Consider the following 72089-nt stretch of genomic DNA (forward strand, 5'->3'; position numbering starts at 1 on the left):
TTTTTTTACTTGCATAGTAAAGTAATTGTATTTTTTTCATTCGCTATACAGCAAGATAATACGACAAATCGCTAACCTTAAACACTCAGTCGTCGTTCATAAAAGTTGAAAGCGGTATAGTACTATAGTAATAGAGCAAGTGCAGAATCAATGAACCGGAATTGATAGCTTGAAAGGATTTAGCGCGGGGTACTTGAAAGTGCGGGGCCCGTAGCTACTACACGTGTGTGGCTACTACACACGTGTAGTAGCTACACACGTGTAGTAGTAGCTACTACTACACGTGTGTAGTAGTAGCTACTACACGTGTGTGGCTACTACACACGTGTAGTAGCTACACACGTGTAGTAGCTACTACACACGTGTAGCTACTTGTGCTACAAGGAGAATCGGGCACTGGGTGGTGTTCACCCAATCTGACATTGCCCACCATTCTCTGCGAACGATTAATGATTATTGGTGCTGCATCAACAGCATGAACCCTACCCCACCAACTAAACTCCAAATATCGATACAGTGTGTTTTTAGCCCATCAGTCGATTGTCTCGCCAGACCAATATTATTTGGCAGCATTAGTTTAAGCGAGCACACCGCTTGTTTGCGTTATCCTCCAGTGTATTTAAGGCTCTGGTGACATCACGTGGGCCAATTTGGCTAAAATTTCCACGTCTTTTCGGGAACGGTAAAACATTTTCAAAGTAACTGCTTTTATTGCACGTGCTGACAGAGGCGTGAAATATGAGACTCGTCAGGTGATTATTCCCGCATCATGTAATGTAACATTGAATTAACGAAACGCCCCACTTGAAGTTATTTGTTACAGAAATGCGAACCTTGAAAACAAACATTCTTAGTCTGAAAAGTGGTGAAGCAACATTACAAAACGGGGGAAAAAAACAGGAACCAGACGTTGCCAAACAATAACCACAGAATGTGACTTTAACGTTTTTTGTTTCCATGAAATGTTACGCCCTAAAATGGTTTATCCAGCAAATACAGCACTTTTGTATAAAAACCTATCCAGTAAAACGGATGTCTCAAACACGAGTCGGCATGGTTGTATTTTCAGTCGTGATTTTTACTACCAAAATGAGGCAAATATGTCGAACGAATCATTGATTACAACTCGCATTGTCCCTCTCCTCTGTCACCTTGGCCTACATTCAACACGCATTGTTACTACTACTACATGGAGTCTCGTCTTTTAGTATTATACCGATAATCGACTGCTGTTATGCAATAACACAATCTTAAGGTGTCATTTCAAACGTTAACAACGTTTATCACGTGCGCACAAACCAAACGCTAGTGGGGTGGGAAAGTCAAGAGCATACAAATGCTGATAAAGCTTGGACAATCAACAATTTTTCTTGTGGAGGTGGGTGGATGGGTGGGCCCAACACACGGGCTTTAATAATGTTGATAGCGTTCCCATGTCCTTTCGGTGAACTGCTGTTAATTCGACATTTTAGAACATGGCTCGCTTAGAAATTTGACTCTGTTCTGATAATATAATTTTTGCCATCTGTTACCATTTGCAACAATTTTTTTTGGCCATGCAGCGAATGAAACTTGGCCGTTCTCGATGGGTTTTGCTCACGTCGTGCTGCGTGCTTGGATGGGATACCTTACGCGATTGATCTCACTGGAGCAGCCAGGAGCATATGTCGCAACATATAGAAATACAATTAATCATAACTTCCCGTGATCATCAACTTACAATCTGGCCTTCCGGGCTTACGTTATCAAGCACTAAAATGCTGCTGAAACGCTTTTTTTTGTAACATGGAAAAACAAACGGAAATGCATTGAAATGCTATTACCCTTATTGCTTCAATAAAGTGAATGCATTTTTTTAATAGCCAATACAACATTCATTTTGCTTGGGAGGACGTTGCGAACTCATTAGCACCGCGTTTGCTTCGTTCTGTCGTACACGCACAGTAGAAAAGCGACCGGGCTTACTCATTTGGAGCCAGCTGATCTTTTGCGCAGCTGCTTCGTCGTTCCGTGATGAGAGGTGCCATTGTAAACTCGTGCAGAAGCCGCCAGCCGTCCGTCGGGAGAGAGTGTGCACATGGTGCCACTTTCAACATGTTGCTTGTTGTATGTCTGAAACAGTTTAAAGACATGCCTTATGTAAAATGTATGAGAGAAAAGACGCTATTTGCGAGCTTGCACAGCTTTACATTTTTATGCTAATTCCTTTGTCAAGGCGTTTTTTTCTGTTTACCCACTCACAGCTTAAAGGAGGCGACCTGCGCTGGACTTGTTTAATGGTACAGTATGTTCATTCAATTAGTGGCATCCCAAACTCTCACGGTGGTGCTAATGTATCTTTGATTCTATTTGCGAGCTTGCACAGCTTTACATTTTATGCTAATTCCTTTGTCAAGGCGTTTTTTTTCTGTTTTCCCACTCACAGCTTAAAGGAGGCGACCTGCGCTTGACTTTTTTTTCACTCCCAACGCTGTCCTCCGGACAGGTTGGTTCCTTCACCTGATGAAGGCCACTTGTGTTGTGGTCGAAACGTCGTTATTTTTGTTATTTTATTTTTTACCTACGTGACTTTACCCAATAGAACCAAAGAGTGTGGATCCTTGCAGTCATGAAAGCTTCAAATCTAGAAGAGTATAGGAGTGTTAATATGAAATTATTGCAATGAATTTTTGTTTTAAGTCTGTGAGAAAATATTGCGATGGTGTACATTTTCTGTAAAGAGAGAAGATCGTCGTCTATCCCAAAAATATTGCCCGTAAATGTAAGTCTGTGAAGGTGAAACGCAAATAAAACTTTCCCATTTACACACGTGCTTGGAATCGCCTGCGTGGAACAAACACCGAGACAGATATTGACATCGAGAGACAAGTAAGGTCCACGCCCGAGACGATGTTGTCAGCCGAAGAGATGGAGTAACAAGATCAGCTGGCGTGCAGGCGCTCCATACGGATTGTTACATCGCAAGGCCGTGAATGATTGGGGATGTTTGTGGATGACCTTCATCCTAGCAGTGGATGATGGATTGACAAACTACGTGCGGAGTTTAATTAGCCTGGGTGTGCAAGAGCGGATCAATCCCACTCTTGATTCTAATTGCCATGGCTTCTGCTGCATTCTGCCCCAGTTTTGGTGTTTTTGCAACTTCGTAGCGCCAACAAAATCATCGCCCTTGTTACTGGAACGTGGTTGTGCACACTACAGTAGTAAGACAAAGAACACATTCATCAATAATTCTGCTTTTACAACGATGAAAACACACGTGACTTTTCGACCGATGGTTTTTCATCGCGCACACACTTCAAAATAAATATTGAAAGAAAAATTATTTACAGATGAAAATGTACCGCAGTATAACGATTGTCAGCCCCGTCTCAATTCCAGGGCTGTATCAGTCATGGGAGTTGTTTAGACATACTTCGGTGAAAGGATGTGGCCCAGGACCAGCTGAGATATCACTTCTGATTGATATCAGCCGTGCCTGGGAATCGAACTGATGTTTCAAGATTCAGTGCAATATACTCGTCATTAGCTCGGTTAATAGAGTGGCGCGTTTGTAAGTATACCAACACTAACCACTGCACTACCGTTGGCTATGGAAATAGCCGTTCCCAAAACATAAAGAACCGACATTGGCATGCGGTGTAAACCATTTCAGTGAATGCTGGGTTCGGTAAGACCTCGACAGCCATGAAACACATTCTGTTTTTAGATCTTAGAGGGATAAAACTTAACGTAGAATAGAGCTGTGGAGATCAATAACAAAGTCGACATTTCTGCACGCTTTGGGAAGATGTTTTTTTCTGCTTTGATAGGGGGAAAAAATACAAAGTACTCATTTCAGTTTCATTTATTTGGTATAGCCCTGTGAGCCATTCGGCTCTTGAATCGGGTGCAACCGCAACAAACTAAAAATATGAACAAGAAAAATCTTAAAGTGATTATGTGACTTTGTGCAAACAGGAACTTCAAGAAAAGACAGCAAAATATTCCAGAAATAGCACCGTGTACACCAACGCTGTGTGCAAAAATCCCAGTGGGATGCAAGTCAAATAACAACAACAACCACAAGACAACTAAGATTAAGGCCATCAGTCAACTCCGTACTACAATAAACAAAAACATGGCCAAAACCAAAAAAGGTTTTAGAAATCACCAAAATAAAGCCATAAAAGCAATGTATCAGTGATAATAGGATAACAGTACAGTATATATTATTAAAGAACTATAAGACATTTCGATTTAAAGCTTTCGTGACTGCAAGGATTAATCTTCTTTGATTCTTTCGGTAAAGTCACCACGTAGAATGAGAATAAAATAATAAATTGATAAAATAAAATAACACAATAAAATTCTCACGACGTTTCGGCCACAACACAAGCGGCCTGCATCAGGTGAAGGGACGAGACTGTCTGGAGGACAGCGCTTGAGCGAGTCTCGTCCCTTCACCTGATGAAGGCCACTTGTGTTGTGGCCGAAACGTCGTGATAATTTTATTGTGTTCTTTTATCAATTTATTATTTTATTCTCATTCTACGTGGTGGTGACTTTACCGAAAGAACCAAAGAACTATAAGACAGCAGTTTAAGCTAGGCCGATGATATGTTTCATATGGTATAGTATGACGATTATATGACTTTTATTTAAATGTTCACATGCCACTCAAGCCTTTTTTATTGACCGCGTGTTTCAACGTTCAAAGTCGCCCATCTGTTATCAGGCACGTGGTGAGTTCACTTGGCCGTGAGGTGGGGGGTTAACCTCCAACCCCCCACCCCCCACCGGTGGCGGGTGATGAACGGAGGCGCTGTGGTTGCTTCGCTCCCCCGGACTCCGGGTTAAGGCGGCTGCTGGGAACGACGCCGGACCGGTGGGCCCTGCTCGGGTCCATCACCAGCAAGGAGCAGAGACGTCTCTCACTCTCACCTTTAACTCTCCCCTTTAACTCTCCCCTTTAACTCTCTCACTCTCACTCTCCCCTCTCACTCTCCCCTCTCACTCTCCCCTTTAACTCTCCCCTTTAACTCTCACTCTCCCCTCTCACTCTCCCCTCTCACTCTCCCCTTTAACTCTCCCCTTTAACTCCCCCCTTTAACTCTCCCCTTTAACTCTCCCCTTTAACTCTCCCCTCTCACTCTCCCCTTTAACTCTCCCCTCTCACTCTCCCCTCTCACTCTCCCCTCTCACTCTCCCCTCTCACTCTCACCTTTAACTCTCCCCTTTAACTCTCCCCTTTAACTCTCCCCTCTCACTCTCCCCTCTCACTCTCCCCTTTAACTCTCTCACTCTCACTCTCCCCTCTCACTCTCCCCTCTCACTCTCCCCTTTAACTCTCTCACTCTCACTCTCCCCTCTCACTCTCCCCTCTCACTCTCCCCTTTAACTCTCCCCTTTAACTCTCACTCTCCCCTCTCACTCTCCCCTCTCACTCTCCCCTTTAACTCTCCCCTTTAACTCTCACTCTCCCCTCTCACTCTCCCCTTTAACTCTCCCCTCTCACTCTCCCCTTTAACTCTCCCCTCTCACTCTCCCTTCTCACTCTCCCCTCTCACTCTCCCCTCTCACTCTCCCCTCTCACTCTCCCCTTTAACTCTCTCCTCTCACTCTCCCCTCTCAATCTCCCCTCTCACTCTCCCCTCTCACTCTCCCCTTTAACTCTCCCCTCTCACTCTCCCCTCTCACTGGACAGTGTTGAGTCTATGGTGCAGTTCTGAGTCTATGGGCAGTGCTGAGTCTATGGGCAGTGTTGAGTCTATGGTGTAGTGTTGAGTCTATAGTGCAGTGTTGAGTCTATGGTGCAGTGTTGAGTCTATGGTGCAGTGTTGAGTCTATGGTACAGTGCTGAGTCTATGGTGCAGTGTTGAGTTTATAGGCAGTGTTGAGTCTATGGGCAGTGTTGAGTCTATGGGCAGTGCTGAGTCTATGGGCAGTGTTGAGTCTATGGGCAGTGTTGAGTTTATGGGCAGTGCTGAGTCTATGGGCAGTGTTGAGTCTATGGGCAGTGCTGAGTCTATGGGCAGTGTTGAGTCTATGGGCAGTGTTGAGTTTATGGGCAGTGCTGAGTCTATGGGCAGTGTTGAGTCTATGGGCAGTGTTGAGTCCAGCAGATGTTCTTGCTTGGACCCGACATGTATCCATGATGTTGTGTGGATGCGCCGATGCCGGAACAGCGTGTTGGTAATTACAAGCCCATGGGCTGCACAAAAACCTAGCAGCCTCCTACCGTTGTTATTGAGCTGATCTGGCCCATGTCTTCCAATCACTCCAGGCCAGGTGCCAGCATCATGATCAACTCGGGCATTCACCCAACATGATGACTCTATCCCGAGGGTCCACTTTAGCCAGCACCTGTGACAGGAGGTCATAGAAGTCATCTGACTCATCGGCCTTGCCTGCATCCCTCCACGGATGTTCATCTTCGGTGGGGGCATAAGTAACCACGACCACCATTCCTCGCCACCAGTTGATGAGAAGGCGAGCCCAAAGTAGCCTGGGGCTTAGAGCTTCCTACACAGGTTTGGGTTAGAACGCCACTCCCTGTTGGTTGGCAGTCTCATGTCGTCATGGTGACGGGTAAACCACTCACGCTGTCGCCATGGTGACGGGTAAACCACTCACTCCGTCGTCATGGTGACGGGTAAACCACTCACCCCGTCGTTATGGTGACGGGTAAACCACTCACTCACTCCGTCGTCATGGTGACGGGTAAACCACTCACGCCGTCGTCATGGTGACGGGTAAACCACTCACTCACTCCGTCATCGTGGTGATGGACGGCTGAACCTAGGGGACGAGGCCCAGAACGAGTGTCTGATGGTGGCGCCATTCTTATGGCGTCATCCCTCGACCGGGGAATCAAACCCAGGCCGGTGAGTTTGCGGCGCTCCCACTTCTTGCATGGGTAAAGATGTAGAGGTGTTAACTACGCACTGTTGCGTAACCTGCGTTGCCACCAGGGCAGTGCAGCATTACCCCTGGGTACAACGGTTGGGGTCAGTCGAGGTGAAACGGATCGTGGCCAGGGTTTGGTGCGAACCAATCAGACGGTTCCACGTGGGAATGTATGATTGGTTCTACCTGGCCACGAAGGGGTATAAGACGGGTGACCCAACGGACCTGGGGAAGTTCTCTCCCTGCACGAAGACAGAAGACTGGGCTGAAGCCTAGCTAGGACCCTGGACCAGCCTTTCAGCCCTTCTAAGGGCTAAGGCTCGGCATACCCAGTGGTCAGGACCCACCGGGCCAGCGGTGGGTCAGATAGCCTCCCCTAGGTCCTAGCCGGAGGCCTAGGATAGCGGTAGACGTGTGAGTCCCGCCAAGTCCGGAGGTTGTACCTCCTTAGGTATCAAGGAGGTTAGCGGTAGACGTGTGAGTCCCGCCAAGTCCGGAGGCTGTGTACCTCCTTAGGTATCAAGGAGGTTAGCGGTAGGCATGTGAGTCCCGCCAGGTCCGGAGGCTGTACCTCCCTAGGGTATCGGGTGAGGGGACCGAATATCCCTCTGTGTGTGTTAAGCGTTGTATAAGGAAATAATACAATAAACAGAGTGTGCCTGCTCGTCCTTACAACACTACAAAGACAAAGACACCACTCCACCCCCCCCCAACCCCCTCGTATAGCCCCAACAGGGTGTCGGGGTAAGTGCAGTCAGCGAACAGCAGTGCCTGTGAAGGCTACCGGCACTGTGGCACACAAGGGGGTGGGTGGCCAGCACCACGCCCGGCCGCCTTTGTCTCCCCCAATTCGGATTATTGCTAACCGGGCATTGTTAGGAATCAAACTCGGTGTCGTGACCAGGTCCGCAGCGCTGACCGCTTCGCTGATTTCCGCCAACATGCTACATGCACGCACACACACACACAAAGATCCCCCGTGTAGCCTTAACAGACTGTAGGGGCAAGTGCTGTTAGCGAGCACCTATGAAGGCCGGAACGGTACACGAGGGGGTGGGTGGCCAGCACCACGCCCGGCCGCCTTTGTCTCCCAAGTGACGATGTCCACGACACACCGCTACACCGGGTACTCGTTTGAGCCCGGAGTCGACCGAGGGGATGCCCGGGACCGGTTCAGATAATCGTCGCCGATGCTTGCCGTGAGCGCGAATCGAAACCCGAATCGCCAAGTTCGTGGCGCGACGTAGCGCTAACCTCTACACTACGCACACTCGCGTAGTGTAGAGGTTAGTGCAGCGTAGCGCTAACCTCTACACTACACACACTCGCGTGGCGTAGAGGGGACGCGTCGAGGCCGGCGGGCCACTCGCTACCCCGCCGTCTGGCACACCTGCTGGTAGCCGCCTGGCCGCGTGGCCGGGGCCGACAGTGGCGCTCCAGCCAGGCCCCGAGGCGGCGCTGTGCGCAGGCTCGGCACGCTCCACACTGACGATCCACCGCGGGGGGGGTTTAAATCGCGGCGCTCGCGACCGTTACTCCGTAGACGACCGCCATCGTAACCCCCCACCCCCTACCCCCACCCCCCATCCCTCCCCGCCACCCCCCCCCCCCCCCACGTGCCTCCTTGGTTGACCCGACTCTGTCAGGAGAGAGCTTCACCTCGCACGGACTGCCAGCTGCCGATGTTGCTACATGCGGCGAGGAGCCGGATGTGTCGGGTGGGGGTGGGTTTAAGGACACACGTTCTAACCCGAATGAACCTGCACCGCGGATGATGTTGGTTGCGAAAGTTTACTAGATTTCGATTTAAAGCTTTCATGACTACAAGGGTTCATCTCCTTTGGTTCTTTCGGTAAAGTCACCACCACGTAGAATGAGAATAAAATAATAAATTGATAAAATAAAATAACACAATAATATTCTCACGACGTTTCGGCCACAACACAAGCGGCCTTCATCAGGTGAAGGGACGAGACTGTCTGGAGGCGCTGTCCTCCAGACAGTCTCATCCCTTCACCTGATGTCCTCCAGAAAGTCTCATCCCTTCACCTGATGAAGGCCGCTTGTGTTGTGGCTGAAACGTCGTGAGAATTTCATTGCTTTATTTTATTATTTTATTCTCATTTTACGTGGTGACTTTACCGAAAGAACCAAAGAATATGTTCGTCACGTAAAAATAATCAAAGTGTCGGCCTACGGACTGCACTTTTTGTTTTCTTTCAATCCCTTTGTCTCAATTCATTGGTCTTAGCCTGACACAACTTTATACAAAATGTATAATGGTGTGGCAACTGGAGATGTCACTGTGTGGTGCCGGGCCTGCAAGGCCACGGCGGGATGGACACTGTCGTGGGTACACCCCGGACACACGTGATGTAGCACCAGCCCTAGTGGGGGGCTTGGGTGAGCGCTGGTTCAGCGCCGTGGCTCCCGTTGAGAGCGCGAGAGAGCGTCAGCCCAGCCAGGGTTACGTTGGGGGCGTGGTACTCTGGCTAACCTGGGGACGCGTGACCGGATGATACTGGAGGGGGGCCACCGGCAGAGGGGGGCCAATAGGTGGTCACGTGGTCCGGGAAGAACTCTCGAGAGCCTTCGGGCAAGGGCGAGAGAGTTCTAGAAGGTGGGCGGGGCGAGAGGCGGCGCCGGCCCCATATAAGGGGGGGGGGCCTGTGAGGGGCTCGGGGTTCTTACTGTTGGAGAGGCGGGAGATCCACGTCAAGCTTGAAGAAGCCTCCAGCCACGTGGTCCAGGACCCAGCTTGTGGTCCGGACCGGGATAGCGGAGCCGTGTCTAGTTCTGCCGTAGCGTGGTTAGTTGGGTGGTCACCACCCCAGAGTTTGTTGTGTTAATAGCCTGGAGTGTGTTGTGTTAATAGCCTGTAGTGTGTTGTGTTAATAGCCTGTAGTGTGTTGTGTTAATAGCCTGGAGTATGTTGTGTTAATAGCCTGGAGTATGTTGTGTCAATAGCCTGGAGTATGTTGTGTTAATAGCCTGCAGTATGTTGTGTTAATAGCCTGGAGTGTGTTGTGTTAATAGCCTACAGTATGTTGTGTCAATAGCCTGGAGTATGTTGTGTTAATAGCCCTGGAGTGTGTTGTGTTAATAACCTGGAGTGTGTTGTGTTAATAGCCTGGAGTGTGTTGTGTAACTAGCCTGGAGTGTGTTGTGTCAATAGCCTGGAGGGTGTTGTGTTAATAGCCTGGAGTGTGTTGTGTTAATAGCCTACAGTATGTTGTGTCAATAGCCTGGAGTATGTTGTGTTAATAGCCCTGGAGTGTGTTGTGTTAATAACCTGGAGTGTGTTGTGTTAATAGCCTGGAGTGTGTTGTGTTACTAGCCTGGAGTGTGTTGTGTCAATAGCCTGGAGGGTGTTGTGTAAATAGCCTGGAATATGTTGTGTTAATATCCTGGAGTATGTTGTGTAAATAGCCTGGAGTGTGTTGTGTAAATGGCCTGGAGTGTTTTGTGTTAATAGCCTAGTGTGTGTTGTGTTAATAGCCCTGGAGTATGTTGTGTTAATATCCTGGAGTATGTTGTGTGAATAGCCTGGAGTGTGCTGTGTTAATAGCCTGGAGTGTGTTGTGTCAATAGCCTGGAGTGTGTTGTGTCAATAGCCTGGAGTGTGTTGTGTTAATAGCCTGGAGTGTAAATTTTGATTTAAAGCTTTCGTGACTGCAGTAATTCATATTCTTAGTTTTTTCGGTAAAGTCACGTTGAAGAGAAACAACAAAATAACAAAATATATATAAAACAATAAAAAATTCTCACGACGTTTCGACCATAACTCAAACGGTCATCATCAGGTGTGTCGGTTTGCATAAATTTATTTTGAAAACGGCATATTTATTTATTTATATATAAAAATAACGTTTGCGTCACGCGCAACGATTGGCTGTTTGCCAGGACTAGTCCATCTATTTTTTGAAAAGAGGAGGGGGGAGACGAAATTTGTTTTTATGTATGCTGTCTGAAAGCCACTGTAAGCGTGAACAATCAATCAAGAACTGAAATGATTTATCAAATCTTTCCAATGATTGCTAAGATAGAATCCATCTTCTCGGTTGAAATTGTCTCTGTGTTTGTATATATGGATAGCCTCATGAACGAATCTCTCATGGAAGCCAGATGGCTTACAAAGAACCTCCATCTTGGAAAAGTCAATGGCATGTGAGCCTACTGAATTAGAACAATGATCTGCTACGGCCGAGGTGTTGGTCCTACCGTGTTTAAGGTCTGCTTTATGTTCACGAATGCGGTCCGAGATATGGCGTTTGGTTTCTCCAATGTAACTACTACCACAGAGGCAACTTAGTTTGTAGACACCAGGGTATTGTATGTCCGGAATCACATCTTTTACAGACGGAACCAGATCACGGATTTTATGTAATGTGTTGAAACGGACCTGGATCTTGTGTTTATTCAAGATTTTGGAGATCTTTTTTGTGATCCCAGCAATGTAGGGTAAAGTGATGGTTTTGAAAGGCTCCTCAAGAGGGTTCTTCTTCATGGTTTGAGTGATAGCTTTGCGGATTGTATAGTCGGAGTAACCATTAGCCCTAAGAGCTTGGTGTACGTGCTTGAGTTCACTGCTTATGTGTTCCTGGTCGGATATGCATTGGGCTCTATGATACAGAGTCTTAATGAGAGAATTCTTCTGTGATGGATGGTGGTGGGAATCCGGTTTCAGATAAGCATCCGTATGGGTAGCTTTCCTGTAGACAGAGTGGCTCATTGAACCATCAGGTCTTTTTTTAATTAGGACATCCAAAAAAGGTATCTTGCCATCTATTTCGACTTCCATGGTAAATCTGATGGCTGGGTGTATGGAATTGATGTGGTCGAAGAATTGGTCTAGAGCAGGCCGGCCATGTGGCCAGATGACAAAAGTGTCATCCACGTACCTCTTCCATAAGGTTGGGCGCAGAGTGGCAGTCTGGATGGCGTCAGTCTCAAATTTCTCCATGAAAATGTTAGCTATAACTGGAGAAAGGGGGGAGCCCATTGGGGTGCCCTCAGTTTGTTTGTAGAAAGTTCCATTCCAAGTGAAGTATGTATTGGTTAAACAGTGTCTCACCAGGGGGGTACCTCAGTGTTTAGTCCTTGATGAACCAAGTCTTCAATGATTGCAATGGTGTCAGGTACAGGAACCTTGGTGAATAAGGAAACTACATCAAAACTGACAAGCAGGTCGTCTGGGGACAGGGAAATACCCTTGATTGTTGATACCAGGTGAGTAGAATTTTGTACCGCAGAGGTGGTCTTTCCAGTGAAAGGACGCAGGATTTCAGACAAAAAACGAGCTAGTTTGTAGGTGGGGGAGCTGATAGTAGAGACTATGGGACGAAGAGGTGTATCAACTTTATGTATTTTTGGTAAGCCGTATAATCTTGGTGGCCTGGCAGCAGAAGGTTTCAACGAAAACTGTTTAGATTGATCAATTAATGCGGTTGAATCAGAAATTATTTTGTTGGTTTGTGTGACGAGGCTGTTGGTGGGATCTCTTTTTATTTTTGTATAACTACCATCGTCGAGTAATTCTTTAATTTTGTTGTTGTATTCTATTTTATCCATGATAACAGTAGCATTGCCTTTGTCAGCTGAGAGAACTACAATATCATTCCTCTTTTTTAATTTATATAATTCAAAACGCTCATCTTTGCTGAGGTTGCTAGCTGGCATCTTAGCGTTTTTGAGGGTTGCAGCGATTTCAGATCTTGCTACGTCTGCAGCGATGTGACCCAGGCCCCTGAGAGCAACGTCTACTTGGGCAATTATATCATTAACTGGTATGTGTTTAGGTGTGACTGCAAAGTTTAGACCTTTAGCTAAAACGGATTTCAGACCATCGGAAATAGAACTGTTACTGCGATTAATTACGACTTTATTAACGTCTAACTTTTTGGTGTGTGGGTCCGGTCTTTTGTTGAAAAGGAGGTTAAATTTGGAAATCAGGTTTTCCTTACATTTGGTCGACATAGTAGCAGCTGAAGAGGCAGTCATATTGTCTACATGTTCCCAATCCGATGTGGACATTATTGCCGTCAATGATAAGTGTGATTTGTAGAGTGTCTTGTCTAACTGATCTAGTTCTGTGCGTATAAGTCTGATTTTTTCTGAGATAAGAGCTAAGCTAGTTTTGAAAAGAATTCGTTTCGCATTAGAAGAAGTTACAGTAGCAGAGGTGAGTGTAAATGCGATTGGTATTACCCCAGAGTCGCGGCATCTCTTCAGGAAGGTGAGAGACTCGATCAGCTGAGCTTTCTTATCCCGGAGTTTGTTGAAGGATCTTAAAGTTATGTGAAAACCCTCCCCGTAGAGGCGATTAAATTTTGATTTAAAGCTTTCGTGACTGCAGTAATTCATATTCTTAGTTTTTTCGGTAAAGTCACGTTGAAGAGAAACAACAAAATAACAAAATATATATAAAACAATAAAAAATTCTCACGACGTTTCGACCATAACTCAAACGGTCATCATCAGGTGTGTCGGTTTGCATAAATTTATTTTGAAAACGGCATATTTATTTATTTATATATAAAAATAACGTTTGCGTCACGCGCAACGATTGGCTGTTTGCCAGGACTAGTCCATCTATTTTTTGAAAAGAGGAGGGGGGAGACGAAATTTGTTTTTATGTATGCTGTCTGAAAGCCACTGTAAGCATGAACAATCAATCAAGAACTGAAATGATTTATCAAATCTTTCCAATGATTGCTAAGATAGAATCCATCTTCTCGGTTGAAATTGTCTCTGTGTTTGTATATGTGGATAGCCTCATGAACGAATCTCTCATGGAAGCCAGATGGCTTACAAAGAACCTCCGTCTTGGAAAAGTCAATGCCGTGTGAGCCTACTGAATTATAACAGTGATCTGCCACGGCCGAGGTGTTGGTCCTACCGTGTTTTAGGTCTGCATTCTGTTCACGAATGCGGTCCGAGACATGGCTTTTGGTTTCTCCAATGTAACTACTACCACAGAGGCAACTTAGTTTGTAGACGCCAGGGTACTGTATGTCCGGAATCACATCTTTTACAGACAGAACCAGATCACGGATTTTATGTAATGTGTTGAAACGGACCTGGATCTTGTGTTTATTCAAGATTTTGGAGATCTTTTTTGTGATCCCAGCAATGTAGGGTAAAGTGATGGTTTTGAAAGGCTCCTCAAGAGGGTTCTTCTTCATGGTTTGAGTGATAGCTTTGCGGATTGTATAGTCGGAGTAACCATTAGCCCTAAGAGCTTGGTGTACGTGCTTGAGTTCACTGCTTATGTGTTCCTGGTCGGATATGCATTGGGCTCTATGATACAGAGTCTTGATGAGAGAATTCTTCTGTGATGGATGGTGGTGGGAATCCGGTTTCAGATAAGCATCCGTATGGGTAGCTTTCCTGTAGACAGAGTGGCTCATTGAACCATCAGGTCTCTTTTTAATTAGGACATCCAAAAAAGGTATCTTGCCATCTATTTCGACTTCCATGGTAAATCTGATGGCTGGGTGTATGGAATTGATGTGGTCGAAGAATTGGTCTAGAGCAGGCCGGCCATGTGGCCAGATGACAAAAGTGTCATCCACGTACCTCTTCCATAAGGTTGGGCGCAGAGTGGCAGTCTGGATGGCGTCAGTCTCAAATTTCTCCATGAAAATGTTAGCTATAACTGGAGAAAGGGGGGAGCCCATTGGGGTGCCCTCAGTTTGTTTGTAGAAAGTTCCATTCCAAGTGAAGTATGTATTGGTTAAACAGTGTCTCACCAGGGGGGGTACCTCAGTGTTTAGTCCTTGATGAACCAAGTCTTCAATGATTGCAATGGTGTCAGGTACAGGAACCTTGGTGAATAAGGAAACTACATCAAAACTGACAAGCAGGTCGTCTGGGGACAGGGAAATACCCTTGATTGTTGATACCAGGTGAGTAGAATTTTGTACCGCAGAGGTGGTCTTTCCAGTGAAAGGACGCAGGATTTCAGACAAAAAACGAGCTAGTTTGTAGGTGGGGGAGCTGATAGTAGAGACTATGGGACGAAGAGGTGTATCAACTTTATGTATTTTTGGTAAGCCGTATAATCTTGGTGGCCTGGCAGCAGAAGGTTTCAACGAAAACTGTTTAGATTGATCAATTAATGCGGTTGAATCAGAAATTATTTTGTTGGTTTGTGTGACGAGGCTGTTGGTGGGATCTCTTTTTATTTTTGTATAACTACCATCGTCGAGTAATTCTTTAATTTTGTTGTTGTATTCTATTTTATCCATGATAACAGTAGCATTGCCTTTGTTAGCTGAGAGAACTACAATATCATTCCTCTTTTTTAATTTATATAATTCAAAACGCTCATCTTTGCTGAGTTTGCTAGCTGGCATCTTAGCGTTTTTGAGGGTTGCAGCGATTTCAGATCTTGCTACGTCTGCAGCGATGTGTAGCGATTTCAGATCTTGCTACGTCTGGCGATGTGCTGCAGACGTAGCAAGATCTGAAATCGCTGCAACCCTCAAAAACGCTAAGATGCCAGCTAGCAACCTCAGCAAAGATGAGCGTTTTGAATTATATAAATTAAAAAAGAGGAATGATATTGTAGTTCTCTCAGCTGACAAAGGCAATGCTACTGTTATCATGGATAAAATAGAATACAACAACAAAATTAAATAATTACTCGACGATGGTAGTTATACAAAAATAAAAAGAGATCCCACCAACAGCCTCGTCACACAAACCAACAAAATAATTTCTGATTCAACCGCATTAATTGATCAATCTAAACAGTTTTCGTTGAAACCTTCTGCTGCCAGGCCACCAAGATTATACGGCTTACCAAAAATACATAAAGTTGATACACCTCTTCGTCCCATAGTCTCTACTATCAGCTCCCCCACCTACAAACTAGCTCGTTTTTTGTCTGAAATCCTGCGTCCTTTCACTGGAAAGACCACCTCTGCGGTACAAAATTCTACTCACCTGGTATCAACAATCAAGGGTATTTCCCTGTCCCCAGACGACCTGCTTGTCAGTTTTGATGTAGTTTCCTTATTCACCAAGGTTCCTGTACCTGACACCATTGCAATCATTGAAGACTTGGTTCATCAAGGACTAAACACTGAGGTACCCCCCCTGGTGAGACACTGTTTAACCAATACATACTTCACTTGGAATGGAACTTTCTACAAACAAACTGAGGGCACCCCAATGGGCTCCCCCCTTTCTCCAGTTATAGCTAACATTTTCATGGAGAAATTTGAGACTGACGCCATCCAGACTGCCACTCTGCGCCCAACCTTATGGAAGAGGTACGTGGATGACACTTTTGTCATCTGGCCACATGGCCGGCCTGCTCTAGACCAATTCTTCGACCACATCAATTCCATACACCCAGCCATCAGATTTACCATGGAAGTCGAAATAGATGGCAAGATACCTTTTTTGGATGTCCTAATTAAAAAGAGACCTGATGGTTCAATGAGCCACTCTGTCTACAGGAAAGCTACCCATACGGATGCTTATCTGAAACCGGATTCCCACCACCATCCATCACAGAAGAATTCTCTCATCAAGACTCTGTATCATAGAGCCCAATGCATATCCGACCAGGAACACATAAGCAGTGAACTCAAGCACGTACACCAAGCTCTTAGGGCTAATGGTTACTCCGACTATACAATCCGCAAAGCTATCACTCAAACCATGAAGAAGAACCCTCTTGAGGAGCCTTTCAAAACCATCACTTTACCCTACATTGCTGGGATCACAAAAAAGATCTCCAAAATCTTGAATAAACACAAGATCCAGGTCCGTTTCAACACATTACATAAAATCCGTGATCTGGTTCCGTCTGTAAAAGATGTGATTCCGGACATACAATACCCTGGTGTCTACAAACTAAGTTGCCTCTGTGGTAGTAGTTACATTGGAGAAACCAAACGCCATATCTCGGACCGCATTCGTGAACATAAAGCAGACCTTAAACACGGTAGGACCAACACCTCGGCCGTAGCAGATCATTGTTCTAATTCAGTAGGCTCACATGCCATTGACTTTTCCAAGACGGAGGTTCTTTGTAAGCCATCTGGCTTCCATGAGAGATTCGTTCATGAGGCTATCCACATATACAAACACAGAGACAATTTCAACCGAGAAGATGGATTCTATCTTAGCAATCATTGGAAAGATTTGATAAATCATTTCAGTTCTTGATTGATTGTTCACGCTTACAGTGGCTTTCAGACAGCATACATAAAAACAAATTTCGTCTCCCCCCTCCTCTTTTCAAAAAATAGATGGACTAGTCCTGGCAAACAGCCAATCGTTGCGCGTGACGCAAACGTTATTTTTATATATAAATAAATAAATATGCCGTTTTCAAAATAAATTTATGCAAACCGACACACCTGATGATGACCGTTTGAGTTATGGTCGAAACGTCGTGAGAATTTTTTATTGTTTTATATATATTTTGTTATTTTGTTGTTTCTCTTCAACGTGACTTTACCGAAAAAACTAAGAATATGAATTACTGCAGTCACGAAAGCTTTAAATCAAAATTTAATCGCCTCTACGGGGAGGGTTTTCACATAACTTTAAGATCCTTCAACAAACTCCGGGATAAGAAAGCTCAGCTGATCGAGTCTCTCACCTTCCTGAAGAGATGCCGCGACTCTGGGGTAATACCAATCGCATTTACACTCACCTCTGCTACTGTAACTTCTTCTAATGCGAAACGAATTCTTTTCAAAACTAGCTTAGCTCTTATCTCAGAAAAAATCAGACTTATACGCACAGAACTAGATCAGTTAGACAAGACACTCTACAAATCACACTTATCATTGACGGCAATAATGTCCACATCGGATTGGGAACATGTAGACAATATGACTGCCTCTTCAGCTGCTACTATGTCGACCAAATGTAAGGAAAACCTGATTTCCAAATTTAACCTCCTTTTCAACAAAAGACCGGACCCACACACCAAAAAGTTAGACGTTAATAAAGTCGTAATTAATCGCAGTAACAGTTCTATTTCCGATGGTCTGAAATCCGTTTTAGCTAAAGGTCTAAACTTTGCAGTCACACCTAAACACATACCAGTTAATGATATAATTGCCCAAGTAGACGTTGCTCTCAGGGGCCTGGGTCACATCGCTGCAGACGTAGCAAGATCTGAAATCGCTGCAACCCTCAAAAACGCTAAGATGCCAGCTAGCAACCTCAGCAAAGATGAGCGTTTTGAATTATATAAATTAAAAAAGAGGAATGATATTGTAGTTCTCTCAGCTGACAAAGGCAATGCTACTGTTATCATGGATAAAATAGAATACAACAACAAAATTAAAGAATTACTCGACGATGGTAGTTATACAAAAATAAAAAGAGATCCCACCAACAGCCTCGTCACACAAACCAACAAAATAATTTCTGATTCAACCGCATTAATTGATCAATCTAAACAGTTTTCGTTGAAACCTTCTGCTGCCAGGCCACCAAGATTATACGGCTTACCAAAAATACATAAAGTTGATACACCTCTTCGTCCCATAGTCTCTACTATCAGCTCCCCCACCTACAAACTAGCTCGTTTTTTGTCTGAAATCCTGCGTCCTTTCACTGGAAAGACCACCTCTGCGGTACAAAATTCTACTCACCTGGTATCAACAATCAAGGGTATTTCCCTGTCCCCAGACGACCTGCTTGTCAGTTTTGATGTAGTTTCCTTATTCACCAAGGTTCCTGTACCTGACACCATTGCAATCATTGAAGACTTGGTTCATCAAGGACTAAACACTGAGGTACCCCCCCTGGTGAGACACTGTTTAACCAATACATACTTCACTTGGAATGGAACTTTCTACAAACAAACTGAGGGCACCCCAATGGGCTCCCCCCTTTCTCCAGTTATAGCTAACATTTTCATGGAGAAATTTGAGACTGACGCCATCCAGACTGCCACTCTGCGCCCAACCTTATGGAAGAGGTACGTGGATGACACTTTTGTCATCTGGCCACATGGCCGGCCTGCTCTAGACCAATTCTTCGACCACATCAATTCCATACACCCAGCCATCAGATTTACCATGGAAGTCGAAATAGATGGCAAGATACCTTTTTTGGATGTCCTAATTAAAAAGAGACCTGATGGTTCAATGAGCCACTCTGTCTACAGGAAAGCTACCCATACGGATGCTTATCTGAAACCGGATTCCCACCACCATCCATCACAGAAGAATTCTCTCATCAAGACTCTGTATCATAGAGCCCAATGCATATCCGACCAGGAACACATAAGCAGTGAACTCAAGCACGTACACCAAGCTCTTAGGGCTAATGGTTACTCCGACTATACAATCCGCAAAGCTATCACTCAAACCATGAAGAAGAACCCTCTTGAGGAGCCTTTCAAAACCATCACTTTACCCTACATTGCTGGGATCACAAAAAAGATCTCCAAAATCTTGAATAAACACAAGATCCAGGTCCGTTTCAACACATTACATAAAATCCGTGATCTGGTTCCGTCTGTAAAAGATGTGATTCCGGACATACAATACCCTGGTGTCTACAAACTAAGTTGCCTCTGTGGTAGTAGTTACATTGGAGAAACCAAACGCCATATCTCGGACCGCATTCGTGAACATAAAGCAGACCTTAAACACGGTAGGACCAACACCTCGGCCGTAGCAGATCATTGTTCTAATTCAGTAGGCTCACATGCCATTGACTTTTCCAAGACGGAGGTTCTTTGTAAGCCATCTGGCTTCCATGAGAGATTCGTTCATGAGGCTATCCACATATACAAACACAGAGACAATTTCAACCGAGAAGATGGATTCTATCTTAGCAATCATTGGAAAGATTTGATAAATCATTTCAGTTCTTGATTGATTGTTCACGCTTACAGTGGCTTTCAGACAGCATACATAAAAACAAATTTCGTCTCCCCCCTCCTCTTTTCAAAAAATAGATGGACTAGTCCTGGCAAACAGCCAATCGTTGCGCGTGACGCAAACGTTATTTTTATATATAAATAAATAAATATGCCGTTTTCAAAATAAATTTATGCAAACCGACACACCTGATGATGACCGTTTGAGTTATGGTCGAAACGTCGTGAGAATGTTTTATTGTTTTATATATATTTTGTTATTTTGTTGTTTCTCTTCAACGTGACTTTACCGAAAAAACTAAGCCTGGAGTGTGTTGTGTCAATAGCCTGGAGTGTGTTGTGTCAATAGCCTGGAGTGTGTTGTGATAATAGCCCTGGAGCGTGTTCTGTTAATAGCCCTGGAGTGTGTTGTGTTAATAGCCTGGAGTGTGTTGTGTCAATAGCCTGGAGTGTGTTGTGTCAATAGCCTGGAGTGTGTTCTGTTAATAGCCTGGAGTATGTTGTGTTAATAGCCTGCAGTGTGTTGTGTTAATAGCCTGGAGTATGTTGTGTCAATAGCCTGGAGTATGTTGTGTTAATAGCCTGGAGTGTGTTGTGTTAATAGCCCTGGAGTGTGTTGTGTAAATAGCCTACAGTATGTTGTGTCAATAGCCTGGAGTATGTTGTGTCATTAGCCTGGAGTATGTTGTGTTAATAGCCTGGAGTATGTTGTGTAAATAGCCTGGAGTGTGTTGTGTAAATAGCCTGGAGTGTTTTGTGTTATTAGCCTGGAGTGTGTTGTGTTATTAGCCTGGAGTGTGTTGTGTTAATAGCCTGGAGTGTGTTGTGTTAATAGCCTGGAGTGTGTTGTGTTAATAGCCTGGAGTGTGTTGTGTTAATAGCCTGGAGTGTGTTGTGTTAATAGCCTGGAGTGTGTTGTGTTAATAGCCTGGAGTGTGTTGTGTTAATAGTTAATAATCGTGTTGCTCCTAAGACGTCTGCGACTCAGTTACACCCCACCTGCTGGTCATACACAACAACAACCGCTATTCGCCACTTAAGTGTCGGTGACGTCACCACGGCGCTTGTGCCAGGCTAAGTGCACGTTAAGGCAACATGAAGTATCGAACGCCCGTCATTATGTTCGGGCACACGTATCAGCAGCATTTGCAGCGACTGCGGGTCGTGTTTGCCAAAGTGCAGGCAGCCAATCTCAAATTTAAACTTGCAAAAGTGCCACCTCTTGCAAACATCGGTGCAGTATTTGGGCCACATCGTTAGCGAGTCCGAGTTAGCCATGGCTCCCGACAAAACGGCGCGCGTGCACACATGGTCAACCCCCAAGTCGGTGGGTGAAGTTCCCAATTTTGTCGGGGTTTCACGTCATATTATCGCCGCTTTTTTCCCCAAGTTCACGACGATCCCAAAACCGCTCCACACGCTCGCTGCCAAGGACCAGAGATTTCGGTGGGCGGGGGGGGAGGAGGACGCGTTTGTCGCGTCGGGCGATGGCCTCGTCAGCGCGCCGACCCCTCGGCGGCCCCGATTTCTCTCCGCCCCTTTGCGTTGGACACCGACAGCGGCGACGCCGGAATTGATGCTGCGCTGTCCCAGGTCGCGAACGGCACGGAGAACGTCGTGGCCCGCGGGAGCCATGCGTTGTCCCGCGCAGAGCGGCGCCGCTGTGCGACGCGCAGAGATCCGCTGGCCGTAGTTCGTCTTGTGCAGCGATATAGGCCGTATCTTTACGGACGGGACTCTGTCGTGCGCACGGACCACGCGGCCCTCCGATATTCCCTGCATATTGACCAGCCTTCCGGCCAACTGTCCAGCCGGTTGGAAAGTTTGCGGGATAACTCCTTCGCGGTGATCTACGGGAAGGGCGCGCGGCACTGTGATGCAGACGTCGCTGTCCCGTTTACCACCGAGTGACCAGCGTGCGTGCTTAATGGGTGCCGGTTGACGTAAGCCATCGTGCGTGAGGTTGCCACGTGCTGTAGTGGCATCTGTCGACGCGCCGCCACCCGCGGCGGATGCACCGCTCCCTCCTGTCGCTCAATTGTGTTCCAACGCCGTCTGGCGGGTGGTCGCAGCCGTGAGCCGGGCCGTGGCTTCTGGTTGATCCGTCAGAAATTGTTACGCTTCCCTCGCGGTTCGGGGGTTAATCGTTAAAGGGTTTTTGTTTCGAACGTTCAGTAGCCCTCCCTGTTAGGTAAATTGCGTTCGCGCACATTCCTGTAAGTGTTCCCCCTCCTTACGGTGAGGGAAAAAAAGTATTTGATCCCCCTGCTGATTTTGTACGTTTGCCCACTGACAAATAAATGATCAGTCTATAATTGTAATGGTAGGTTTATTTGAACAGTGAGAGACAGCATAACAACAAAATCCAGAAAAACGCATGTCAAAAATGTTATAAATTGATTTGCATGTTAATGAGGGAAATAAGTATTTGACCCCTCTGCAAAACATGACTTAGTACTTGGTGGCAAAACCCTTGTTGGCAATCACAGAGGTCAGACGTTTCTTGTAGTTGGCCACCAGTTTTGCATGTTCGGTCGACCTTTTGAAGACAGAATATTTGAAACTCAAAATTGTTTTTAGCAAGCACCAAATAATTTCCTCTGAACCTTAACCTGAACATCAAGTCGAGCGTTGGGGTTATGCTCCCTCGGTTTTACGTAAAACTCCATATCGGCAAATTCAGTTCTACCCTCCACACATTTTGCACCGCTTTTAATCAACGCGCGCCCAGCGACAATCGGCGCGTCCAGCAAAGGCAACTTCAAACGTGACGTTAAAACAATCGCCGTCAACAAATGATAACCGTCGAACGACGATGAAGGGTGCCAATTCAATCCCCGGTCGGGGGACGACTCAGCCCGCCATCGTCACCGTCGTCGACACCTCCCGGCCGTCGCGAAGCGAGCACCACTTTCTGCGAATGAAGTCAACCAGCCCCACCGTAGAAACGAGGCGGCTTTCGTGTCCACAACGAACACGGCCGCGCGTGTGCACGTCGTTCACCCCTCTCCCGCTCCGGCCCCCTCGCCGGCTCGCAACGGCGGCGACCGCCGACGGCGGCGGCCATGCGACGTCCGAGGCCCCCGGACGCAAAGAGGCGGAAACCTCCTCAGGGTTCCACGCGGAGACCTGGGGACACTTGGAGGCATTCAATCAAGATTCTAGGTTTTCGTGACTGCAAGGGAGCCACACCCTTTGGTTCTTTCGGTAAAAGTCATCACGTAGGTATAAAGTCAGGTAGGTATAAAATAAAGTAAATTCAATCACGTGACGTTTCGGGTGCAACACGACAAGCGTCCGTCATCAGGTGGGACAACCACAGCAAGTGACAATTGCTGAAGTGGGCAAAAGGGTTGCCGTGACAAGAGGCTACGTAGGTAAGAGAGGGGGAGGAGCCAGGGAGGAGAGATAGAGAGGGGGGTGTGGGGGGTAGGGGGAGTGGAGTGCTGCTAGAGGGATTAGGAAACTAGCAAGGAAATGCCGGGGGGGGGGGGGGGGGGTGGGGGGAGGAGTGAGCGGGTCAGGGAGTGGGAGGCTGAAGAAACTGGAGATGCGGATATGAAGGCAACACCATAAAGCAGTTAAGGTTTTACCTGGTTAATAACATCCTTCCAATGAATGCTCAATTTGTATCCATCTTCTCGGTTGAAGTTATGTCTATGTTTAGATATCTGGATGGCTTCATGAACAAACCTTTGATAGTGGTTTGCAGAGTACCTTGGTCTTGGAAAAAAAACTAAATCATGAGAGCCCACAGCGTTATAGCAATGGTCAGCCACGGCGGAGGTATTGGTTCTGCCGTGTTTCAGATCTGACTTGTGCTCGCGAACACGGTCCGAGATATGTCCTTTCGTTTCCCCAATGTAACAGCCACCACAGGTGCAACTTAGTTTGAAGACTCCAGGATATTGCATGTCAGGAATGACATCCTTCACCGATGGGATTAGATCACGGATTTTGTGTACTGTACTGAATCGGACCTGGATCTTGTGTTTGTTTAAGATTTTGGAAATATTTTTGGTAACACCTGCTATGTATGGTAACGTCATGGTGTTGATCGGCATCTCAGGGGGTTGTTTCTCCATGGTTGGAGAAACAGCTTTGCGAATAATGTGGTCCGAGTACCCATTCCCTCATCAAAACACTACACCATAGGGCCCACTGTATTTCTGACCAACACCACCTAGCCAGTGAACTGGAACACGTACACCAGGCCCTCAAGATGAATGGGTACTCGCAAAGCTGTTTCTCCAACCGTGTTTCTCCAATCATGTTTCTCCAACCATGGAGCAACAACCCCCTGAGACGCCGATCAAAACCATCACGTTACCATACATAGCAGGCGTTACCAAAAAGTTTTCCAAAATCTTAAATAAACACAAGATCCAGGTCCAATTCAGTACAGTACACAAAATCCGTGATCTAATCCCATCAGTAAAGGATGTCATTCCTGACATGCAATATCCTGGAGTCTACAAACGAAGTTGCACCTGTGGTGGCTGTTACATTGGGGAAACGAAACGACATATCTCAGACCGTGTTCGCGAGCACAAGTCAGATCTGAAACACGGCCGTGGCTGACCATTGCTATAACGCTGTGGGCTCTCATGATTTTGTTTTTTCCGAGACCAAGGTACTCTGCAAACCTTCAGGCTACTATATTCTTAGTTTTTTCGGTAAAGTCACGTTGAAAAAACTAATAATATGAATTACTGCAGTCACGAAAGCTTTAAATCAAAATTTCTTCAGGCTACTATCAAAGGTTTGTTCATGAAGCCGTCCAGATATATAAACTTAGACGTAACTTGAACCGAGAAGATGGATACAAATTGAGCAATCATTGGAAGGATGTTGCCTTCATATCCGCATCTCCAGTTTCTTCAGCCTCCCCCACTCCCAGCCCCGCCCACTCCCCCCCCCCCCCGGCATTTAATTGCTAGTTTCTTAATCCCTCTAGCAGCACTCCACTCCCCCTACCCCACACCCCCCTCTCTCTATCTCTCCTCCCTGGCTCCTCCCCCCCTCTCTTACCTACATAGCCTCTTGTCACGGCAACCCTTTTGCCCACTTCAGCAATTGTCTCTTGCTGTGGTTGTCCCACCTGATGACGGACGCTTGTTGTGTTGCGCCCGAAACATCACGTGATTTAATTTATTTTATTTTATACCTACCTACGTGATGACTTTACCGAAAGAACTTGGAGACATCACGACACCAAACAGCACGGTGCGAAGCCGAGACGCTTGGAGCGAGCCGCACACCTACAACCCCTCCCTCCCTCCCCCCCATGGTGAACTGGCCTCACCCATGTCAGAGTGAACCCCCTCCCTCCCCCCCATGGTGAACTGGCCTCTCCCATGTCAGAGTAAACCCCCTCCCTTACCCAGTGCCCGTCCCTCCTGACCCCCCCCTCCCGGAATGACGATTCCATCTCGGCGTCACGACCTGTCTCAGTCGGTCCATCCACTCACCCACCCTCCCACCCCTCTCCCTGCCCCCTCCTCCCTCGGCCCTCCCTCCTCCCCCCGCTCCACCCCCGCCTCCCTCCCCGATCCTCTCTGCACTTCCCCCGTCGCCCCTCCCCCCCCCGCCTCCCACCACGATCTTCTCTGCGCCTCCCCCCTCGCCCGTCCCCCCACCCCTCCCTCCGCTCCCCCCGCCCCTCCTCTCGCCACCTCCTCTCTCACCCCCCCTCCCCCCGCTCTGCTCCTCCCCCCCCCTCTCCCCCCCCGCCCCGCCATGCCCCCCCCGGCGGCCGTCCACGCCTCCTCCGCCGGGTTGAAGTAAACGTTGACCCCCCGGCTCACGAGCTCCCGTCGCCTCTCGGCGAACCTCTGGTTCATCGCATGCTGCTCCCTCAGGAAGGCGTCGTGCTCCCTCGCCTCCCTCGCCCGCTCCGCCGCATCCCTCTGCCTCGCTCGTTCGCTCCTCTCCCGCCTCGATCCCCGCGGCCCGTGGCTCCGCTGGCGCCCTCCGGGTGCCGGCCCTCCCTGGCCAGCGGCCGCCCCCTGTCGGGGACAATGAGCTGCCTCAGCCTGGCCGAGATGTCGGTGATCCTTCTCGGGTCTCCTCCTCCTCCGCCTCCTCCACCTCCTCCGCCTCCGCCGCCGCCTCGGCCCCTGTCCATGGCCGGCGGTTGTCACCGCTCGGATTCTCGCTCGGCCCTCCTGTGCTGTCACAAGCAGTGGGTCTCTGTGAGTGTGGGTCTCTGTGGGTCTCTGTGAGTGTGGGTCTCGGTGGGTCTCTGTGAGCATGGTTCTCTATGAGGGTGGGTCTCTGTGAGGGTGGGTCTCTGTGGGTCTCTGTGAGTATGGGTCTCTGTGGGTCTCTGTGAGTATGGGTCTCTGTGGGTCTCTGTGAGTGTGGGTCTCTGTGGGTCTCTGTGAGTGTGGGTCTCTGTGGGTCTCTGTGAGTGTGGGTCTCTGTGGGTCTCTGTGAGTGTGTGTCTCTGTGGGTCTCTGTTAGTGTGGGTCTCTGTGGGTCTTTGTGCGTGTGGGTCTCTGTGGGTCTCTGTGAGTGTGGGTCTCTGTGGGTCTCTGTGAGTGTGGGTCTCTGTGGGTCTCTGTGAGTAGGGGTCTCTGTGAGTGTGGTTCTCTGTGAGTATGGGTCTCTGTGGGTCTCTGTGAGTGTGGGTCTCTGTGGGTCTCTGTGAGTATGGGTCTCTGTGCGTGTGGGTCTCTGTGGGTCTCTGTGAGTATGGGTCTCTGTGAGTGTGGGTCTCTGTGAGTATGGGTCTCTGTGGGTCTCTGTGAGTGTGGATCTCTGTGAGTATGGGTCTCTGTGAGCATGGGTCTCTGTGAGTATGGGTCTCTGTGGGTCTCTATGAGTATGGGTCTCTGTGAGTATGGGTCTCTGTGAGTATGGTTCTCTGTGAGTATGGGTCTCTGTGGGTCTCTATGAGTATGGGTCTCTATGAGTGTGGTTCTCTGTGAGTATGGGTCTCTGTGAGTATGGGTCTCTATGAGTATGGGTCTCTATAAGTGTGGGTCTCTGTGAGTATGGGTCTCTGTGAGTGTGGTTTTCTCTGAGTCTCTATGAGTATGGTTCTCTATGAGTATGGGTCTCTGTGAGTATGGGTCTCTGTGAGTATGGGTCTCTGTGGGTCTGTATGAGTATGGGTCTCTGTGAGTATGGGTCTCTGTGAGTATGGGTCTCTGTGGGTCTCTGTGAGTATGGGTCTCTGTGGGTGTGGTTCTCTGTGAGTATGGGTCTCTGTGGGTCTCTATGAGTATGGGTCTCTATGAGTGTGGTTCTCTGTGAGTATGGGTCTCTGTGAGTATGGGTCTCTATGAGTATGGGTCTCTATAAGTGTGGGTCTCTGTGAGTATGGGTCTCTGTGAGTGTGGTTCTCTGTGAGTCTCTATGAGTATAGGTCTCTGTGAGTATGGGTCTCTGTGGGTCTCTATGAGTATGGGTCTCTGTGAGTGTGGTTCTCTGTGAGTATGGGTCTCTGTGAGTGTGGTTCTCTGTGAGTCTCTATGAGTATGGGTCTCTATGAGTATGGGTCTCTGTGAGTATGGGTCTCTGTGAGTATGGGTCTCTGTGGGTCTCTATGAGTATGGGTCTCTGTGAGTGTGGTTCTCTGTGAGTATGGGTCTCTGTGAGTATGGCTCTCTGTGAGTATGGGTCTCTGTGGGTCTCTATGAGTATGGGTCTCTGTGAGTGTGGTTCTCTGTGAGTATGGGTCTCTGTGAGTGTGGTTCTCTGTGAGTCTCTATGAGTATGGGTCTCTATGAGTATGGGTCTCTGTGAGTATGGGTCTCTGTGAGTATGGATCTCTGTGGGTCTCTATGAGTATGGGTCTCTGTGAGTGTGGTTCTCTGTGAGTATGGGTCTCTGTGAGTATGGGTCTCTGTGAATATGGGTCTCTGTGGGTCTCTGTGAGTATGGGTCTCTGTGGGTGTGGTTCTCTATGAGTATGGGTCTCTATAAGTGTGGGTCTCTGTGAGTATGGGTCTCTGTGAGTGTGGTTTTCTCTGAGTCTCTATGAGTATGGTTCTCTATGAGTATGGGTGTCTGTGAGTATGGGTCTCTGTGAGTATGGGTCTCTGTGGGTCTGTATGAGTATGGGTCTCTGTGAGTATGGGTCTCTGTGGGTCTCTGTGAGTATGGGTCTCTGTGGGTGTGGTTCTCTGTGAGTATGGGTCTCTGTGGGTCTCTATGAGTATGGGTCTCTATGAGTGTGGTTCTCTGTGAGTATGGGTCTCTGTGAGTATGGGTCTCTATGAGTATGGGTCTCTATAAGTGTGGGTCTCTGTGAGTATGGGTCTCTGTGAGTGTGGTTCTCTGTGAGTCTCTATGAGTATGGGTCTCTGTGAGTATGGGTCTCTGTGGGTCTCTATGAGTATGGGTCTCTGTGAGTGTGGTTCTCTGTGAATATGGGTCTCTGTGAGTGTGGTTCTCTGTGAGTCTCTATGAGTATGGGTCTCTATGAGTATGGGTCTCTGTGAGTATGGGTCTCTGTGAGTATGGGTCTCTGTGGGTCTCTATGAGTATGGGTCTCTGTGAGTGTGGTTCTCTGTGAGTATGGGTCTCTGTGAGTATGGCTCTCTGTGAGTATGGGTCTCTGTGGGTCTCTATGAGTATGGGTCTCTGTGAGTGTGGTTCTCTGTGAGTATGGGTCTCTGTGAGTGTGGTTCTCTGTGAGTCTCTATGAGTATGGGTCTCTATGAGTATGGGTCTCTGTGAGTATGGGTCTCTGTGAGTATGGATCTCTGTGGGTCTCTATGAGTATGGGTCTCTGTGAGTGTGGTTCTCTGTGAGTATGGGTCTCTGTGAGTATGGGTCTCTGTGAATATGGGTCTCTGTGGGTCTCTGTGAGTATGGGTCTCTGTGGGTGTGGTTCTCTGTGAGTATGGGTCTCTATGGGTCTCACTCAGTGTGGGACCTTACCTGGTCAAATTAAAATGCTTGTGAGGTGATGTGTGATGATGATGGTTGGCTTGGATCACACGGCCTACGCAGAGGGTGGGGGGATGCGTGACATCATCAGGTGACATCACAGATGTGACGTCACCGCTCACTTGCCGTGACTAATATTAATATATACAAAAGTCTATTTTTATACTTGTTGCATTGTGTACAGTCTGGAAGCTACCCAGGTGCCAAATTTCAAGTTTGTTGCATGTTGGAAAGTAAGCTAAACATTTCGAACAGACACACATATTCACAAATTTCCCTTTTATACAACATAAACTGTATATTATGTGTGTATATAAACTGTATATTACGTGTGTATAAACTGTATATTATGTGTGTGTATATAAACTGTATATTATGTGTATATATAAACTGTATATTATGTGTATGTATAAACTGTATATTACGTGTATATAAACTGTATACTAAGTGTATATAAACTGTATATTATGTGTGTATATAAACTGTATATTATGTGTGTATATAAACTGCATATTACGTGTGTATATAAACTGTATATTATGTGTGTATATAAACTGTATATTAAGTGTATATAAACTGTATATTATGTGTATATATAAACTGTATATTATGTGTGTATATAAACTGTATATTATGTGTGTATATAAACTGTATATCACGTGTGTATATAAACTGTATATTGACGATGACGATGATGACGATGCCACGTGTCTATTGATGACGATGACGACGATGCCACGTGTCTACTGATGACGATGATGACGATGCCACGTGTCTACTGGTGACGACGATGATGACGATGCCACGTGTCTACTGATGATGACGATGCCACGTGTCTACTGATGACGACAATGATGACGATGATGACGATGCCACGTGTCTACTGATGACGACGATGATGATGCCACGTGTCTACTGATGACGACGATGATGACGATGCCACGTGTCTACTGATGATGACGATGACGACGATGCCACGTGTCTACTGATGACGACGATGATGACGATGCCACGTGTCTACTGATGACAACGATGATGACGATGCCACGTGTCTACTGATGATGACGATGCCACGTGTCTACTGACGATGATGATGACGATGCCACGTGTCTACTGATGATGATGACGACGATGCCACGTGTCTACTTATGATGACGATGATGACGGTGCCACGTGTCTACTGATGACGACGATGATGACGATGCCACGCGTCTACTGATGACGACGATGATGACGATGCCACGTGTCTACTGATGATGACGATGACGACGATGCCACGTGTCTACTGATGACGATGATGACGATGCCACGTGTCTACTGATGATGACGATGATGACGATGCCATGTGTCAACTGATGACGATGATGACAATGCCACGTGTCTACTGACGATGACGATGATGACGATGCCATGTGTCAACTAATGACGATGATGACGATGTCACATGTCTACTGATGATGACGATGACGACGATGCCACGTGTCTACTGATGACGACGATGCCACGTGTCTACCTGATGACGACGATGATGACGATGCCACGTGTCTACTGATGATGATGATGACGATGCCACGTGTCTACTGACAACGATGATGACGGTGCCACGTGTCTACTGATGACGACGATGATGACGATGCCACGTGTCTACTGATGATGACGATGCCACGTGTCTACTGACGACGATGATGACGATGCCACGTGTCTACTGATGACGACGATGATGACGAACTCCGACGAACGGCGGCAGTCGCCCGACTCGGCACAGGGACTCACCAAACGTGGCGGCAGTCTTAGCGACGCTTTGCACGCGGCAACTTCTTCACGCAAACAGCCACCCCGTCTACAACACGCGGCAGGGGCAACGATCAAGCGGGCAGCAGCAGTCAGTCAGTCTCCCTCTGTGTGTCTCTCTCTCTCTGTCTATCCCTGTGTGTCTCTCTGTGTGTCTCTCTCTGTCTATCCCTGTGTGTCTCTCTGTGTCTCTCTTATTGCGTTATTTTATTTTATCAATTTATTATTTTATTCTCATTCTACGTGGTGACTTTACCGAAAGAACCAAAGAAGATGAATCCTTGCAGTCACGAAAGCTTTAAATCGACAATTTAACCTTAAAAAACCTTCGGCGCAAGCCCTTGAAACTTACCTACAAGCAAGGGGTCCACTGAGCTGATAGCTTCTCTTCTTTTAGGAGCGACCTGTCCACAAATGATCGCCCCTCCAAGCAAGCGGCGTGTTGTCGCGTGGACAACGTCGGCAGCCAAACGCCGTGAATGCGCCGTGGTGATGTTGACTTTAAATGTGGGGCGAAAAAACCGGAGGGCCCGGAGAGAAATCCACGCGACCATGGGGAGAGACGCAAACTCTAAATATACAGCAGCAGCAGCAGGCGTCAGGGTCGGGATCGAACCCACTACCTCCTGTAGACCAGGCGACGTAGTTAACATCTCGTGTGTGACACGTGTCTCAACACACACGCGAGTGAGGACACACACACGGAATACACACACACACACTGGGGAACAAACACACACACATAAAACACACACACACGGAACACACACACGGGACACACACGGAACACACACACGGAACACACACACGGGACACACACGTAACACACACACACGGAACACACACACGGAACACACACACGGGACACACACACGACACACACACACAGAACACACACACGGAACACACACTCGGGACACACACACGTAACACACACACACGGAACACACACACGGAACACACACACACGGAACACACACACGGAACACACACACGGAACACACACACCGAACACACACACACGTAACACACACACGGAACACACACACGGAACACACACAGGGGACACACACACGTAACACACACACACCGAACACACACGTAACACACACACACGGAACACACACACCGAACACACACGTAACACACACACGGAACACACACACACACGGAACACACACACAGGAACACACACACGGAACACACACACGGAACACACACACACGGAACACACACACGTAACACACACACACGGAACACACACACCGAACACACACACACGGAACACACACACGGAACACACACACCGAACACACACACACATAACACACACACACGGAACACACACACAGAACACACACACGTAACACACACACCGAACACACACACGTAACACACACACACGTAACACACACACACGGAACACACACGGAACACACACACGGAACACACACACCGAACACACACACGTAACACACACACACGGAACACACACACGGAACACACACACGGAACACACACACACACGGAACACACACACGGAACACACACACGGAACACACACACACATAACACACACACACGGAACACACACACAGAACACACACACGTAACACACACACCGAACACACACACGTAACACACACACACGTAACACACACACACGGAACACACACGGAACACACACACGGAACACACACACCGAACACACACACGTAACACACACACACGGAACACACACACGGAACACACACACGGAACACACACACACACGGAACACACACAGGGAACACACACACGGAACACACACACGGAACACACACACGGAACACGACTGGGTGAGTGGGTGAGTGTGTGGGTGGGTGAGTGTGTAGGTGAGTATGTGAGCGACTGGGCGAGTGATTGGGTGAGTGAGTGTATGAGTGGTTGGGTGAGTGGGTGGGTGAGTGTGTTTCTGGGTGAGTGTGTGGGTGGGTGAGTGGGTGGGTGAGCATGTGAGTGAGTGAGCGACTGGGTTAGTGGGTAGTGAGTGTGTGGGTGAGTGTGTGAGCAACTGGGTGAGTATGTGAGCGACTGGGTGAGTGAGTGTGTGTGTGAGTGAGCTACTGGGTGAGTGGGTGGGTGTGTGAGTGTGTGAGGTGAGTGTGTGAGCGACTGGGTGAGTGTGTGAGTGAGTGAGCGACTGGGTGAGTATATGGGTGGGTGAGTGTGTGGGTGGGTGAGTGTGTAGGTGAGTATGTGAGAGACTGGGCGAGGGATTGGGTGAGTGAGTGTATGAGTGGTTGGGTGAGTGGGTGGGTGGGTTAGTGTGTGAGTTTCTGGGTGAGTGTGTGGGTGGGTGAGTGGCTGAGTGAGTGGGCGAGTAAGTGAGCGAGTGGGTGGGTGAGTGGGTGAGAGTGTGGGTGGGTGAGTGTGTGAGCAACTGGGTAAGTGAATGTGTGTGGGTGGGTGAGCGTGTGAGTGATTGAGCGAATGGGTGAGTGGGTAGTGAGTGTGTGGATGAGTGTGTGAGCGAGTGTGTGAGCAACTGGGTGAGTATGTGAGCGATTGGGTGAGTGAGTGTGTGTGAGTGAGCGACTGGGTGAGTGGGTGGGTGTGTGAGTAAGTGTGTGAGGTGAGTGTGTGAGCGACTGGGTAAGTGAGTGTGTGTCTGTGAGTGGGTAGGTGAGCGTGTGAGTGAGTGAGCGACTGGGTGAGTGGGTAGTGAGTGTGAGTGCCGGACGGGTAACTCTGTCGTGGACAGTGCTGTGGGGGGAGGTCCAATTTCGATTGGCTCCTCCCCTCATGGCATCTGTGTCCACCACAGGGGCTAAACGGGGGCTCTGGACGGGTGCGAGGGGCTGGTAACCCCTCCACCTTCAATTAATTACCACTAAACCACGAGTTAAACTGAAATATGTAACTAATAAGCTTGTGCCGGAGGCCCCGGGGGCCAGGCGTCTATGACGTCTCCTGGCCAAACCCCAATTGGCGGAGCCAGGAGATTGAATATCTACCCTCGGGGCTCCTCCATAAACAACGAAAAACCACTACGGGTGGCCACGTGGAATGTTCGAACGCTCACTGTGGAGGAGAGGCTGCCACTCCTCTGTCGGGAGCTGGACCGGTACCGCCTGGATCTATGTGACATTCAGGAGGTCCGGTGGACCGGTTCTGGCTCCTGCCACCATGAGGGGTGGACAGTCCTCTACTCGGGGCAGCAGACTGCCAAACAACAGGGTGTGGCTCTTTTGAACAAAAGAATGAAGGGGGCGTGGGAGCATGGCGGTGAGGTGTGGGAAGCTGTAAGCCCCAGGCTACTTTGGGCTCGCCTTCCCATCAACCGGAGGCGAGGAATGGTGGTCGTGGTTACTTATGCCCCCACCGAAGATGAACATCCGTGGAGGGATGCAGGCAAAGCCGATGAGTCAGATGCCTTCTATGACCTCCTGTCACAGGTGCTGGCTAAAGTGGCCCCTCGGGATAGAGTCATCATGTTGGGTGACTTCAATGCCCGAGTTGGTCATGATGCTGGCACCTGGTCTGGAGTGATTGGAGGGCATGGACCAGATCAGCTCAATAACAACGGTAGGAGGCTGCTAGATTTTTGTGCAGCCCATGGGCTTGTAATTACCAACACGCTGTTCCGGCATCGGCGCATTCACACAACATCATGGATGCATGCCGGGTCCAAGCAAGAACATCTGCTGGACTACATAGTGACGGACCAGCGGATGCGAGCCCATGTCCTTGACACCAGGACCTACCGTGGAGCTGATCTGCCCTCTGACCATCGACTAGTCATCTGTAAGATGCGCCTGCCATTCTTCTACTCCGGTGGTGGGTGTACACCCAGGACCCCATTCCAACCTAAAGTGGCCTGATCTCAGTTATCTGATGAAAGTTGCAAGCGAGAATTTAATCATTGCTTGTGGCTGGGATTGGCATCGTCCCCGACTCCTCCTGATGTCGAGGGTAAATGGGCGAGGTTTAGGACTGTGACTCATGCAGCTGCAATGGCTGCTTTGGGCACGTGGTCCAGACCTCCCCAGAGACCCTGGCTGACAGAGGAGGTGTTCAGGATGGTTGAGAAAAAGCGACAGGCCCACTGTCATCGGCTACAGAATCCCACGTCAGAGAATGAGGAGGCTTACCGCAGCCTTCGCTCGGAGGTTCGGAGAGCCGTGAGGCGCTGCAAGGATGGGTAGTGGTCGCGGGTTGCTGAGGAGATGGAGTCTGCCTCAGTGGCCCGTGATCACAAATCTCTATTTAACTCCATCAAAAAAGTAACCTGCAGCACCACACCTATTACCATCAGGAGAAAAAACGGTGATCCAATCTCCGACCCCCAGGAACAGGTTTGCAGATTTGCTGAGCATTTCTGTGAGGTCCTGGGGGAGGGAAAATCCCTCAGCCAGGAAAACATCGTGGCACAAAGTGAGGATGACCCTGCTGAGGCTGCGGTGCCTCAAATATTGGAAGAAGTCACCCCCTGTGAGTGGCTGGCTGAGGTGCCATCTGTTGAGAAAGTACTGAGGGCGATCCGGAGTCTGAGACCAGGAAAGGCAGCGGGCAGAGATGATCTCCCAAGCGAAATGCTGAGGGAGGGTGGCGTTTGTGCACTGACTGCCCTATATGACATCATAATAACAGTCTGGACCACTGGACGGGTTCCGCATGATTGGAAGGATGCCCTGGTGGTCCCCCTTTTTAAGAAGGGGGACCACCGGCGGGCAAGGCTGCAATGGCTGGGTCATGTAGCCCGCATGCCCAGCCACTGCATGCCGAAACAGCTTTTGTTCGGCTGGATCGAGGGGGCTAAACGGGCGCGGCCCCGGCTAGAGAAGAGATGGAGTGATGTGGTACAGGAGGACGTGGAGCTGAGTGGACTTGCCGATGACTGGTACCAGCGGTGTCAAGATCGGCCTCTGTGGAGGAGGCTCGTGAAGGACGCTACTGGGCAGTTGGAGGTAGTCGCCCTCCAACAACAACGGAGGGTGGAGGAATGACGCTCACCACAACGAGCGGAGCGCCGGGTGGCTAAAGCACAGCAGGTTGGCACAGTAGGGGGCACAGGTGGTGCATCAGCCAGTCATCTCAGTCAGTCGACCCATGGCACCTGGGTCTGCCCCGTGACCTGTCAGCGGGCATTCGACACTTCACGTGGCCTCAGGGTGCACATAGCCTGGCACAAGCGTCGTGGTGACGTCACCGCCACTTAGTGGTGAATGGCGGTTGTTGTTGTTGAGGTGAGTGTGTGAGCGACTGGGTGAGTGTGTAAGTGAGTGAGCGACTGGGTGAGTGTGTGGGTGGGTGAGTGTGTGGGTGAGTGGTTGGGTGAGTGGGTGGGTGAGTGTGTGAGTTTCTGGGTGAGTGTGTGGGTGGGTGAATGTGTGAGCGACTGGGTGAGTGATTGGGTGAGTGAGTGGGTGGGTGAGAGAGAGTGAGTGGCTGAGTGAGTGGGCATGTGGGTGAGTGAATGGGTGAGTGGGTAAGTGAGTGGGTGGGTGGGTGGGTGAGTGTGTGAGCGACTCGGTGAGTGAGTGCGTGGGTGGATCAGTGAGTGGATGAGTGAGGAGGGGCACTGCGGGGTGGGGGAGTGTACAGGGGGTGAGGGGTAATGATTATTATACAGGGCGGTACTAAAGTCAGGACAGTTTCTTGGGTTAACTTTAAGTTTATTGTGATTTTGCGAGTTTATATAGGTAGCTCTGCTTAAACGCGTCTCTCTCTCCATCCGTCTCCACTCTCTCTCTTCCTCTCTTCACTGCTGGCCTGTAGGTTTGGGCTGAGCGAGTTCCTGCCGGGGATTTGGCTCTTCAGGAGTTGATTCCCCCCGTGGCTTTGTCGGCACGAGGCGACCGCGCGGAGTGTCAAGGGCTCCACCGGGCCCCAAGCCGCTGCCCCAGCACCACCGTAGCAGCCAAACCACCGGTGCTCGGCATGGCCTCTATGAAGGTCTTGCTGGACCTCATGTTGAGCACGGGGTACAACATTGTCCAGGAGAACGGACAGAGGAAGTTCGGACCGCCACCCGACTGGCAGGGGCCCCCTCCCGCCCGTGGCTGCGAGGTGTTTCTGGTGAGGATCCCGCGCGACCTCTACGAGGACGAGCTGGTGCCCGTGCTGGAGACGGTGGGGAAGCTCTACCAGCTCCGCCTCATGATGGAGCATAGCGGAGAGACCCGCGGCTATGCGTTCGCTACCTACGCGACGCTCGCCCAAGCCACGGATGCCGTCAAGAAACTCAACAAATTCGAGATCCGTCCCGGACGCCGCATTGCAGTCTGCTTCAGCATGGACAATCACCGCCTCTTCATTGGGGGGCTGCCAGAGGACAAGAAGCGAGCGGAGGTGATGATGGCGATGAGCGGTGCCACAGAGGGCGTGGCGGATGTCAAGATGAGCGTCTGTCGCTGGGACAAAACCCTCAACCGAGGCTACGCGTTCATCGAGTACGGGAGCCATCGCGCGGCCGCCATGGCCAGGAAGAAGCTCCTTCGAATCAACTTCCGGCCATGGGGCCGGACCATCAAGGTGGGCTGGGCCATCCCGGAGTGGGACACGGTGGCTGCGGCCGCGGCAACGGAAGACGCGGAGGAGGAGGCGGCGGTGCCAGACCTGCCGGAGCCGGAGTGCACGGCCACCGGCAAAGCCGCACACAGCCTGTTTGAGGGCTGGGGGGCACGTACGTGGCTGTGGTGGGTACCTCTCCACCTGCGGCCTATGCCCATTGCTCTCGAGGCGCTGCCGGAGGCGGCCATGCTGTCGTGGGAGGTGCGGCTGTGGATGCTGTGCCGGACCGCTGGCGTCAGCTACCCAATCTTCGAGCTGCACGCTCACTCGGAGCCCGGGATAGCATGCAATTCTCCAAGCCTCAGATTTTATAACATATTTCGCACAACTTTAATCCTGGTAAATATATTATTTTCTTTAAAAACACGAGCATTATATTTAGTCTATTGCATGGCTAAAGTATTCTAAGTAAAAATATAAATTGTATTAAACCAATATTTGATCATCGCTATGATAAATATATTTCTACCCTACAATATACAAATCTACATTGTGCTAATGTTTCAATTCTACTTTTATTAACTTACAAATATAGTGTCTAGGACACATTTTCAAAGAAATATTTTCATGTACCCAGACAATATTTGCAAGTGCCCACATAAAAAAAACTTGCAGACTGCATACGTAGCTATGACAACAGAATCCTTGAAGAAAAAACGAATTCAGGTGTTTGACATTTCGTTTTATACAGGAGAAAAATATATATATATATTGTGCACATCGCATTCTGATGTCAAAACATTTGATTCTTTATAAAATTGAAAAACCCTTGAACAACTTTGCTGCACACGGAGATGTCCGTGCACCGCCTCGTTTCCACAGCTTCTATCCCGGTGCCATTTGTATTTCATGCACATACCGCTGTTAAGAGTTTGATGTTTTATTGATTTTCAATTTAGGTGTTTTTTTCCTGTAATGTTTTTTTGTTATTTTTTTAGTGGAAATAAAGTCCTGAAAAGTCTCTTCCTCTCTCTCTCTCCACTCTCTCGGCCGAGTCTCTGCCACTTCTGGTTCTGAGTGTCGCATGCTTGGGATCCTTCTTTCCCTCCTCTGTGGATTTAATTTGATATGCTGATTTACACGCCAACATATTTCAGACTTCCCTGTTTTGTTATGGTATTATCCTGATCATTACCAACGTTCCCACGGCCAGGCACTTTCGAGTAACTTATTACCTTTTACCACAGCATCATAATATCATTTTCCTGGATCATCGCCTTCATAGCTTTGATCAATCACCAATGGTTTACTGGTTCGTTTTTGTATTTACTTATGCCACCCTAAACTTGGTTCGAAGCTTTCGTGACTGCAGGAATTAATCTTTGTTTTTTTAGGTAAAGTCACGTATAAATAAGAAATAACAAAACAACATAATTATGTTTTGTTATTTCTTATTTATATGTGACTTTATCGAAAAAAACAAAGATTAATTTATGTCACCCTCTTTCCCCGTGGGACCATGTGGCGTGAAGTTGTGTAGCACATAAACAGAATCTGTTCACATCACGATTTTCCGTATTCGACTGTCAGTTGCCATCCCAGGGGGCAATATGCACATTTGTCGACTCGGCGAATCGACATGATTTCGGGCTCCGTTGGGTCGCCCCTTTTGTGCTTTTGCGCGAGCCGGATTTCAACGCAATTCCCGATCCGTTGTGGTGCCACGGTCTCGGAGCAACTCTGCCGGCGCCTCGACTCCCCCGTGGCCCCCCACACCGAGCACGCACCTGCAGCGCCCGCACATAGCGTCCTGGCGGGAGATTGCCCGTCACGACGGGTTTTCATCCGAAGGGTCTCTGGGATGAAAGTCCCGCGGTTTCCCGGTGCCAGGAGAATGGCTGACCCTCGTAGAGCGAGTCACATTGCGGCGCCCCTGAGTTGGCTTCAAATTGTTTGGGTGCGCGAAGGTTCGCCGGGTCGGCGGCGACGAGTCGCGCGCGACACTCCCCGCCTTCTCGAGCCGCTCGCGGCATCCGTGCGACGCCGGCGAGCGCCGCTACGAGGCGGCGATAGGCAAAGTTCCCTTTCGTCTTCGTCCCTCCGACTCTCACGGCGTCCGCGCGACGCCGTGAGCACGGCCGCGAGGTGCGTGACGGGGCGTGCGAGCATTTGCGGACTTGGGTAGCGGTAGGCCTAGGCTCCGCTCGTAGAATATTCCCTCCGGGCAGTGCGGGGTTTGCGCCACGAATAAAAGTTAGCAGAGAGCATCGGTGTGGTGCGTGTGTGATCCCTGTGCGGAGCGGCTCCGTGGGCGGATGCGCGGCGAGAGCGAGGGCGGAGCCGCGGCCGGAGCTCGCGCGTTGAGATCATCGCCCGTCGGCGTGGACGCGAGTGGGCCGCCGCGTGCTGCGTCAGCGTCAGCCGTAGTGGGCGCGCTGCGTGGACGAACGCGCGTTGAGATAATCGCCCGCAGGTGCGAGACCGTTCGGGCCCCGTGTTAATGACGGCTGCGGTGCGCGCGGATGCTCGTTTGAGGTAATCGCTCGCCGGTGTAGGCGCTAGCGTGCCGCTGTCCGCTGCGTTAGCGATCGCCGCGGTGCGCGCGGGGGTGTGTGGGTTTACTCCGTGCGGCCGTGAGCCAGCAGCACGAGTCTATCCCTCGGAGAGGGCGCTAGCGCGGGGGGCCCGATCGCTCGGTCGGCGGGGGCCCGGCGGGAGCCGACCGACGCGGTGGAGGAGGCGGCGGAAGGGGCGGACGTCGCGCCCCACCTGCCCAGCGAGGGCGGTGGGGTGGACGTCGGCCCCCACATCGCCATGGCCCTGTACACGTTAAAGTATTGAGCACAAACTCAAGGAGCAGGGAAAATGGTAATGTTGCTTGGATTTAATTTTAATATCATTGCAACTGTATAGTTTTGATATGTTTTATTGAAAAACATTCACGTGCATTGGCATGTCCCTCTGTCTCAAACATTAATAATGTATCATCTGCAAATGTCCTTTAGCAATGTAAATGTTTGTTCAACATTGGTATGAAGCTTGAAGAATGACGGAGTCTTATAACTGAAGACACTTCGGATTTTCAATCAAAATTGACAAATAATCCACTCTACCATAAACATGCTACATTCCAGCTAAAGTATAGTAGTATATTGCTGTAAAGTAGTATGGTGTATAGCACAGATATTTTGTACAAACCCAGTGAGATGGGAGTGCTGCTTTGATGCATTACGCTTGGGTCCGATCTCATGGGTTCAATTCAGGCTAACCCCTAAGGGTACAATTTTATTTTTACAGTTTCAATCGGACCAGGTACCTGGGGAGGTTTATTCCAAGTCAACATGGCTTAAAATCTGCCATGCTGAAATAAAATAGCTGGACGTTATTGCTTCTGACGTGAGTGCAGGACTCGCTATCCATGCCAAGGTGCGGAGGCTCATTTGGGCGACCAAAGGAATTCCGAATGCATGTTACAATAACGTTAATTTCAGATGACTGGATTCATTGGTAGAGTGCTCCAACTTGGGCAGAGATTTCTGGCTGGAAAGTGATGTGGTTAAAACGTTTGTCTCGCAGTTTTAAACATTGCAATTTCAAAATACAGTTTGGGCATCAGAGCTCAATAAATTGAGTAATACTCTGTGTGAGGTTAACAGTCATCCAATGGAAAGACTGGGCTACGCCATATAAATGTGGAATTTATATCAGTTGACAGGTCAAACGTACTCTTTGTCCTTTTTGTTCACTTTATTATTATAGGCTAGTGGTGTTTGTGTGTTTTAATCACAGAGATGGGGGGGGGGGGCATTGCACCTCGCTACACCCATCCACTGCTGACGGTAGAGGTTGACAAGTAAACACAAATCCAGTCATGACCAAAAGTGATTGCTGATTTAAAAACCGTCGTCTCGGTTGAATTTGTGTCTGTGTCTGTATATATGGATGGTTTCGTGAACGAATCTTTGTTGGTAGCCAGTCGGCTTGCAAAGTACCATCGTCTTCGAGAAATCAATTTCATGTGAGCCTGTTGTATATGAGCCTTTTCCTCATCAAGACTCTGCACCATAGAGCCCAATGCATATCCGACCAGGAACCCATAACCAGTGAACTCAAGCACGTACACCAAGCTCTTAAGGCTAATGGTTACTCCGACTACACAATCCGCAAAGCTATCACTCCAACCATGAAGAAGGACCCTCTTGAGGAGCCTTTCAAAACCATCACTTTACCCTCATTGCGGGGATCACGAAAAAATATCTCCAAAATCTTGAATAAACACAAGATCCAGGTCCGTTTCAACACATTACATAAAATCCGTGATCTGGTTCCGTCTGTAAAAGATGTGATTCCGGACATACAGTACCCTGGCGTCTACAAACTAAGTTGCCTCTGTGGTAGTAGTTACATTGGAGAAACCAAACGCCATGTCTCGGACCGCATTCGTGAACAGAATGCAGACCTAAAACACGGTAGGACCAACACCTCGGCCGTGGCAGATCACTGTTATAATTCAGTAGGCTCACACGGCATTGACTTCTCCAATACGGAGGTTATCTGCAAGCCATCTGGCTACCATGAGAGATTCGTTCATGAGGCTATCCACATATACAAGCACAGAGACAATTTCAACCGAGAGGAAGAAATTCTGGCTTAGCAATCATTGGAAGGATTTGATAAACCATTTCGGGTCTTAATTGATCGTTCACGCTTACGGTGGCTTTCAGACAGCATACATTAATTTTTAGTCTCCCCCCTCCTCTTTTCAAAACATAGATGGACTCGTCCTTCTAAATAAACTGCCAAATCACTCTCCGTGGCGCTAACGTTTAAAAATAAATCAATAAATACAAACCGCCACTTCTTTCAAATGTTTCTTGCCGTTGGTTTTCACACCTGATGATGACTGCTTGTGTTACAGTCGAAACGTCGTGAGAATTTTATTGTTTTATATATTTATTTTTATTTTATTGTTTCCCTTCAACGTGATTTTACCGAAAGAACCAAGAATATAATTCATTGTTTATTATGTTCGTGTTACATTTTAAACAGAAAATGTTTACGTTTGCGGGACCTCTTTGGCCCAGAATTAAAATGGTGACAGAAAGGGACGTGGCGTGAACACCTACACACACTCAGTGTACACACACACAGAGAAAAGGACGTGGCGTGAACACCTGCCTATAAACAAACAGCAGCAGCAGTGGCTGTGAAGGTGTTGATCTGACTGGTGTCAGAACATCAACAACAACAACCACCACCACCAGGGTGATGGGGGGTGGTGGTGAAGGGTGGTGCGGGGGTGGTGGGGGGTGGTGGAGGACTCCCCGGGTCTGCCAAGTGGTGGCCTGTGTCTGCGTGTGTACACACAGAGAGTGTACACATACAGAGTGTAAACACACAGTGTATACACACAGTGTACACACACACAGTGTACACACACAGTGTGTACACACACAGAGTGTGTAAACACACACGTCGTGAGAATTTTATTGGGTTATTTTATTTTATTAATTTATTATTTTATTCTCATTCTACGTGACTTTACCGAAAGAACCAAAAAAGATGAACACACACAGTGTAAACACAGTGCATACACACAGTGCACACACACAGTATACACACACAGTGTACACACACAGTGTAAACACACAGTGTACACACACAGTGTACACACACACACAGTGCATACACAGTGTACACACACACACTGTAAACAAAGTGTACACACACAGAGTGCACACACAGTGTACACACACACAGTGTACACATACACAGTGTGTATACACACAGTGTATACACACAGTGTACGCACACACAGTGTATACACACAGTGTACACACAGTGTACACACACAGTGTACACACACACAGTGGACACAGTGTACACACACAGAGTGTACACACACACACAGTGTACACACACACAGTGTACACACAATAATGTCCACTTTGTTGTTGTAGCTGAGCCCACGCACCCAAGGGAGGGAGCAATGAAAATGAATCTAAATCAACTTAAACTCCAACCCCGTTCTGTGACGTCACCTCTCAGCATTACTTCATCGGCGTGAAACGCCAGAGGGAGGTGTACCTCGCTAGTGACGTCATGTCACCAAGGTATTCACCCCTCCCCCGCGCTCTTGAACATGACGTCCCCTCCACTTGGGTCACTGCCGATATCGGTCCAGTGCCAATCCTTATTTGGGCAAAGCTACGCCCAGTGACTGGCGGCTCATTAACATAATGTATCCGTTAAAGCCGTTGCGAGTTTATTGCGACGGGTTCAGCACTCACGACGTAACGGAAGGAATATTAACATAATTTATTCATTCTATAATTTATTCAGTTACGGAACCGCTCATTGTGGGAGGAGCGTGTCTCGTACCCCGGATGTGACGTCACCTGCTGCTGCGTGATGTCACGAGGTAACAGGAAGCGATAGCTTCCTGCAATGAAATCCGAGGTGAGAAATTCTCATTGTGGTGGTGGTTTTTGTGGTGGTTGTTGTTGTTGTTTACCAAGGTAGAGCCTCTCTCTCTCTCGTAGGGATGTCAGTTGAGTAGCAGCGAGCATGGGAATCGATGTCCAGGTTGGAACTTTACAACGCGGGGCCTAGCCACGCGGGGCCTTGCCTCCTGCCCTCGCCTGATTGCGTTTACTTTAATTATCTCGCTTAAGTTTAATTTGTCTTCACCCGGCTCGCCACTTTGTAACTTTGTTTTATTGTCAATATTCATGCAGTTTTCATATTTTTTTGTTACCAGGCCAAGCCTGCTTGAGCTGCTATACCGCTCTTGTTATCAGAAGCAACCTGCCCACAATAACAAGGTGAGGCTTTGTCAACATGTGTGAATGTTTTGACTTAAAACTTTGGTGACTCTAGGAATTTATATTCTTGGTTATTTCGGTAAAGTCACGTAGATAGAAAATTAAATGAAAATAAATAAATGAATAATTCCAAATAAAGCAAAAAAACTCACGTCGTTTTGATCGCAACACAAGTGGTGTTTATTTAATGTAATTGTATTATCAATTATTGTTATTTTCTATCTACGTAACTTTACTGAAAGAAACAAGAATACGTGTGTCAATGTCTATCGGTCAAAGACGATAGGCAGAGAGACGCGCAAACTCCAAATATACAGCAGGCGTCAGGGTCGGGATCGAACCCACGACTTCCTGTATACCAGGTGAGGTAGTTAACATCTCACCACGGAGAGAGACACGCAAACTCCAGTTAGCCTCGGCTATTTGCGTTGATCCTCGATTAATTACTTGGTGGAGTGAGGAAGCATTCATGCCAAGCAGATGAAGGTGGCCAGGCGTGATTCTAGACACGCCACCGCCTGTTTACCCAGTGACTGTACAGTTTGTGTTTGCAGTAACGTCTATTAACTCTGTTGAACACGGAGGTTATAGCGTAACAATAGTTTACTTTTGTTTTCCTCTGGAACTCTTTATAATAATGGAAACAGGAGGTGAACACAGCACACACATGCAGCTGAAGTCGGAACTGTTCATCCCAGCATTCAAGGACATCTGAGCCTGGATTCACACCTCTAAGTTGCGATTGAACGTTAATTTATGAATTTCTGCCTAACACAAATAGTATTGTTTTCAACACCCTTTGCTATGTCAGCTGAATTTAGCTCTCATAAATATTCCTTTTGTAGCCAGACAGCTGAATTTGTGTACTCGGAGTTTTGGGTGAACATTCATTTTGAAGATACGAGGGCTTCCAGGCATGTTTATAACCATTTGCCCTCTCATTGTGTGCAATAACAGCCCTGTGATGAATTTGGGACACGTTTTCACTACATCATGAATATATGAATAAGTATAGACGTGTAAGTCACGTGTTACTGTGTATATATGCATTCCTCTGTGCCTCGATGCTGTCATGTAGATGGTGTGGATATTTTTTTCTGTCTGCAGCTGACGCTGGTCTGATGGAGCAAAGGCATTCAGCGCAGCTCGGTACGACAAGTCAACAATGCGACCAGCGTGCATACAGCACGGATCGGACTGGAAATTTGACACGGCACCAGAGAACTCACACGGGAGAGAAACCCTTCAAGTGCAGTGTGTGTAACAAGGCATTTGCACATTCATCTGCTCTTAAAATACACCAGAGAACACACACGGGAGAGAAACCCTTCAAGTGCACTGTGTGTGGGAAGGCGTTTACACAGTCATCTACTCTTGTAGAACACCAGAGAACACATACGGGAGAGAAACCCTTCAAGTGCAATGTGTGTGGGAAGGCATTTGCACGGTCATCTGCTCTTGTAGAACACTAGAGAACACACACGGGAGAGAAACCCTTCAAGTGCACTCTGTGCGGGAAGCCGTTTGCACTTTCATCACATCTTCAAGTACACCAGAGAACACACGGGAGAGAAACCCTTCAAGTGCAGTGTGTGTGGGAAGGCGTTTACACAGTCATCTGCTCTTAAAAAACACCAGAGAACACACACGGCAGAGAAACCCTTCAGGTGCACTCTGTGCGGGAAGGCGTTTGCAATTTCATCACATCTTCAAGTACACCAGAGAACACACACGGGAGAGAAACCCTTCAAGTGCAGTGTGTGTGGGAAGGCATTTACACAGTCATCTGCTCTTAAAAAACACCAGAGAACACACACTGGAGAGAAACCCTTCAACTGCAGTGTGTGTGGGAAGGCGTTTGCAAAGTCATCTGCTCTTGTAGAACACCAGAGAACACACACGGGAGAGAAACCCTTCAAGTGCACTCTGTGCGGAAAGCCGGTTGCACTTTCATCACATCTTCAAGTACACCAGAGAACACACACTGGAGAGAAACCCTTCAAGTGCAGTGTGTGTGGGAAGGTGTTTGCAAAGTCATCTGCTCTTGTAGAACACTAGAGAACACACACGGGAGAGAAACCCTTCAGGTGCACTCTGTGCGTGAAGGCGTTTGCACAGCAACCACATCTTCAAGTACACCAGAGAACACAGAAGCATCAGAAGATCCACAAGGAGTGGAGTCTGAAATCAGCTTGTGAAAGTCCAAGTGCCACAATAAACCCATCCCTCATGAAACAAGAACCGGAAGAAAATCCCAGCTTGGACACTTTTAAAGGTATCGAGGTGAAATTTGAAGAGGTGATGGTGAAGAGGGAAGAAGTGATGGTGAAGAGCGAAGAAGTGAAGGTGAAATGTGAAGTGATGGTGAAGAGCGAAGAAGTGAAGGTGAAATGTGAAGATGAAGATTCAACTCCAAAATGGGACCTTCACATCGATGGAGGCAACGTGAAGCAGGAGGAGAATTCTGACTGTGAGGCAGAGCGAGGCAACTCCGAGCAGTTTGTGGAAGTGGAGGTGTGGGTGGACTTCTTAGACAATACAAAGTCAAATGGAGACCCGGTAGATGTGTAAGCTTGAGACAATGTCGCTACAATAGATGCACCTTTGTCACAGGCCTTTAATGACAAGAATGTGAAGTTGGACACTCAGTTTCTAGGTTCATCCTGCAGAGTAAGAGTGGCCAGTCTTTGTGGACCTGTGGGTTGGGTAGATCTCTAACCAGGAGCGAGAGACAAGCTCCCAAGCATTCACTATGTTATAATATTTGCATTTACACGGTGCTTGCTTAACCGCCTCAGCAACTCGGAGTTTTGTGTCGTACCTCGTCTAAAACACTCGAAGAGCATCCCCAAGTAGCAGCTGCCCCTGTGTGGCACAGGGTGGTGGCCCTGCACCGGCCTGCATGTGGACAAGAGCCTGTCAGTAGGGGGCGATGATTGATGCGTCGTCTCAGTTGTGTAGTTTGTAGGCAATCTTGATTCGAAGCTTTCGTGACTGCAGGAATCCACACTCTTGAGTTCTTTCGGTAAAGTCATCACGTGGGTAGAAACATAACAGACCTCGGCGTTTAGATCACAACACAAGCAATCATCATCAGGTGGGACAACCACAGCAAGGGAAACTGCTGAAGTAGTAGGCGCCTACTCCAGCAGTTTCTTGTTCTTGCTGCTGTGCTTGTCCCACCTGATGACGATTGCTTGTGTTGCCATTGAAACGCCGTGATCTATTATTTGTAGCGTAATGTTTAGAATTTGCTACATTTTGACCCAGACGCCAACATGCAACGGCCTACTCGTTTTGAATGACGCAACAATAGTATGTTGTACATACACTGTTAAGCAGACGGTGCGTATTTGTAAAATAACTTCTTGTTAATACGATGTAACGTGATGCAGTCAATTTCGCTGCAGTAATTCAATGTTAATATGCCCGTCAATATGCCCGTCAATAATTTAGAATGAATACTTGTCTGATTGTGCGCGTACATGTAACATTTTGTCTGAGGATCAAACATTGAATAAGTGATGTTAGGACAGAGTGTGTGTGTGTGTTTTGGAAGTAACCTGTACAGAGAACTCGGGTGAGACCCGTTGTTCTTGTGATACAGGTCAAAGGGTACTTTTGTGTTTCACGAAGCGTCTGCCTCTAGAGCAGTGGTTCTTAACCTTGTTGGAGGTACCGAACCCCACCAGTTTCATATGCGCATTCACCGAACCCCTCTTTAGTGAAAAATAAAATGTGATTTTTTTTCAAATTCAAGACGTAGATATGTTTTTTACTGGTACACAAAATGAGCCGTGCATGAACATTACCTTGTTCAAAGAATAAAACCAACACAATGCATAAACTCACAACAAATTACATACCTGGAAATCAATGTGACTTCTGCTGTTGCCTTTGAGAGATCAGTTCAGATATGCGTGGCTTCACCTTGGCAAGTGCCACTCTCATGTCATTTTCACAGCAAAGTCTGTTCCTTTTCTTCGTTTTTATGTCCAGCATCCTCGAAAAGGATTGCTCACAAAGATATGTTGTAACAAATGGTATAAAAAAATCCAGGGCTTTCTTAGCAATAACTGGATACTTGTTCATTTGTCGACACCAAAACGTTGAGAGCGTTGTTGTTCTGAAGAGTTGCTGTTGAACCTGGCTCTGCTGAATTTCAATGATTTCGTCGAGGAATTCATCATTGACATCTGCTGTTTTAACAGCAAACATGAACGGCTGTCTCACCCATGCTGGATATGACTCTCTTGTAGGGAAATATCCGTCGAGAGACTTTGCAAGCTCATCTAAGTGCGTGGCAATTGTTTGCTTCAGTTCCGTGGATACAGAAATATCTCCGATTCCAGACACATCTTCGATCTTACTTGCACAGTCGTCCAGAAGCGGGAAGTTTGCGAAGTTATTGTTCTCTGTTCGTCGTTTCCATAACGGTAGCTTTTTTTGAAAAGCCTTCAGGTGTTCTTCCGCTTCCATGATATTGACTCCACCACCCTGCATCTGCTGATTGAGATGATTGAGAGCTGCGAATATATCAGCCATGTACGCTAAAATGAGAATGAACTCAGGATTTTTGAAGCAATCTGCATGGCAGTGTTGGTGCTCTTGCAAAAACAGGGCTAATTCCACACGCATAGCAAAAACACGATTCAGCACCTGTCCCCGGGATAACCACCGAATATTAGAATGGAGCAGAAGTACCTCAAATTCAGAGCCCATTTCTTTACACAGCTCACTGAAGATGCGGTGCCTCAGAGCACTTTTTCGCACATAGTTCACACATTCCACCACAGTTTTTAATACTTCTGCCATTTTTGGAGGTAAGGTTTTTGTTGCCAACGCATGCCTGTGCAGAATACAATGCGTCACAATGATGTGTGGTGCATCGGCCTTTACTAGCGCATCAAAACCAGACTTTCTTCCCAGCATGACTGGAGCTCCGTCCGTACAAACTGCAGAAACCATATCCCATGAAAGATTGTTGTCTCTGAAGAAGTCATCCACAAGCTTCTTCACATCGGCTGCCTTCGTTGTTGTTGTAAGAGGCTTACAAAATAAAAACTCTTCTTTTATCATGTCGTCTTTCACATAGCATACAAAAACAGCAAGCTGGCTTAGATCAGAAACGTCTGTGGTTTCGTCGAGTTGAAGGCTGAATTTTGCCCGGCTTGAAATCAGATCTGCGACTACTTGAGCCAAGATGTCTTTACTCATGTCTTCTATTCTGTCACTGACGGTGTCATTTGAAAGGGGAATTTGGGATAATTTACCTTCGGCCGCTGTTCCGAGTATCAGATTCGCCATCTTTAATGCAGCTGGTTTCACAAGTGTTTCACCAATGGTGTGTGGCTTGCCCTGCTTTGCGATCAGGTAAGCAACTTCGTACGATGCTGTCAGGATCGGTTTGTTAACAGGTACAAATCCAAGAGCAGGCAGAGTGGCCCTTTCATCGAATCTGGCTCTCTTCACCCTGAATTCAGCAAGTGTTGTGTTCTTGTATTCCCCGTCTCCATGCAGCTTCAAGAAGTGTTCCTTTAGTTTTGCCGGTGCAAGACTAGAGTTGCTCAACTTGGCGTTGCAAATCATGCAGATAGGACGCTCACTCCCATCACGTTCCGTGATACATGAGAATCCATGTTGTACATATTCGTCCGACCACTTTCTTCTTTTGCCCGACATAGTTAGTATGGATAAAATATTAAAGAAATCACACGACGTACGACAACAACAGTCACACGTTGACTACTGAGTACGCACTAAATTCCCCGCAGCGCTGATTGGCCAAGCAGTGTAGCATGATCATCTGCAGCCAGTGATGGCCAAGCGGGCCGTGTGTGTCATCACAAATTTACACAATAATTCAAGTGTGTCCGGACCTCCGTGGCGGGGGCTCTGCCGAACCCTAGAGATCGACTCACCGAACCCCTGGGGTTCGATCGAACCCAGGTTAAGAACCACTGCTCTAGAGCAACTCATTGTCTTTGAAATAAGGAGCACGCTCGGATCATTAATCAGTTACAATGCATACCACTTGAAAGTTACACGTATAGGAGGAGGTACATTCTCTACAACACGAATTGTAGTTTGGTCTTACGTGTTGACGTTGATTTTGTCTAACTGGGACTAGAAATGCACCTTGCTGATTCACGTCTGGATTTTCGTACCTATCGGTTGAAGCAAACCCCACTGCTGTTGTTGAGACGCTGTGCACCAATAATGGTCCAACACGTTGACGGCCTTCAGGCCAGGAAAGTCACAACATTTGCACACGAAGGACGCATTCACGCAAGTACCCCATGCTCTGTTTTGAAGTTTTAAAATGAAACATCTTTGAATTGTGTTGTGTTTTGAATTAGATTGGTTTTTTTCCTCATTAAAAGCTTGTATCAATTTTCATCTGGAAGACTTCATTGAAAAGGAGATTTCGTGTGAATTGTCTCGTCATTAAGTAGATGGCCTTGCCGGGGGTTCGGTTCAATGCGGACACAAACAGTGTACACATACACAGTGTGCACACAGTGTACACACACACACAGTGTACACACACACAGTATACACAGTGCACACACACACAGTGTGCACATACAGTGTACACACATAGTGTACACACAGTGTATACACACACAGTGTACACAACACACAGTATACACACACAGTGTACACACACACAGTGTATACACAATAATGTCCACGTTGTTGTAGCTGAGCCCACGCACCCAAGGGAGGGAGCAATGGAAAATGAATCTAAATCAACTTAAACTCCAACCCCGTTCTGTGACGTCACCTCTCAGCAATACTTCATCGGCGTGAAACGTTAGGGGGAGGTGTACCTCGCTAGTGACGTCATGTCACCAAGATATTCACCCCTCTCCCGTCCACCGCGCTCTTGAACGTGACGTCACGTCCGCTTGGGTCACTGTCGATAGCGTTCCAGTGCCAATCCTTATTTGGGCAAAGCTACGCCCAGTGACTGGCGGCTAATTAACATAATGTATTCGTTAAAGCCGTCGCGAGTTTATTGCGACGGGTTCAGCAATCACGGACATATGGGCACAACAATAACATAATTTATTCACTCGATAATTTAGTTACGGAGCCGCACATTGTGGGAGGAGCGTGTCTCGTACCCCGGAAGTGACGTCACGTCACCTGCTGCTGCGTGACGTCACGAGGTAACAGGAAGCTATGGCTTCCTGCACTGAAATCCGAGGTGAGAAATTCTCATCGTTGTGGTGGTTGTTGTGGTGGTGGTGGTTGTTGTTATTATTATATTTTGATTTAAAGCTTTCGTGACTGCAGTAATTCATATTCCTAGTTTTTTCGGTAAAGTCACGTTGAAGAGAAACAACAAAATAACAAAATATATATAAAACAATAAAAAATTCTCACGACGTTTCGACCATAACTCAAACGGTCATCATCAGGTGTGTGGTTGTTGTTGTTTACCAAGGTAGAGCGCCTCTCTCTCTCGTAGGGATGCCAGTTGAGTAGCAGCGAGCATGGGAATCGATGTCCAGGTTGGAACTTTACAACGCGGGGCCTAGCCACGCGGGGCCTTGCCTCCTGCCCTCGCCTGATTGCATTCACTTTAATTATCTCGCTTAAGTTTAATTTGTCTTCACCCGGCTCGCCACTTTGTAACTTTGTTTTATTGTCAATATTCACGCAGTTTTTATTTTCTTTTGTTAGCAGGCCAAGCCCGCTTGAGCTGCTATACCGCTCTTGTTATCAGAAGCGACCTGCCCACAACAACACAAGGTGAGGCTTTGTCAACGTGTGTGAATGTTTTGACTTAAAACTTTGGTGACTGCAGGAATTAATATTCTTGGTTCTTTCGGTAAAGTCACGTAGATAGAAAATAAAATTAAAATAAATAAAAATAAATTGTAAATAAAGCAAAAAAACTCACGTTTTGATCGCAACACAAGTGGTCTTTATTTAATGTAATTGTATTATCTGTTATTGTTATTTTCTATCTACGTAACTTTACTGAAAGAAACAAGAATACGTGTGTCAATGTCTATCGGTCAAAGACGATAGACGGAGAGACGCGCAAACTCCAAATATAGAGCAGGCGTCTCGGTCGGGATCGAACCCACGACTTCCTGTACACCAGGTGAGGCAGTTAACATCTCACCACGGAGAGAGACACGCAAACTCCAGTTAGCCTCGGATATGTTCGTTGATCCTCAATTAATTACTTAGTGCAGTGAGGAAGCATTCATGCCAAGCAGATGAAGGTGGCCAGGCGTGATTCTAGACACGCCACCGCCTGTTTACCCAGTGACAGTGTACAGTTTGTGTTTGCAGTAACGTCTATTAACTCTGTTGAACACGGAGGTTATATCATAACAATAGTTTACTTTTGTTTTCCTCTGGAACTCTTTATGCGAATGGAAACAGGAAGTTAACACAGCACACACATTCAGCTGAAGTCGGAACTGTTCATCCCAGCATTCAAGGAGAACACACACGGGAGTGAAACCCTTCAGGTGCACGATGTGTGGGAAGGCTTTTGCACATTCATCTACTCTTGTAGAACACCAGAGAGCACACACGGGAGAGAAACCCTTCAAGTGCAGTGTGTGTGGGAAGGCGTTTTCACGGTCATCTGTTGTTAAAAAACACCAGAGAACACACACAGGAGAGAAACCCTTCAGGTGCATTTTGTGCGGGATGATGTTTGCACATTCATCAAATCTTCAAGTACACGAGAGAACACACACGGGAGAGAAACCCTTCAAGTGCACTCTGTGCGGGAAGGCGTTTTCACAGTCACCACATCTTAAAGCACACCAGAGAACACATACAGGAAAGAAACCCTTCAGGTGCACTCTGCGGGTAGGCGTTTGCACATTCATAAAATCTGCAAGTACACCAGAGAACACAGAAGCATCAGAAGATCTGCAAGGAGTGGAGTCTGAAATCAGCTTGTGAAAGTCAAAGTGCCACAATAAGCCCATCCCTCATGAAACACGAACCGGAAGAAAATCCCAGCTTGGACACTTTTAAAGGTATCGAGGTGAAATATGAAGAGGTGATGGTGAAGAGGGAAGAAGTGATGGTGAAGAGCGAAGAAGTGAAGGTGAAATGTGAAGATGAAGATTCAACTCCAAAATGCGACCTTCACATCGATGGAGGCAACGTGAAGCAGGAGGAGAATTCTGACTGTGAGGCAGAGCGAGGCAACTCCCAGCAGTTGGTGGAAGTGGAGGTGTGGGTGGACTTCCTCCGAGACAATCCAAAGTCAAGTGGAGACCCGGTAGATGTGTAAGCCAGAGACGATGTCGCTACAATAGATGCACCTTTGTCACAGGCCTTTAATCACAAGAATGTGAAGTTGAACACTCATTTCCTAGGTTCAACCTGCAGAGTAAGAGCGGCCAGTCTTTGTGGGCCCGTGGGTTGGGTAGATCTCTGACCAGGAGCGAGAGCAAAGAAGCCCCCAAGCATTCACTATTTTATAATAATTGCATTTGCTCGGTGCTTGCTTAATCGCCTCGGCAACTGGGAGTTTTGTATCTCGTCTGAAACACTCGAAGAGCATCCCCAAGTAGCAGCTGCCCCTGTGTGGCACAGGGTGGTGGCCCTGCACCGGCCTGCATTTATTATTTTTTCTGCCTGAGGACGACCGCTTGTGTTACGATCGAAACGTCGTGATCTATTATTTTGTCTACCTACGTGACTTTACTGAAAGAACCAAAGAGTATGTGAACAAGAGGCTGTCAGTAGGAGGCGATGATTGATGTTTCATCTCAGTTGTGTAATTTGTCGCTAATGTTTAGAATTCGCCAGCATGCAATGGCCTCGTTTTGAATGACACAAAAGTATGTTTTACATCCACTGTTAAGTAGACCGTGCATATTTTTTTTTTCAAATAGCTTCTTAATCAGATGTTATCTGATGCAGTACATTTCACTGCAGTAATTAAATTTTGTTAAAATGCCTGTCAATTATTCAGAATGAACACTTGTCTGATTTTGTGTGTACATGCATCATTTTATTTATAAGGGTCAAACATTGAATAAGTTACGTTAGGACAAAGTGTGTGTGTGTGTTTTGGAAGTAACCTGTACAGAGAACTCAGGTGAGACCCGTTGTTCTTGTGATACAGGTCATGAAGCATCTGGAGCAACTCATTGTCTTTGACATAGGAAGCACACTCGGATCATTCATCAGTTACAAGGCATACCACCTTAAAGTTACACGTAGAGGAGATACATTCTCTATAACACGAATTATAATTTTGTATTACGTGTTGACGTAGATTTTGTCGAACTAGGACATGAAATGCTCCTTGCTGATTCACGTCTGGATGTTCACGACCAAGGGCTGTAGCAAGCCTGACCGCCGGCGGCGCCCCTCACAACCATTTGCGGCCTTGGGCCAGGAAAGTCACGAAAAAAATTGCACACGAACGACGCCTCCACGCAAGCTCCCGATGCTCCGTCTTGAAGTTTTAAAGTGAAACAACTTTGAATTGTGTTATGTCTTGAATTGTATAATTGTATTTCTTCATTAAAAGCTTATTCATTGAAAAGGACATTTCGTGTGAATGTTCTCTCATCGTAATTAGACGATGGCCTTGCCGGGGGTTCGGTTCGATGCGGACTTTCACCTGTTTGGGATTGCGGGATCGAGATGAGGCGACACGGAGCTGCTGGCCGTCTGCAGGTCGATTCCAACGTAATCGAACGTCTGTCCCTGCGCCTCCGTCGTTGGTACAAGGGGTGCGTGTCTCCGTTGTGGAGTTTCTGGATAATGTTTGGAATTAACACAATTTTGACCGTTACACCAACATGACCTGTGCGTTGTGAATGACGCAACGTTATGTTTGACATCTGCCGTTTAGCAGACTGCACATATTGTGGTGAATGTTTCTGGGGTAGCCAGGTGTGCCTGTCGGATTTTAACCTTGAACCTCTGCAATAAATAGAGAATGTGCTACCACAGGGGTCGGGAACCTATGGCTCGCGAGCCAGATGTGGCTCTTTTGATGATTGCATATGGCTCGCAGATAAAACAAAATATTCTCACTTGTTTTAATCCATCCATCGATTTTTCACTGCGCATGTCCTGTTCAGGGCTGCAGGAGCAATTGTCCATTATTTTAATTGGATGATACTGGCCTACGTTTGCCGTTGCTGGGTAAAACAGGTAAACGCCCCCTTTTGAATCAGTCTGAGACTGTGTCTGCTCGGTCATTAGCTCAAAGCTAACCCTTCGACGAAGAAGATGGCGAAAAGAAAAAAAGACGACGAGTATCGTACATTTCAGGACGAATGGACCGAAGAATTCGCCTTTGTGGAGAGAGCGGGTTCTGCGGTGTGTCTAATTTGCAATGACAAAATTACATCGTTGAAACGGTCGAATGTAAAGCGGCACTTCGACACGCGCCATGCTACCTTTGCATCAAAATACCCTGCGGGAGACAGCAGAAAGAAAGCGTGCCAAGAGCTTCTGAGCAGGGTGCAAGCTAGCCAGCAGCAACTCCGCGTATGGACCCGGCAAGGTGACTATAATTCGGCTAGCTTTGCTGGTTCTTTAGCAATAGTGAGGAACGGAAAACCATTCACAGATGGCGAGTATGCTAAAACGTTCATGCTGGATGTAGCCAATGAACTTTTTGATGATCTTCCGAACAAAGACAAGATAATCAAACGGATACAAGACATGCCTCTGTCGGCAAGAACTGTTCATGATCGTACCATCGTGATGGCAAACAAAGTGGAGGAAACGCAAGTGAAGGACATAAATGCAGCGCCGTTCTTTTCTCTGGCTTTGGATGAGTCAACAGACGTGAGCCATTTGTCGCAGTTCAGCGTGATTGCAAGATATGCTGTTGGTGACACACTGCGCGAAGAAAGTCTTGCTGTTCTGCCATTAAAAGGGTCCACAAGAGGTGAGGATTTATTCAAGTCTTTCATGGAGTTTGCTCAAGAAAAAAGTCTACCTATGGATAAACTTCTCTCAGTGTGTACTGATGGTGCTCCGTGTATGGTGGGGAAAAACAAAGGATTTGTGGCGCTCCTCCGTGAACATGAAAATAGACCCATCCTAAGTTTCCATTGCATTATACACCAGGAGGCACTTTGTGCTCAGATGTGTGACAGGCAGTTTGGCGAAGTGATGTCGCTGGTCATTCGTGTGATCAACTTTATTGTTGCCCGAGCCTTAAATGATCGCCAGTTTAAAACACTGCTGGATGAAGTTGTAAATAACTATCCTGGTCTGCTTTTGCACAGCAATGTGCGTTGGTTGTCAAGAGGGAAGGTGCTTAGCCGTTTTGCGGCTTGCCTGAACGAAATCCGGACTTTCCTTGAAATGAAAGGCGTCGGGCATCCTGAGCTAGCCGACACCGAGTGGCTCCTCAAGTTTTACTATCTCGTAGATCTGACTGAACATCTGAACCAGCTCAACGTGAAAATGCAAGGCATTGGAAATACAGTGTTATCCCTTCAACAAGCTGTATTTGCTTTTGAAAACAAGCTGGAGCTTTTCATCACGGATCTTGAAACCGGTCGTTTACAACATTTTGAAAAACTGAGCCAATTTAAAGATGCATGCACAGCAAGTGAGCCCATTCAAAACCTTGATCTCCACCAGCTAGCTGGCTGCACATCCAGTCTCCTACAGTCCTTCAAAGCATGCTTTGGAGAATTTCGTGAGCACACTCGTCTTTTTAAGTTCATCACCCATCCAAACGAGTGTTCACTGAACACAGCCGACCTGAATTACATCCCTGGTGTCTCCTTCAGAGATTTTGAAGCAGAAGTGGCTGACCTGAAGGCCTCAGACATGTGGGTGAATAAGTTCAAGTCACTGAATGAAGATTTGGAAAGAATCACACGACAGAAAGCGGAGTTGGCGAGCAAGCACATGTGGACAGAAATGAAAAAACTCCAACCCGAAGACCAGCTGATTCTCAAAACTTGGAACGCGCTTCCTGTCACATACCACACACTGCAGCGTGTGAGTATTGCTGTATTGACCATGTTTGGATCTACGTATGCATGTGAGCAGTCATTCTCACATCTTAAAAACATCAAGTCCAACCTACGATCACGTTTAACGGATGAAAGCCTCAACGCTTGCATGAAGCTTAACCTCACCAAGTACCAACCCGACTACAAAGACATCAGCAAATCCATGCAGCACCAGAAGTCGCATTAATGGTGAGTGTTATAACAACATTATTTAAAAGAATAAATTCAGAGGCTTATTATACTGACATTTAGTTGAATTCACTTTTAAAATATATTATATGGCTCTCACTGAAATAAATTTCCAAATTTTTTGCTTTCATGGCTCTCTTAGTCAAAAAGGTTCCCGACCCCTGTGCTACCATATTCCTGGTTCTTTCGGTAAAGTCACGTGAATAGAAAACAAAAAAATAAGAAAATTGGAAAATAATAAATTGATTAAAAGATGCCCATTGGTCGACTGAGATGACTGTGCCCCCCACAGTGTACACACACTGTGTACACACACAGTGTACACACACTGTACATTCACAGTGTACACGTACACACAGTGTGTACGTGTACACACACACAGTGCACACACAGCGTGTACGTACACAGTGTGTACACACAGTGTACACAATAGTTTCAGTTTATATATTTTGGTATACCCCTGTGAGCCATTCGGCTCTTGAATCAAGTGCAACCACAACAAACACAAAAACGAACAAGAAACACATCTTAAAGTGACTACTTTGTGTGACTCTGCAAACAGAAAATCCATGAATAAAAAACAGCAAAATATTCCTGAAAAAAGCACCGTACACCAACGCTGTGTGCTAAAAAATCCCAGTGGGATGCAATGTCCACGTTGTTGTTGCTGAATTCAAGGGAGGGAGTAATGGAAAATGAATCTAAATCAACTTAAACTCCAATCCCGCTCTGTGACGTCACCACTCAGCATCACCTCATCGGCGTGAAACGCCAGGGGGAGGTGTACCTCGCCAGTGTCGTCATGTCACCAAGGTATTCACCCCACTCCGTCTACCGCGCCCTTGAGCGTGACGTCACCTCTGCCTGGGTCACTTCCGTTATCTGTTCAAGTACACTCCTTATTTGGGCAAAGCTACGCCCGGTGACTGGCGGCTCATTAACATAATATATTCGTGAAGGCCGTCGCGAGTTTATTTGCGAAGGGTTTGAGCACCCACGCCCCATCCCTCCACGTATGGGCCGGGCTCATTAACATAATTTATTTAAATTAGGTCCGGCTCGTTGCGGGAGGGGAGTGTCTTGTACCATGCAAGTGACGTCATCTCATGCTGCCGCGTGACGTCACGAGGTAACAGGAATTTGCCGCTCCGCGCGTGAACTGAAATCCGAGGTGAGAAATTCTCATCGCGGTTGTGGTGGTGGTGGTTGTGGTGGTGGTTGTTGTTTACCAAGGTAGAGCCTCTCTCTCGTAGGGATGTCAGTTGAGTAGCAGCGAGCATGGGAATCGATGTCCAGGTTGGAACTTTACAACGCGGGGCCTAGCCACGCGGGGCCTTGCCTCCTGCCCTCGCCTTATCGCGTTTACTTTAATTATCTTGCTTAGTTGAGCAATCTTTGTAAGAAAGTAATCTACCAGGCTATGCGTTTATTGTGTGTTGATCGACTCTCTGTGTTGCATTGCATTACATTTCAAAAATTTTACTCAGTTTCTTTGATTAAGTGTGCTTTTGATTTAAAGCTTTCTTGACTGCAGGGATTTATATTCTTGGTTCTTTCGGTAAAGTCACCACCACGTAGAAGGGAAACAATAAAATAATAAAAATATCAAACAATAAAATTCTCACGACGTTTCGACTGCAAGACGAGCAATCATGATCAGGTGTGAAAACCACAGCAAGAACATTTTCTTGCTGTGGTTTCTTGCTGTGGTTTTCACACCTGATGATGATTGCTTGTGTTGCAGTCGAAACGTCGTGAGAATTTTATTGTTTTATATTTTAATTATTTTATTGTTTCCCCTTCTACGTGGTGACTTTACCGAAAGAACCAAGAATATAAGTGTGCTTTCTCTCTCTCTCTGCATGTACTCGTGTTATTATTATTTCCTGCAGTCACCAAAGTTCCAAATCTCTCATTGACACAAGGCCGTAATTATAATATATTATAATAATTATAATATATATTGGTGGGGGACATATCCCCCCACAATAATCAAACATGCTCAAAATGTCTCCCCCAATTTATTGCTGTAAAAATATTTTTTTAAATAATAATTGCTATTCTATGTTAATAAAAACAATTTGCTAAACCTTGGCCACAAAATGTGGACTTGTCTTCATATAACAATGCGTAGATTTGTGTTTATATGATTGGGTTGTACTTTATGAATCCCTAATCTCTGCCATTATATACTATGAAACAAGAAAAGTAAAAAAATAAACAACAGAGCAATGTAATACAATACAATATTATACAATATTGTATCAAATAATACAAATTCCATCCCATGTGTTAGTGAAATTTTTCAATATTTTAGAAATTAGTTTAGATTTTCTTTCTGGGGGGGGAGACCCCAGAGCCCCTGGTAGATTTGTTCCCCCCCCAATGTTGACTCCATGGCGACGGCCTTGCATTGACTCGCGGATTTCTCTAAACCCCTCCCCTCTCTCTCTGCCCCCCTCTCTCTCTATTTAAGGCCTCGACACAGAGGCGTTGTTTCTCTGTGTGCCTACAGTGAGGGAGAAAAGTATTTGATCCCCTGCTGATTTTGTACGTTTGCCCACTGACAAGGAAATGATCAGTCTATAATTTTAATGTTAGGTTTATTTGAACAGTGAGAGACAGAATAACAACAAGAAAATCCAGAGAAACGCATGTCAAAATATTATAAAATGATTCGCATTTTAATGAGGGAAATAAGTATTTGACCCCCTCTCAATCAGAAAGATTTCTGGCTCCCAGGTGTCTTTTATACAGGTAACGAGCTGAGATTAGGAGCACACTCGTAAAGGGAGTGCTCCTAATCTCAGCTTGTTACCTGTATGAAAGACACCTGTCCACAGAAGCAATCAATCAATCAGATCCCAAACTCTCCACCATGGCCAAGACCAAAGAGCTCTCCAAGGATGTCAGGGACAAGATTGTAGACCTACACAAGGCTGGAATGGGCTACAAGACCATTGCCAAGCAGCTTGGTGAGAAGGTGACAACAGTTGGTGCGATTATTCGCAAATGGAAGAAACGCAAAAAAACTGTCAATCTCCTTCGGCCTGGGGCTCCATGCAAGATCTCGCCTCGTGGAGTTGCAATGATCATGAGAACGGTGAGGAATCAGCCCAGAACTACACGGGTGGATCTTGTCAATGATCTCAAGGCAGCTGGGACCATAGTCACCAAGAAAACAATTGATAACACACTTCACCGTGAAGGACTGAAATCCTGCAGCGCCTGCAAGGTTCCCCTGCTCAAGAAAGCACATATATATGCCCGTCTGAAGTTTGCCAATGAACATCTGAATGATTCAGAGGACAACTGGGTGAAAGTGTTTTGGTCGGATTAGACCAAAATGGAGGTCTTTGGCATCAACTCAACTCGCCGTGTTTGGAGGAGGAGGAATGCTGCCTATGACCCCAAGAACACCATCCCCACCGTCAAACATGGAGGTGGAAACATGCTTTGGGGTGTTTTTCTGCTAAGGGGACAGGACAACTTCACCGCATCAAAGGGACGATGGACGGGGCCATGTACCGTCAAATCTTGGGTGAGAACCTCCTTCCCTCAGCCAGGGCATTGAAAATGGATGGTGGATGGGTATTCCAGCATGACAATGACCCAAAACACACAGCCAAGGCAACAAAGGAGTGGCTCAAGAAGAAGCACATTAAGGTCCTGGGGTTGCCTAGCCAGTCTCCAGACCTTAATCCCATAGGAAATCTGGAGGGAGTTGAAGGTTCGAGTTGACAAACGTCAGCATCGAAACCTTAATGACTTGGAGAAGATCTGCAAAGAGGAGTGGGACAAAATCCCTCCTGAGATGTGTGCAAACCTGGTGGCCAACTATAAGAAACGTCTGACCTCTGTGATTGCCAACAAGGGTTTTGCCACCAAGTACTAAGTCATGTTTTGCAGAGGGGTCAAATACTTTTTTCCCTCATTAAAATGCAAATAAATTTATAACATTTATGACATGCGTTTATCTGGATTTTTTTGTTGTTATTCTGTCTCTCACTGTTCAAATAAACCTTCCATTAAAATTATAGACTGATCATTTCTTTGTCATTGGGCAAACGTACAAAATCAGCAGGGGATCAAATACTTTTTTCCCTCACTGTATGTGTGTATCTCTCTCTGTGTGTCTCTGTGTTCTATCTCTCTCTGTCTGTGTGTCTCCGTGTCTGTGTTTTGTCTCTCTTTCAAATTGAGCAATCTTTGGAAGAACGTTATCAACCAGGTGGGGTGTTGACTCTTATGTTGGCCGACTCTCTGTGTTGTATTGCATTACATTTCTATTCTAGATTTAAAGCTTTCGTGACTGCTAGGATCCATACGCTTGCTTCTATTGGGTAAAGTCACGTAGGTAAAAAATAAAATAACAAAAATCACGACGTTTCGGCCACAACACAAGCGGCCTTCATCAGGTGAAGGGACGAGACTGTCTGGAGGACAGCGCTGGAGTGGAAAAAGCCACGCGCAGATCACGACCTTTAAGCTGTGTGAGAAGAAACAAAGCACCTTGACAAAGGAATTAGCATATAATTTAGCATTGAAATGGCTCATTGAAATAGATAAATTAAAGTATACACATCCGCAGAGGCACCCCTTGACAAAGGAATTAGCATAGAATTTAGCATTGAAATAGCTGAGTGAGTAGCTTGTAACTGGTCACAGAAATAGCTATGTTAAAGTCAGAGCATATACATTCACCGAGGCACCTAGTACAAATCAAACAGGAGAATTTAGCGAAACACAACCACGCTCAGACCGCGGACCTTTAAACTTTGTGCGAGCAAACAAGGTGTCCTGACAAAGAAATTAGCATAAAAATTAGCATTTGATTCGCCGATTTTAGAAAAGAGGTGTTGTACGTGCCGGTGGACTTGCCGTTTGGCGCGGGGGGGGGGGGGGGAGAGTTTACCTATTGATGGTGTGAAAAGGGAATTTATAAGAGCTGCGAAAGTTTGGGGTACCACTACTTGAAAAATATACTGTACCATTGAAATTAGTTTAATGTTTAGTTCGATTTAGAACATCTTTCCAATGGTTGCTAAATTTGAAACCATCTCGGTTGAAATTGTGTCTGTGTTTGTAGATCTGAATTGCCTCGTGAACAAATCTCTGATAAAAACCCGTGGGTTTGCAAAGAACCTTGGTATCGGAGAAAATGATATCGTGATCACCCACAGCGTTGTAACAGTGATCAGCCACGGCAGAAGAATTCGTTTTGCCGTGTTTCAAATCTGATTTGTGCTCGCAGATTCGGTCAGAGACATGTCGCTTTGTCTCCCCGATATAGCAATCACCGCAGGTACAACTCAATTTGTAAACCCCGGGGTACTGTAAGTCAGGAATGACATCCTTCACGGATGGGATCAGATCACGAATTTTGTGTACTGTATTGAACCGGACCTGGATCTTGTGTTTGTTTAGAATTTTGGAAATCTTTTTAGTAACGCCTGCTATATATGGTAGTGTGATGGTTTTGACCGGAGTATCAAGTGGTTGTTTCTGTATGGAGGGAGAAACAGCTTGGCGGATGATACGGTCAGAGTAACCATTCCTTTTGAGGGCCAGGTGTACATGTTTTAATTCACTGGTCAGGTGGTGTTCGTCCGAAATGCAATGAGCCTTATGGTATAAAGTTTTGATGAGAGAATTATTTTGGGCTGGGTGGTGGTGGAAATCAGGTTTCAAGTAGGAATCTGTGTGGGTGGGTATCCTGTAGACAGAATGCCCCAATGAGCCATCAGGTCTCCTCTCAAACAGAACATCTAAGAATGGTAGCTTGCCATCTTTCTCCACTTCCATGGTGAATTTGATGGCGGGATGTTTGGAATTGATGTGGTGTAGGAAAAGGTTCAAAGCTGGGAGGCCATGTGGCCAAATGACGAAAGTGTCATCCACATATCTCTTCCACAGGGAAGGTCTGAGGATGGAAGTCTGGATGGCGTCTGATTCAAATTTCTCCATGAAAATATTGGCTATCACTGGTGATAAGGGGGATCCCATGGGGGTACCCTCATTTTGATTGTAGAAGGAGCCATTCCAAGTAAAGTAGGTATTGTTGAGGCAGTGCCTAACCAGTGCAGGTGTGTCGGGGTCTAGTCCATGTTGGACCAAATTTTCAATTATTTCAATGGTATCAGGTACTGGGACCTTGGTGAACAAAGAGACCACATCGAAGCTGACAAGGATATCGTCAGGGGACAGTACAACATCTTTGACCTACGTGACTTTACCCTTTGAACCAAAGAGTATGGATCCTTGCAGTCACGAAAGCTTTAAATCTAGAAGTGTACACACACACACACTGTACACACACGCAGTGCACACACACACAGTGTACACACACACACACACTGTACACACACACAGTGCACACACACACAGTGTACACACACACACACTGTACACACACACAGTGTACACACATAGTGTACACACACACACAGTGTACACACACACAGTACACACACACACACAGTATACACAGACACACAGTGTATACACACACAGTGTACACACACACACAGTGTATACACAATAATGTCCACGTTGTTGTTGTAGCTGAGCCCACACACCCAAGGGAGGGAACAATGTAAAATGAATCTAAATCAACTTAAACTCCAACCCTGCTCTGTGACGTCACCACTCTGCATTACCTCATCGGCGTGAAACGCCAGGGTGAGGTGTACCTTGTTAGTGACGTCATGTCACCAAGGTATTCCACCGCGCTCTTGAGCGTGACGTCACCTCCGCTTGGGTCACTGCCGATTGCGTTCCAGTGCCAATCCTTATTTGGGCAAAGCTATGCCCAGTGACTGGCGGCTCATTAGCATAATGTGTTCGTTAAAGCCGTCACGAGTTTATTGCGACGGGTTCATTGCCCACGACATATGGGACATGTTACATTAACATAATTTATTCATTCTCTAATTTATTCAGTTACGGAGCGGCTCATTGTGGGAGGAACGTGTTTCGTACCCCGGATGTGACGTCATGTCACCTGCTGCCGGGTGACGTCACGAGGTAGCAGGAAACTATCGCTTCCTGCACTGAAATCCGAGGTGAGAAATTATCATTGCGATTGTGGTTGTTGTGGTGGTGGTTGTTGTTTACCAAGGTAGAGCCTCGCTCTCTCTCGTAGGGATGTCAGTTGAGTAGCAGCGAGCATTGGAATCGATGTCCAGGTTGGAACTTTACAACGCGGGGCCTAGCCACGCGGGGCCCTGCCTCCTGCCCTCGCCTGATTGCGTTCACTTTAATTATCTCGCTTAAGTTTACTTTGTCTTCACCCGGCTCGCCACTTTGTAACTTTGTTTTATTGTAAATATTCACGCAGTTTTTATTTTCGTTCTTTTGTTAGCAGGCCAAGCCCGCTTGAGCTGCTATACCGCTCTTGTTATCAGAAGCGACCTGCCCACAACAACACAAGGTGAGGCTTTGTCAACGTGTGTGAATGTTTTGACTTAAAACTTTGGTGACTGCAGGAATTAATATTCTTGGTTCTTTCGGTAAATTCACGTAGATTGAAAATTTAATAAAAATAACATAATGAAAATAAATAAATAAAAAATTGTAAATAAAGCAAAAAAACTCACGTTTTGAACACAAGCAGTCTTTATTTAATGTAATTGTATTATCAGTTATTGTTATTTTCTATCTACGTAACTTTACTGAAAGAAACAAGAATACGTGTGTCAATGTCTATCGGTCAAAGACGCTAAACGGAGTGACGCGCAAACTCCAAATATACAGCAGGCGTCAGGGTCGGGATCGAACCCACGACTTCCTGTATACCAGGTGAGGTAGTTAACATCTCACCACGGAGAGAGACACGCAAACTCCAGTTAGCCTCGGCTATGTTCGTTGATCCTCGATTAATTACTTGGTGGAGTGAGTAAGCATTCATGCCAAGCAGATGAAGGTGGCCAGGCGTGATTCTAGACACGCCACTGCCTGTTTACCCAGTGACAGTGTACAGTTTGTGTTTGCAGTAACGTCTATTAACTCTATTGAACACGGAGGTTATATTATAACAATAGTTTATTTTTGTTTTCCTCTGGAAATCTTCATACGAATGGAAACAGGAGGTGAACACAGCACACACATTCAGCTGAAGTCGGAACTGTTCATCCCCAGCATTCAAGGACATCTGAGCCTGGATTCACACCTCTAAGTTGCGATTGAACGTTGATTTATGCATTTCTGCCTAACACAAATAGTATTGTTTTCAACACCCTTTGCTATGTCAGCTGAATTTAGCTCTCATAAATATTCCTTTTGTAGCCAGACAGCCGAAATTGTGTGCTCGGAGTTTTGGGTTAACATTCATTTTGAAGATACGAGGGCTTCCAGGCATGTTTATAACCATTTTCCCTCTCATTGTGTGCCATCACAGCCCTGTGATGAATTTGGGAAAGTTTTTACTACATCATGAATATATGAATATAGACGTGTAAGTCACATGTGACTATATATGCATTCCTCTGTGCCTCGATACTGACGTGTAGATTGTGTGTATATTAATTTTTTTCTGTCTGCAGCTGACGCTTCCTCTGACGCTTCCCCCGCAGATTGGTCTGATGGAGCAAATGCAGTCAGCGCAGCTCGGTATGACAAGTCAACAATGCGACCAGCGTGCATACAGCACGGATCGGACTGGAAATTTGACACAGCACCAGAGAACTCGCACAGGAGAGAAACCCTTCAAGTGCACTGTGTGTGGGAAGGCATTTTCACAGTCAACTGTTCTTAAAAAACACCAGAGAACACACACAGGAGAGAAACCATTCAAGTGCAGTGTGTGTGGGAAGGCATTTTCACTGTCATCTGTTCTTAAAAAACACCAGAGAACACACACGGGAGAGAAACCCTTCAAGTGCACTCTGTGCGGGAAGGCGTTTTCACAGTCACCACATCTTAAAGTACACCAGAGAACACACACGGGAGAGAAACCCTTCAAGTGCAGTGTGTGTGGGAAGGCGTTTGCACAGTCATCTCCTCTTGTAACACCAGAGAATACACACAGGAGAGAAACCCTTCAGGTGCACTCTGCAGGAAGGCGTTTGCACATTCATAAAATCTTCAAGTACACCAGAGAACACAGAAGCATCAGAAGATCTGCAAGGAGTGGAGTCTGAAATCAGCTTGTGAAAGTCAAAGTGCCACAATAAGCCCATCCCTCATGAAACACGAACCGGAAGAAAATCCCAGCTTGGACACTTTTAAAGGTATCAAGGTGAAATATGAAGAGGTGATGGTGAAGAGTGTTGTATACGGCCCTTTTTCCACAATTAATATCCGTAAGAATATTTACGGATGCATACACCTAGATTTCTTTTTCCTTTCTTTCGTGACAAACAATATATATATTTTTAATAATGAATCAAACCCGTAAGCCAGAAACACGAAAAACCAGATGTCGGTCATAAACAGACCATTAAGAAATAAAGAAATAATAAAACTCTCGAGGCGAGGATGTAACAGCTTTCGGCGAAAATCTCCAGATGAACAAGAGTTTGATGGGCCCCTTAGGAAAGGTCCCCCCGAGGTCAGAACACCAAGAGAGCAGACACCAGACGCCAACAGGGTAAATCGTATACATATTCTTTTCCTTATTTTCCAGTAAAACAACAACAAAAAAATTAAAAGGCAACAACAAGAATAAGATAAAAGTAGCGAGCCTAACGCTCACTCCAATTAAGAACAGGCCACCAGACACATCAGTGAATTATTATCTAATGATTAATTCGCTATCAAATGATTTTCACCTTTAATACTTTTACTGTTAAAACAAAGCTTGGAGCAAGAATACCGAGTCACATCAAAGGTTATCGAGAAGGAATGAGACAACGAGCAAACTTGCGAAAGAGTTTAAACAATATTCCAAGCAACCCCGACCACATTTGTCTCTCTCACAGCGCGGAGAAGCAGGAATTACACCTTATCACAAGGGGCCATCTGGAAAAGCCAGCCGGGTTTGATGAGGAGACACACCCACCCCACACACGGCAACCAGGCAAAGAAAGTTTTAAAGAAAATTGCAAAATAATATTAATAATAACAACGTGTTAACCTTACACGACATTCCATTATAGAACCTTACAGAACCAAGGGATATGGATTCCAACAATCAAGAAATGGACCTCTTAAACTCAGGATGATAATTATTTTTCTTTTTAATAATTCCATCATAACAATTCGAACCTCGGTAAAACCGAGAGGTGTCGGGAAGACGTAGTTACAAACACGAGTCTTGGCGAACATGGGACCAAATGGTATTTGAGAAAAATAAGTCGAAAGTATAAAGAGGTGCTCCCGACCACCTTTGTCTCTCCCGACCACCTTTGTCTTTCCCTGCAGCACGTGATAAAATGCATACGCTCGGAAGAGCATCTTCACTTGGAAATAAATCAAATACTATGAATCACAAGCAGGATCATAACTGTGTATGATAAGATACCAACTGTGATGTGAAATGTTAAACTTAAAAAAAAAATCTTAACCATTTCTTTGTGCGCCGGAACGCGAACGGAAAAGGGGGGGGGGAACCCGCCCCTCTCTCTGGGTGGAGGGATCAGACAACCAGACGCCACCGAGAGGAATCGAGGTGTCTGTTGTCTTGATGTTTATGGCTTGAGGAAAGACCCGAACAGGGCCATGTCATAAATGACACACACACAAACATACACACTGACACACGAACCCCCCCCACCACCGACACACGAACCCCCCCCACCGACATACGATCAGATCAAAGATAGCTCCACCTCGTGAGGGGGAGCCGAGAAGGGGAGAGATTTTTGGCATAAAAAGGAGCCGTTTCAGCATAGAAGAAGACTCATCAGCCCTTGGGGCCAACTCATCAGCCCTCGGGGCCAACTCATCAGCCCTCGGGGGCAGCTCAACAGAAGAAGACTCATCTCAACTCAGCTCAACAGAAGAAGACTCATCTCAACTCAACTCAGCAGAAGAAAAACTTGACCTGTTGCTCGCGAGCGCAGCGTCAGCTACTACAGCAGCGGAAAGAGCGCGCGCCGGCGTAGCTCATCCAGCAGTGGAGGAAACTGCTGTCAGCGAATCAGCACGGGCGCGTTCGCGCATCTTCAAGGAGAAAGAGCGCGGCCAGCAACGCCAAGCAAGAGCGTGCAGCAGCTCAGCCAGCAGTGGAGAGAAACTGCTATCAGCGAACCAGCACGGGCGCGTTCGCGCATCTTCAAGGAGAGGGAGCGCGCGCCACCAGCGTGCCATCAGCACCAGCATCAGCACCAGCGCGTGCCAACAGCGCGCCACCAGCGTGCCACCAGCACCAGCACCAGCGCCACCACGAGCGAATCGTGAGCCTGCAATCTACAACCGCCGACGACGGAGCACCAGCGCGCCGCTGCGGGCGTGCTTCTAACGCCGTCTACCAGACGGTCATCTCAGCTACAACAACGCATCTACTCGTTCACCAACGTCCGTCGAGTCCGAACCAACTACTGAAAGAAGAATCAACTGATACGTATGATACACTGCCCCCCACTACACACAAACCAGACGTCTGCTTGACGCAAAGAATCGATTCTGAACATTGGCCTACTCTTACACCACTCACACCATTCAACACACACACACGGGTCATTAACAAAGCCTAAAAACCTCAAGCCATTGAACCATCCGTGATTGTGGAAACATCGCAACGACCGAGTGAATAATCCATCGTTTTTAAGAGTGTTCATGATTTTTCTCTGTAATATTGTGCTGGGGCTGTACTTCTAACCGCATAAATTACCAACTGACCCATTAACAAGGATTAATTCTTGGCTCCTCACCACGGAGCGCCGCTCGCGGGGATAGAGAGCTTGTTCAACCGGTTCCCTGTCAGGGGTCTGGCCACAATCAATTAAAAGATTGGCCCGAGATAAGGATCTCAAAAGGAAACATCGCCACCCATTGAGTCGCGTTGAGAAGTTGATTAGGAATACTTGAGTCGTTCGTTAATATTTGTCTTTCTGCATAACCTTGCCGGTATCCACGAATGAAATAACGAATTCAAACGCATATTTGTGCCTCCAAGAATAATACTGGTTGGAGTGCCCTGTCAACGAGTAGCGTTGCATAATAATCAGTCATCCTATTGTTAACAACGTGACAATAATTGCATTAAGGGCCGCGCATGATCAGTGACCGATTGCTGTTTTGTGTGACAATTCAAGTAACGAAGCATTGTGGCCATCGAGTGGTGTTGATAAGGCAATTAGAAGTATTACAGTCGAACGCTTTAAATTCATAATCGTTATGAATCAATGAACGAACATCAACGTGGTACTGTGCTGACGATTTCAAGCATAATAACTTCGCATATCAGAATGTATTAAGGATTGGATACGAATCAAAAACCAAGTGCCGTGTTGTATAACAATTCAAGCATACGAGTTTGCATATTATAAAGTTAAGGTTTGATAGAATAGTTCGCATGTTTTTAATCTCTCTCTCAACAACCGATCGATTGCGTTACGCGTCGGGAATTAACCACAGGTGCCGCTATCGAGGTGAAACAACGCAATCGTGATGGTATCGTGTTAACACTGTGTTGAAATTCCAAAATCCCGAGATTGAGTTTTTCATATTATCCAAAAATTAAAGTTAGCTAGAAATAAAATTGATTAAAGCAGAAGGTTTGTGTGTGATTCTTCCTGAAATTCTGCATAATATTGTTCTGCGTATGAGATCTGAATCCTGGGGACCTATCATAAGCACACAATCACCACACATAATCCATAACACACATAATTCGTAATGTTCAATCGAGAGTAATCGTATCCTTATCGATAATACGGAATTAAAGAGCAGAGTTGAATCGACTCTCTCTCATTCACGCTCACAACGCCTGCGTCACTGCATACGATTAATTGCGTCATTCCAATTCATAACACAATCCTAGTCACCGAGGCTCGACCTGATAATCCATAACGACCTTCATTATCATAACCACGCCCACTCGCATAAATTAATACGATTATCTCTCGAATCAGCATAATTTATGCACCTAATTACACTGATTAACATAATTTCGGGTAAATTATGCAAATCTCAAATTTCATTTAATTTTCATTATTTTCATCAATTTTCATAACACCTATATATACAACATATTGGGCGCGTCGTCCGGGATCTCTCGCAGACAGTCTATGCTTGAATTAAGGAACAAATCACTGTTGTATTAAAGATTATTTGCTCGAGTCAAACTGACCACATCCTGTGATACAAGTGTTTTTATACGTACTCTGAAGGGAATACCAGAGTCACACGAGTCGAACTGATGCATTCTGGATACAACTGTTTTGATATGCACTCTGAAGTGAAATTCCAGAGATGCTCGTATTAAGAGTAATTTTTGAGTGGATTGCGGGATATTGGGAACTTGTACCAAAAAGGTCAGGCCGATCTGCTACAGAGCAAACAAATCAGGGAGACACATGGAAGGGGAGCTGTATTGATGACATTGGGACACTGCTTAAGAACTGGATAAAATGGGAGAAAAGCGAACACGATGTAAAAACATCAGGAATAACTACGCTGAACTCAGACCCTCTCGCACAGACAGACAAACAGAGATTATGGGAGGTGGAAAATTTCGGAAAAGAAACAGGTGGGACTGATAACCCCGAAGTCAGAGTGAGACAGAATATTAAAACTAAATCACCAGGAGATTCTGTACTAATAACGCGAGAAAGGGCGGAGCCGAAGCTCCGAGGCAACTCTCCAGGAAAACGCACACCACGCACAGACGGCCGACACAAACATCGCGACAGGCACGACGCATCAGACAAATATAAATCAAACACCCCACAAAAACCACATAAGTATGAGCCATGGGACAAACATGAGTCACCGAGCAAAGTTGACCCACGTTATAGGCGCAAAATACACTACAAAAATCATGTTAAGCAACGCCACCGTGATGTTAATGACTCATCCGAATCTGACTCGGATGACGATGATCAACTTTCCGAATATTCGTTCAGTAGTAACACTCTGAAATTGATGGACAAAGCTCTCGTCAGAATTCCCTATTTTGATCCACACAATAAGAACAGGGACATTCACACTCACATCGCAACGGTAGAAGCAGAAGCAATGATCAGGGGTCTGAGGAAAACGGATGAAAAAGCGAGTTTGCTGAAACGCAGCTTGCATGGACAGTCCATATCATGGGTAAAATTGCTACCATACGAGGTTCGGAACGATTTTAAAAAGCTGAGCCTGGCACTGATTCGGAAGTTTGGAGAATATTCAACACTGTCTGAGGGATTTAACGCTGCAAAATCTATGACCCAGTGTGCAGACGAGGATCCTCGGGATTACCTCATGCGATTTAAAATAGCGTACTATGCGGGCGATGTGGATCAGTATCACGAAGGTGACAAAAGGTTCAAAATTATGTTTTTTGGATCTTTGAGTCCAGAGATTACAGAAATTGTGGGAATGGTCTTGAATCCAGAGACAGCCTCCTTAGACCACATAGTGGATCGGGCACACATGGCTTGGCTGTACCGGGCTAAAAACAATGATTTCACAGCACACAGTGAACGGGACAAGGCAACCAGCCTATCAGAGGAAAATAAAAAACATGTGAGGCATTTGATGCACGCAGGCCCACAGTGCAGAAAACAAAAAGCAACCACGGATTACCAACATAATTACATACACGGGTGGTCAGATAACAATTACACGAGACAATGGCACGCAGACCGGGAGCGATCGCAGCGTGCAGGGACGCGTATTTGCGAGAATCGCAACGTGTGGAGACCACGAGCAAAGTCAGACCAGTGCTCAATTCCACGGCACACAGACCGAGAGCGTTCGCAGCGTGCAGAGACGCGTATTTGCGACATTCGCCACGGGTGGAAGCAAAGAGCAGGACCATATCTTCACCCAATGCAGCGGCACATAGCCGGCCAAAATTACCCACACAGATGGCGAGATAATAATTACGGTCGACAGTGGCACATAGAGAATGGGCGGCCACGACACACAAAGACACATAATCGCGAGAATCACGGCGTGTATAGGCCAAGAGCAGAATCACGCCGATTCCCCATTCCACGATACACAAGGGGCACACATGGCTTGGCTGTAACAAAGAGGGTGACATGGGCACGT

The 72089-nt window shown here is 46.8% G+C and overlaps 1 long non-coding RNA gene and 1 pseudogene across 2 annotated transcripts; one reads left to right on the plus strand and one right to left on the minus strand.

The window, feature by feature from the left end:
* Nucleotides 1–25845: 25845 nt before the first annotated feature.
* On the minus strand, nt 25846–30634 carry LOC142915499 (uncharacterized). Of its 2 annotated transcripts, none has more exons than XR_012935978.1 (3): nt 30428–30634; nt 28646–28709; nt 25846–25925 (listed from the first exon to the last, which is right to left on the minus strand). It is a non-coding gene; the product is annotated as an uncharacterized LOC142915499 (long non-coding RNA). The 2 variants fall into 2 exon arrangements; XR_012935977.1 differs by having other exon boundaries at nt 25853–25920.
* Nucleotides 30635–43333: 12699 nt separating this feature from the next.
* On the plus strand, nt 43334–47043 carry LOC142915550 (uncharacterized; annotated as a pseudogene).
* The last annotated feature ends 25046 nt before the right edge of the window (nt 47044–72089 follow it).

Source organism: Petromyzon marinus, unplaced genomic scaffold (genome assembly GCF_048934315.1).
Source record: "Petromyzon marinus isolate PM22_M1 ecotype Great Lakes invasive population unplaced genomic scaffold, UKy_Petmar_22M1.pri1.0 PM_G_Scaffold_32, whole genome shotgun sequence".
In the NCBI taxonomy this organism is placed as follows: domain Eukaryota; kingdom Metazoa; phylum Chordata; class Hyperoartia; order Petromyzontiformes; family Petromyzontidae; genus Petromyzon; species Petromyzon marinus.